Source organism: Hypanus sabinus, chromosome 3, assembly GCF_030144855.1.
Source record: "Hypanus sabinus isolate sHypSab1 chromosome 3, sHypSab1.hap1, whole genome shotgun sequence".
In the NCBI taxonomy this organism is placed as follows: Eukaryota; Metazoa; Chordata; class Chondrichthyes; order Myliobatiformes; family Dasyatidae; genus Hypanus; species Hypanus sabinus.
The window spans coordinates 49,881,887-49,953,975 of NC_082708.1; the positions used below are offsets into that span (position 1 = coordinate 49,881,887).

General features: G+C 40.1%; 1 protein-coding gene across 9 annotated transcripts; it reads left to right on the top strand.

Annotated features, from left to right (window-relative positions):
- Positions 1-5,250: 5,250 nt before the first annotated feature.
- LOC132391304 (sarcolipin) lies at positions 5,251-58,085 on the top strand. Of its 9 annotated transcripts, none has more exons than XR_009511163.1 (5): positions 5,317-5,331; positions 6,147-6,209; positions 23,272-23,505; positions 53,667-53,784; positions 56,161-56,390. XR_009511163.1 is itself a non-coding variant. In XM_059964300.1 (3 exons), the coding sequence occupies exon 3, from the start codon at positions 56,289-56,291 to the stop codon at positions 56,382-56,384; it is 96 nt and encodes a 31-aa protein (XP_059820283.1). In that variant the 5' UTR covers positions 23,367-23,505; positions 53,667-53,784; positions 56,161-56,288; the 3' UTR covers positions 56,385-58,085. The 9 variants fall into 9 exon arrangements, 1 of the variants encoding a protein (XP_059820283.1); XR_009511161.1 differs by lacking the exon at positions 5,317-5,331 and adding an exon at positions 5,400-5,494; XR_009511162.1 differs by lacking the exon at positions 5,317-5,331 and adding an exon at positions 5,512-5,577.
- The last annotated feature ends 14,004 nt before the right edge of the window (positions 58,086-72,089 follow it).

The following is a 72,089-nucleotide window of genomic DNA, read 5'->3' on the forward strand; positions in this document are numbered from 1 at the left end:
AAGGTTGCCTGATGTACAAAACATCTACTGATTGAACAGTGTTCTTATGTGAGACCCAGTGTTTCCCAACCTTTGTTAGCCCAAAGCACCCTCATACTTGCCAACACCCCTCTTAGGGGCAATATACTTTCTGGCACCCCAAAGTGTAAAAACATGTCTACCATATGCTAACATAAGAAAAATGATGGTTTTAAATTTTTATTTGTCTTTAAAACTAGCTTATGTAGTACCAGTGTGGTGTAAAGCAACTTCGAAATCAATGTGATCCTTCAGCTTGATGGTTTTTAGCAAGAGTTGAAATATCTGGTTCAAGTTGTAACAGCAAAAGCCTCAGTTCCTCATGTGTAACAATGACCAAGTAGTTTCTGTTTTTTGTGAGCGCTGAAGCCTCTCTCGACAAGGTAGAGAATGGAAATGCAATGAAGAGCAGCTTGTCACTTCTCCAAAGACCAGGAAACTTCATATGACAGTGTAGCCACATACCACAAAAGCTGACATTTGTGAAAAGCATTTTTCTTCTTCATCATTCTGTATTTTGATAATTTCTTCTTGCAAGCTGTCTTCCTGATCTTCCACCTTGCAAATAAATTGGTTAATTACCCAATCTGGAATTTCCAGGTTGTTCAAATCCTTGAATCAATTCTGAAAATCCTTCTTCACTGACCGCAGGTATAAGCAGTACCCTTGCAAATCACCATCTGTGAAAGAGAGTCCCATACTTTCCATGCAGGAAAACTGTGATAACATTCTTCTCCCAATGTTTTGCCTATATATTTCCAACTTTTAGTTAAAAGTGGAGACTCCACCTTTTACCTGGATTAAATTGAAATTCTCACTTTACACTTTCAAACTTATACAGGTTTCCCCTGCTATCTGAAGGTAGAACGTTCCTATGAAAGTGTTTGTAAGTCAAAATGTCGTAAAGCGAAGAAGCAATTACCATTAATTTATATGGGAAAAATTTTTGAGTGTTCCCAGACCCAAAAAAAATAACCTACCAAATAGCACATAAAACCTAAAATAACTCAAACATATAGTAAAAGCAGGAATGATATGATAAAGACACAGTTATATAAAGTAGAAATATTGTATGTACAGTGTAGTTTCACTCATCAAAATTGGGAAGACAGCGAGCCAAATTTGATTTGGAGAGAAAAAAGATCGGCACGCACACACATGCCCACACAACTGCCCGCACAAGGTTTCACGGTCATGGTAGTCTTTCTCGGGGTAAACACACGTATTAAGCGGGCATCTTTTTTTCATAAAAGCCAAAATCCTCTTTGGTTAGCGAAAACAGGTACTAATGTAAGTCTTTTGTAACAGCGAGCTGTCGTAAAATGAACATTCAAAAAATGGGGGCCACCTGTAATGTTTATTTTGACATACAGATCAGCTAGGTATGCCACATCTTCACATAAAGTTCAATCTTGCTTCCCAAGCTCTTGTTGACTTTTTAGCAAAAGTTCAACCAGTGTGTCAAAAAGATCAAAGAAACATTTAAGGAACAGTCTTTTGACAACCAACACACTTCAGTGTGAAGAAGCAAGCATTCAAACTCTTCATTGTTATCTTGGCATAACTGATAAAATATTCTGCTATTTAATGGATGAGCTTTATTTTTGTTGACAGCAGATATTACAAGAGTCATACTTGAAAAAAGTCACTGGCTGAGGTTTGGCTGTGAGTTATTGATGATAAATTACATATTGGATTGCAAACAGACTTGGAATTTCTTTTTTTTTATGAATGTCACTAAACCAGCATGGTGCTCCATCTATTGCACAGGAGATCATGATCCTAATCGGAATACTTTTATCCTCAATATACATTTTGAGTTCATCGTAGATTCATTCTCCATTGATATTTGTTTTTAATTTTTTTACAAAAGAGAATCTCTTCATAAAATTTTCCATTTTTGATAAACCGTATAAATGCCATTAGCAACACCTCTTTGTCTTGCACCATTGATTCATCCAGTTGTATCACAAAATCTGTTTTTTGTAGCTCTGTGCATAGTTGATACTCAATGTCTTCACTCATTTCGTCAATACAATGAGCTACAGAGTTATAACTCAGAGAAATTGATTTTAAAATATTGGTATCCATTTTGAGAACAGAGGTGTGCACTTTTGATACAGCAGGCATTCTTTCACTAATTGTATGAGATTTTCCACACTTTGCTATCATTTTGGAAATGTTATAGGAAGCAATGAGACCACTATCAAGGTCACTTTTAGCTTTCTTGGCAAATGACTCGAGTATGCAATGCCTTTTAAATGCTTCTTTCAATTTCTGAAACTGAGTAATCATAAGTAGCCTTTTCAGGCTGTCTTTTGCAGAAGTGTTCCTGCAATTAAAAATTAACACAAACTGGGAATGCCTATTGGATGTTGACGATGGCAGCGCGTTAACAAGGATGGAACGATGGTAGGAGCATGCAAAGAAATGGCCAGGCAAAGGTGAAGATGATCACAACAGCGAAGATTTTGTTGACAAGGATTCAGATTGAAATCTGAATGTTAGTCGAGTTAAAGCTGGTGTTTGGCAAGTTAGTGCAATTGACCAATCATGTAAGGTCTCATAATCCCCAAAGATGTTCTTGTTTACACATTTGTAGCCCAGGTCACTTTGAACATCTCAAGAGGAATCCTCGGGGTTGGCAGGTTCACTGATTGGCTCTATTTTACCATTTGGCTCTGGTCAGCCCTGTATTGTTGTGTGACCTATTTTCCGTAGATCTGCAGAGAAAGTAAGGAGGGTGTATTTGACTTACCAACTGCTGAACTGCATGAACTTGTTCCATGCCATGAACCAAGGGCACCCTGGTTGCTAATTAATGCATCCCCTATAATGTCTCAAACACAAGGAAATCTGCAGATGCTGGAAATTCAAGCAACACACAAAAAGTGCTGGTGGAAAGCAGCAGGCCAGGCAGCATCTATCCTGGCCTGCTGCATTCCACCAGCATTTTATGTGTGTTCCCTATAATGTCTATTTGGTTGGTGAGGTTGGATGAGATTGCCGACTTTCGGACAAGTTGTGACGACGAATGCTCACTGCCTGTATAGCTATTGTTCTTCCTGTGTTCCAGTGCCTCATCATTGTTTTTGGAACTGCCTGCTCTACTAATAGTTGGTCAAGTCTCGTGCCTCAAGTTAGGTTGTCGCTTACTGTGCCCCCCTCACAAGAATTTTGAACGCCCCCAACAACTTCTATTTCCCCTAATGTAACCACCCCCACTGGGAATCACTGCCCTAACCTAAATGAATTCTCCATCTCTACAATATTTTTTTCTGAACACATACTTGCTTTGCCTTCTAGGACATTCAAACTCTCTGTTTTTTAGATGGAGCTGGCATGGTGCTGCTGATCAAACAGCATCTGGAATCTTGCTGTGCCAAAATTCATTGTTCTGCTTTTCATGGAATCCCCCCCTACAGCTCCTCTAATTAACTAGACAGCAGGCCAGCCTACGTTTACCTGCTTCCTGACTTTACCATAGTACTCTGGAAGGCAGGTTAAATTGGTCAGATGTGAAAGCACACTGTACTTCTTTAGAAGTGCAAACTTTGTCCACCTTCAAAGTCATAAACGTCATCAGTATCTTCTCAAGCCAATCAACTCAGCAGCTCAAGGTCAGGACCATCAGTTGATTGGAGTTAGGTTCCTGTGGTATCATTCACATTGGTAACCAACAGATTACATCTGCGCTGATGGTCCTTGGATTATTGTGGAGAATTCTAGTCACCCCACTACAGAAAGGATCCGGAGGCTCGGAAAAGCGTGTAGAAGCAGTTTATTAGAACATTACTTGGATCAGAAAGTATAGGAGAGGTTGGGCAAATTTGTGTTGTTTTCTCTGAAACGTCTGTGATGGATGTGATTATGTGAGGCACAGGTGGCACGGTAGCATAGTGGTTAATGCATTGTTTTACAGTGCCAGCGACCTGGGTTCAATTCCCTCTGCTGTCTGTAAAGAGTTTGAACATTCTCCCTGTGATCACATGGGCTTCCTTCCAGTGCTATGGTTTCCTCTTACATTCTAAAGACACGAGTGGTAGTAGGTTAGTTGGTCACGTGGGTGTAATTGTTTGTTTGTTGGGCTGGAAGGACTTGTTTTGTACTATGTTTCTAAACAAGTAAAATAGATATGTTAGACAGAGAGAATTGGGTTTTTAGGATAGAAATGTCTAGTACTCGAGGACATGGATTTAATGTTAGATAGGGAAAGTTGAAAGGAGATGTGTGAGGGAAGGATTTTATACAGAGGGTGTTCGGTGCCTGGAACGGTCTATCAGGAGAATGGTGAAAGCGGATACAATGGTGGCTTTTAAGAGGCTGTTACATAGATACAAGAATATGCAGGGAGTGAAAGATGTGGCCACAGAGCGAATGTGAAAATTCACTCAGACAGCACCTGAGGTCAGGATCAGATATGTATACTGTATAATGCTGAAACTGTTAGCAATGGTATTAACTTCTGTAACACCATGCCACCCTGGTTGATTAGTTTCAAATCTTCTCCAACAATTCCTAGTTTCCTTCAGGAAACTGATTGCATTAATATTTAGCCTTTAATTAAAGAAAACACCTGCTGCATTCTTTTCAGTGCCACAAACTTTAGAAGTTAATGCACTTCACATTCCTCCCTCTACTTAACATACTTCTCTTATGATAAAGGCACCTGAGGACTTTCTTTAAATGTCTTGTTCCTACATAATTCATTGGAACTTGTCTGTGAGTAATTCAGAAGAGCACAAGGTTAAATGGAACCACGAGCCTGTTTTAGCAACCAGTTATTATTTTACAGACTAACAGGCTGGACAGGAAACAAACAGCACTTTTAATTTCTACCTCTGATCAATGTAGTCCGCATTCTTAAATTCCGCCTCTGAATGTTCTCTCTCTTGATCATTGACAATGACCTTCAGTAAACCTTTGTCTTCTTGATTATTCAGAGTAACCCCATTTGGTTCCTCTACTCTGTTCAATGATACTACTGCCTTTTCATGTTGACTGATGTCTATCATGGGAGCCTCATTTGCACAAATTAATGTTGCTTTTTCAGTCTCACTAAATTCTTCCTTTATTTTGTGTGGCAGTTTGGAATCAGCAGCCAGCCATGTTTGTTTCTTTGTCCTAATACTTCCTGTTTTCAGATCTCCTATATTGTGAATTGGTTCAGCTGTTTCCTGCAGCTGAAACCTCCTTACTTCAGGTTCAGTGCAATTCCAATTGAGGTCGCACTGACAATTAGTTCTACCTGTGTAAAGATTTTCCTCATCAACCATACACAAATGTGCAGAAGCTGTAAAATCCTGCTTGTTGGTTTGTTGATTTCTACCTTGGAAATTATTTATTACTTCATTTATTCTTTCCCTTACTGCATTAGTTCCCTTGGTTTCATGGACATGTTGGCTTTCTGAAATTGAATGTTCTAGATTAAATGCAGACTCTTCTGGAATACTTATTTCTCCTAACAGGCTCTCAGGTGCAATATCCATTATTTCTCTCTCTTGCACAGTAGATGTAAAATCTCTCCGGCTATCTGGTTGAAATAGAATCTTACTGAAGGTAACTTTTTCTTCTTTGGACTCACTATCTATGAATTTCACTTTTCCTTCCCCAAAACCTTCATTGTGTAAATACAAATTTTCTGGTGGAATCTTCTTCAACTTTTGTTGGTAAACATTCTCAGAATTAATCTGAGACGTTTTTGGTAACACTGAACTAAATATGTGCTCGTCAAATATTTTATCTTGCAAGTTGCTAGTTGTTTCGATCAGAACTCTACTGTTCATGGCTTGCTGAGATCTTGTTTCATTGTCCTGAAGTTCATTACCTGTGTCAATAAAGGGGTGGCTGACAGTCACTTCCCCCTTGGCCTGAGAGGTCTGGCTTTCATTATTTTTGTTGAAGTTAGAGATTATAATTGAAGGAAGCACTGTATCTCTGTCTACTTCTGCCTTATCTGCTAGGAAATTGATCCTATTATTCTCAAGTCCTTTTAAATGAGTTTGCAGGTTAATGGATTTAAGTATATTTTCTTGTTTAGCTTTGTCATTGCAGCATGTCTCAAATGTTTTCACTTTATTGTTCAGCTCAGTGATTTTAATCATTAATAGTTTTCTTTCTTGCTCAAGGTTATCAATTAAAACTTGAAATGCCGTGACTTCATTCAACAGTTGAGTGATTGTATCCTGGAGGTAATTATGCTGATTTGCTAACACCTTGCACTTGTTTTTCATATAAACTGTCAGTTTATTAGAGGGGCATTGCTCAGCATCTCGCCTTTCTATGTGTTGAGTCTCATTTAATTCAAGCATATTTTTCTCTCTCTTAGGGTTTTCCACAATTTCCTGTATTATTTCACTACTGTTCTGTAGTTCCTTTGTTGCCTCTAACTGTTGATTATTTTGTAAACTTAGGATTTTGCTTTCATTCTTTACTTTGGGTGGCTGAACATATGACTTCAAATATCTTCTGCCCTGCAGGTAATGTCCAGTGTAATTTGAGCTTGTTATGTTACAGTCAAGGTGCCCAGATTCCATTGATACTAATTTGCTGTTCTGAGCTTCTGAGTTACAAATATTACTGTTCTGAATCTCTCCTCTGAACTTAGTATCAGTCTCCTGAAGATTAGAACTATTATATGTCAGACTATTCATCTTTTCCTGAAGTTTTTGTATTTTTATATCACCTTCCTTTATTTCATTTGTGAGATTAACACACGTCCTGCAGTATATCTGCTGGTTTTTAAGTAGAATTTTAAACTTTAAAAGAGACTCTATGAGGTGCTCTTTTTCTACTCTATATTTTTCAATAAATTTTTTAATTTCCTCTGTGTCTTTTGCTTCACATGGCACTTCAATAATTTCACACATCTTTTTTTCTGGCTCAGCAATTTTAGCTTGAAGTTTACTGAAGCAATGCTTCTCTTCAAGATCATTGTCCATTTCATCTTCTGTGAGCTGCAGTAACAATTCATCTACATCAATTGCTAAAGTTATACTACTACCCAACAGATCACCAACCATATTTTCTACCTGGCATTTCTGATTTTGAAGTAACTGAAATTTGTAGTTCATTTGGCTTTGTAATTCACAATAATTTTCCTGTTCCAAAGAAAGAACATCCTCTTTCTCAATTAGAATATTTTCTGACAACTTCTCACCTTCATGATTTTTAATATACATTTTAAAATCTTTATTCTTTTGCTGGAGATCTTTAACTTTGCTTTTAAGTTGATTATTTTCTGCATCCTTTTGTGTCTCCATTTGAACAGAAGGTCCACTACAATTAAATTCATTTCTTGAAGTTTTTTTCTCCAATTCTTCTAATACATTTATATGGTCAAAGAGTTGCTCGTTTTCACTTTGCATGGGATCAATAATAATCTGTAATTCATTTTCAATTTGTTGTTGCATTTCTGTCACCTTTTTCGTCAGTTCAGAAACCATGACTGTTAACAAGTATTTTTCTTCCGTAAGATCCTCAATGTATGCATTAAGTTGTTTATTAAACTCCATCAGTTCATTGGGCATTTTCAGCATAGGAGAATTTTTAAAGACATCCAATGTTGATTGGTTAAGCATATCTGATGTTTCACTCCCCGTGCAAAATAGAATCTTATCAGCAAATGATACATTTATTTCAGGGTTTAAAAGATCTACCACTGACCTTGATTTTTCAACAGCAACATGCACCTCACAGTCTTTATCCGACTTGTCCACCAGTTCCTTTATTATGGCCTCTGGGCAACTGTTTCTATCGTGATCTATTGTTTTCTCTTCACTTTTTATTTGAGAACCATTCTCATCAAAGGGAATAATTCTTTCTGCAAGTTTCGTCTTTAGTTTGTCCAATCTATTCCCAGGAAGTTCCTGGACCCTTTCAAAATCCAGCATGCTTCTTGAGAGTTTAACATTACTTGGCTGCTTTGTTTCATATGGTCTGCTGCTAGAAGATTTTGCATGCAACTGGTCATCGTGCTGGACTTTGATATTTAAGTTCCTTGATTTTAACCTAGACTGCAGTTCAGAAACTGCAGCATGTAGGTGAGCTTTCTCTTGGTCAAGCATCTTAACTGTTTCTTTAAGATCTGTATTTTCTGTAACCATTTCTGATAATATACATTGTAAATGTTCAACTTGGTTCATATATTTCTGCCACTGATAGATTAAGTTGATTTCTTTTTCACTGAATTGTACCTGTTCCTCTATGAGGATGTTTTCCAGTGCATCAAGTTTGATACCCAGCACTGCATTACGTTCCAGTGACCACTTTATTGTTTTTTCAAGTTTCAGATTATTGCTCAGGAGGTCTTTTAGTGAAGTTTGCAATTTTTTAATTTCATAGTTAGCTGCTTGTTGCTGAATGTGGATTTGAGCCTCCACTTTATTTGAGAAGGATTTTTCCTCAGTAAGTCTTTCATCAAGTTCAAATATCTTTTGTTTCAGGTGTGCTTTCTCATCTTCATATTTCTCTAGTGCATGTTTATGCTCTTTCAGCTGTTGAATGATTTCTTCAAGAGTGCCTTCTTCTGAATTCACCAAGCCATCTTTGTGTAACTGCATCTTAATAATTTTAACCTCTAGGTCAAAAAATAATGACTGAAGATGTTTGGTTTCCATCCCAATGTTCTTAATGGAGAGCTCAATGTCTGTACTCAACTTTATTACTTTAAGGATTACATGAATAAGAGAGTTTTCTGTGGAGGTCGGTAACCTAGTACAAGAAGATTCTGACATGGTTTCAAGCATTGGCATGCAGACCATTCTCTCATTGTAACTTTCTTTGCCCTGACAAAACACTGGGACACATTGATTTTCTGCTTTTCTGATAACTGTCATAGAAATTTTATCTTGTAATTCTAAAACACTTAGGCTACTTTGCTGGCTATATTTTTGTAGTTCAGTTGTTAATTGATGAAGTGAGTTGATCCTTCTGTGTAGTTTCAAAATGTTATCCTGAGCCTCTGAAACATGTTGCTGGTGGTCTGAGATTGACACTTGAAGTTTTTCCTTCATGGTACCAGTGATGCTTAATATACCTAGAACTGTCTGCATCTCTGATGAAGAAGTTTTAAACTGATTTTTGCTTTCCCTAGCTTCTGCAGTTCTGATTTGGGGTCTTGTATATTCTTGCAACTCAACATTAGCAATTCGATGATTACTTAAATTTTGCTGCACTTGCAAAAGATATTCTTCCAAAGTGTTATTTTTCTCTGCAAATTCTCTAATTTTGTTGTTTAATTCTGCGTTCCTTCCCAGCAGGTCTGTGACAAAGAATTGTAGCTTTTTGTTTTGCAAGTCAACACCTTCTAATTTTAGTGCTTTAGTTTGCAGTTCTGCAATGGTTGCTAACAGTTGTTTTTTATAGCCCTGTAGGTCACTATGATTTTTCTGTAGAGCAACATTTTCACTTTGAAGTTTGATGATAGTGTTTATATATTCATCACTTTTGTTCTGAAAATCAAGGACCTTGTATTGGAGTATTTGATTGTCCGATTTATTCACTTCCAGCTGATAAACCCTTCCTTTTAATGTTGAAAGGGAAATTTCAAGCCAGTGTTTACTTTTTTGAAGTTGTGAAATTTTGGCCTGCAGCTCCCTGTTCTTAAACTGCAGCTTCAAGTTTTCTTCTTTCGTATCTTGCAGCTCCGAAATAGCGCAAAGTTGTACACAGTGGGAAATAGTTGCCTGCAGTTTGGCAGCATTTCTTTGTAGTCCAGGTATCACCTTTTCAAATTGGGATCGTTTCTCATCGAGTTTTGAGATGATAGCTTGCATTTGTTTAATCCCTTTCTGTAATATTCCCATAACATACTGAAACTGACTGGCAGTATCCTGCATTTGTGAACATAACATTTCTTGCCAACTTTGCTTTTTATCTAAGTCCATGCTCATAGTTTTCAGATGATTACTTTGATCATGTAATTTTAAACTTCTGAGATGATGTTCCTGACCTTCATTTCCAGTGTCTGCCTTATTACAAAGCTTATCCTCAACAGATGCATCCGTGGGGTGAACATGACTTTGGAGCTCCATGATAATAGGGTGAATTTGTTCATGTTCCAAATGCAATTCAGAAATCATCAATTGTAACTTGCTGTTATCTTCTTTTACCTCATCTATTGCAGTCTGCAGATAGACAATTAGTTCTTGCACTCTGGACATTTGGCTCCAATATGTGTAATCATTCTGAATCCGATCTGCGGCTGTAGGTTGCTTTTTTGCATTCCTTTCTAGAAGGTTGATGTTCTTAGTTTGGAAATCATGCAGTTGAGCATCTGTATCCACATTAGTTGGAGACAATTGATCATTGACACACTGAAACTCATCAGTAGAGGTCTGCAAGTGTTCATTGTTCTGGTGTGCTTCAAAGATTTCTGCTTGCCTTGTGCTTGTCCTCAGATGTTGATCTTGGAACTAAATGGATAATAACATAAAACAGCAAAATTTGTGGATAGGGTAGCGCACAGAATAATGCTCTTACTAGTGGCACCTGAGCAATTAAGGCTGTCTTTTTCAGCCTGCTTTGTGACCCCTGTATTTATGATATGAAGCTGTGGGACTCATCTATCTCCCATCTTCACCCCTCCCTGTTTTGTAAACATTGGATGCTTTAAAAATAGAATGTGGCAAATTGTAATTTGATCCGATCATATTGGGAGTTATCCACAGGCCCCCAAACAGCAGTCTGGATGTAGGGTGTAAGTTGAATGAAGAGTTAAAACTGGCATGTCGCAAAGGTAATGATACAGTTGTCATGGGGGATTTCAACATGCAGGTAGACTGGGAGAATCAGAATGGTACTGGACCCCAAGAAAGGGAGTTTGTGGAGTGCCTCCGAGATGGATTCTTAGAACAGCTTGTACTGGAGCCTACCAGGGAGAAGGCAATTCTAGATTTAGTGTTGTGCAATGAACCGGATTTGATCAGGGACCTGGAGGTAAAGGAACCATTAGGAGGTAGCGACTATAATATGATATGTTTTGAGAATTTGAGAAGGAGAAGAGAAAATCGGATGTGTCAGTATTACAGTTGAACAAAGGGAACTATGGAGCTATGATGGAGGAGCTGGCCAAAGTTCAATGGAACAATACCCTAGCAGGGAAGACAGTGAACAACAATGGCAGGTATTTCTGGGAATAATGCAGAAGGTGCAGGATCAGTTCATTCCAAAGAGGAAGAAAGATCCTAAGGGGAGTAAAGGGTGGCCGTGGCTGATGAGGGAGGTAAAGGGCAGTATAAAAATAAAAGAAATGAAGTATAACATAGCAAAGATGAGCGGGAAACCAGAGGACTGGGAAGCTTTTAAAGAGCAACAGAAGATAACAAAAAGGCAATATGCCAAGAAAAAATGAGGTAAGAAGGTAAACTAGCTAAGAATATAAAGGAGGATAGTAAAAGCTTCTTCAGGTATGTGAATAGCAAAAAAATAGTTAAGACCAAAATGGGGCCATTGAAGACAGAAACGGGTGAATTTATTATGGGGAACAAGGAAATGGCAGTTGAGTTGAACAAGTACTTTGGATCTGTCTTCACTAGGGAAGACACAAACAATCTCCCAGATGTAATAGTGGTCAAAGGAACTAGGGTAAAGGATGAACTGAAGGAAATTTATATTAGGCAAGAAACGGTGTTGGATAGACTGTTGAGTCTGAAGGCTGATAAGTCCCCGGGATCTGATGGTCTGCATCCCAGGGTACTTAAAGAGGTGGCTCTAGAAATCGTGGACGCATTGGTAATCATTTTCCAATGTTCTATAGTTTCAGGAACAGTTCCTGCTGACTGGGGGGTGGCTAATGTTGTCCCACTTTTCAAGAAAGGAGGGAGAGAGAAAACAGGGAATTATAGACCGGTTAGCCTGATGTCAGTAGTGGGAAAGATGCTGGAGTCAATTATAAAAGATGAAATTATGACACACCTGGATAGCAGTAGAAGGATCAGTCCAAGTCAGCATGGATTTATGAAGGGAAAATCATGCTTGACTAATCTTCTGGAGTTTTTTGAGGATGTAACTATGAAAATGGACGAGGGAGAGCTAGCGGATGTAGAGTACCTGGACTTCCAGAAAGCTTTTGATAAAGTCCCACATAGGAGATTAGTGGGCAAAATTAGGGCACATGGTATTGGGGGCAGAGTACTGACATCGATTGAAAATTGGCTGGCTGACAGGAAACAAAGAGTAGCGATTAATGGGTCCCTTTCGGAATGGCAGGCTGTGACCAGTGGGGTACCGCAAGGTTCGGTGCTGGGACCACAGCTGTTTACAATATACATTAATGATTTAGATGAAGGGATTAAAAGTAACATTAGCAAATTTGCTGATGACACAAAGCTGGGTGGCAATGTGAAATGTCAGGAAGATGTTATGAGAATGCAGGGTGACTTGGACAGGTTGGGTGAGTGGGTAAATGTATGGCAGATACAGTTTAATGTGGATAAATGTGAGGTTATCCACTTTGGTGGCAAGAACAGGAAGGCAGATTACTATCTAAATGGAGTCAAGTTAGGAAAAGGGGAAGCACAACGAGATCTAGGTGTTCTTGTACATCAGTCAATGAAAGCAAGCATGCAGGTACAGCAGGCAGTAAAGAAAGCTAATGGCATGCTGGCCTTTATAACAAGAGGAACTGAGTATAGGAGTAAAGAGGTCCTTCAGCAGCTGTACAGGGACCTGGTGAGACCCCACCTGGAGTATTGTGTGCAGTTTTGGTCTCCAAATTTGAGGAAGGACATTCTTGCTATTGAGGGAGTGCAGCGTAGGTTCACAAGGTTAATTCCTGGAATGGCAGGACTGTCATATGTTGAAAGATTGGAGTGAATGGGCTTGTATACACTGGAACTTAGAAGGATGAGAGGGGATCTGATTGAGACATATAAGATTATTAAGGGATTGGACACGCTGGAAGCAGGAAGCATGTTCCCGCTGATGGGTGAGTCCAGAACTAGAGGCCATTTAGAACTGAGATGCGGAAAAACTTTTTCACCCAGAGAGTGGTGGATATGTGGAATGCTCTGCCCCAGAAGGCAGTGGAGGCCAAGTCTCTGGATGCATTCAAGAGAGAGTTAGATAGAACTCTTATAGATAGCGGGGTCAAGGGATATGGGGAGAGGGCAGGAACGGGGTACTGATTGTGTATGATCAGCCATGATCACAGTGAATGGCGGTGCTGGCTAGAAGGGCCGAATGGCTTACTCCTGTACCTATTGTCTATTGTTCTTTTATATCCTTCATATTGATTGTGACAATCAAAATATTTAAAATACATTTAAAAGATAACCTTTGTCTTCAGGGACATAATTCTCACAGCAGAAAAGGAGGAGGAGGAGGAGGAGGAGAAAGAAAAAAGAAGAGAAAGTAGGAAATAATAAGACCATAAGATATAGGAGCAGAAGTAGGCCATTTGGCCCATCGAGTCTGTTCTGCCATTCAATCATGGGCTGACCCAAATCTTCCAGTCATCTCCACTCCCCTAATTTACACACACTGTTTCTGGACAGGCTGCCAGTGTTTGGCTTATTAAACAGAGCTTCACATTCATTACCAGTACTCATCTTGCCCTTCTATCATTGGTGATCACAGCATTTGCTTAGTCACAATGACAATAAATCAGAACAGCTAACGTAAAGTCAATATTTCCAAATCAACTATATGATTCTAACAGCTTACAAATATCACGAATAGATGCCTGTATTTCATGAACCTTTGTTTGATTTTGCACTGCAGTGGATAGTTTCCGCAATGTTTCAGCATGGTCTATAGTGGGGTGTCAAGCTCATTTTAGGCTGGATTGGGCAAAATGCGGCTTCATGCAGGCTGGGTCTGTGGTGCACATGTGAACGCAGCTCCCACAGCTTTTGTTGCCTTCGTTTTTTCAACCTACTCTTAAGCGTCTCAAATTTTGTTTCTTATTGAAGAAGATTGCCTAGCAAGCATTACTTTTATGATTAGTATTAACTTACAGTCATAGGCTACAAGAAAGTTGTAATGAGAGAGAAAAAACGATGCTATTTTGGCAAAGATTGTTTTGGGAGCCATACCCTTTCCATTAATAAACCATTTGAAATCGAACATTAGCAGACACAAATGTAGACCTAACAAAACAAATAGTAAATGTAGGCTACACAACTGCACCTAATTTTTATTAGCTTGCTTCCTGCAATCAAACTCAGACAATGAACACAGTTAGCCTCCAATTTTTATTGAAATGATCACATTTACAATAATAGAATAGTCAGAAAAAGAATGAGTCACGATATTATGACACTCAATATTTCATAATGCATTTTGCTTACATGTCGCAGTGCATTGAACAGTGTCACTCATTTTTCACTTGCCGCTTCCAGACATCTGCCATCTCTTGGCTTTAACCAACCTGTCAACATCAGGGACTAGTTTCTGGGCAGTTGTGATTTTCATAATGTCATTTAGATGTCTGTGTGTCAGCTGCGAATGCAGTTTGGATTTGTTAATGTTTATTATGGAGAACACCTGCACACAGAGATATGTTGTCCCGAACATGCAAAGGATCTTTGAGGCAAAGTCTGTCATCTTGGGGTACATCGGTCCCAGGTATTGATAGAATGAGTCCAGACCCACAGTCTCAAATTTATATTTCAAAGCCCAGTTCCACTGAATTTCAATTAGTTCCATTTGGATGTCCTTTGATGGCAAACGGCGAGCGAAATAGTGAGAATTCCTCCTCGAGCTGAGTGAAGACTTGGAAATGATTCTGAAACTCACTTTTCAGCTGTGATATTTTGTCCTTGTTGTCATTATTCCCATGAGCAACACGCACAGCTTGCAAAGAGGGGAAATGAGCTGGATTGCTCCGGGATAGTTGCATCTCCCACAGGCCTAATTTAATTTGAAAGGCACGAATGCTGTCATAGTATTCCGTAACAAGTTTGTTGCGGCCTTGTATGTTAACATTAAGCACATTTAAGTGCTTTGTTATATCTACCTAAAATGCAAGATCATGAAGCCAGTCTGTGTCATCCAGCTCTGCCACTGGCTTCCCTTTCTCGTTCATGAATAGTCCAATTTCTACACGTAATTGAAAAAAAACATTTGAGCACAACCCCTCTGCTCAACCAGTGGACTTCAGTGTGGTAGGGTAGGCCGTGTCCAATATTACTTTTGGACAAAAGAGTGTCAAATTGCTGATGGTTGAGTCCCTTGGCTCTAATAAAATTAACTGTTTTGATTACTACATCCATGACATTGTCCATTTTCAGGCTCCTGCCTCTTGGTGTATAATACAATGAAAATTCCAGAATTCCTGCTCTGGATTCTCTGTCTGAACTTTCTCTCTGAGTTTTGCAACAACACCTGCCTTTTTCCCAACCATGGACGGTGCACCATCTGTTGCCACGCTGACAGCGTGACTCCAGTCAACCCCGTCTGTCCAAGGCCTCAATGAGGCTGGAGAAAACATCGTTCACCGTTGTGTTGTTTGTCATGGGCACCATCTCCACAAAGTCCTTGGTGATGGTCAAAGATGCATCAACACCACGAATAAGTATACCCAATTGAGCTACATTAGTCATGTCGGTGCTTTCATCAATTGCAATAGAGAAGGCAATAAATGACTTCACTTTGTCTTTTAGTTGACTGTTCAAATCTCCTGCAAGGTTCCTGATTCTCTCTGCCACAGTATTTCTTGACAAGCTGATATTACCAAAAGCCTGTCTCTTCTCAGGGCACACCAGCTCAGCCGCCGTCAGCGTGCATACTTTGATGAAATTCCCCTCTGAGTAATCCTTCGACGCAGCAACTATTTTGTTGGCAAGAATATAGCCGGTCTTGACGGCTCCATCATGAGTCTCTTGACTTTTGGTGAACACTGATTGCTGATTTTTCAGAGCTGCTTCAAGCTCATTTACCTTTTGCGTTCTGAGTTGTCCTGCGTACTCGTCATATTTTTCTCCGTGTGACGTCTCATAGTGTTGTTTGATATTGTACTCTTTTGCCACAGCCACTGAGCATATCAGACCCATAGGTTTGCCGTTGACCTCACAGAAGCAAAAACGATCTTTCCAATTATCATTGAATATCCGACCTTCAATGTCAACTTTTCTTTTCTTGGAAAGCATTTTGAACCACAGCAGCAAACAGTCTCAGCCTTGCTACAGGTGTTACTGACCTGAGTACTTTGTGTGTTTATACTGTGTCTGACGACGTAAGTGGGACCCTAGTGATCTTCAGTGCAGGGTGGTAGATGCTTATGCACAGCGAGTGGTTAACTGCTGCCTATTGTACAGCTGCCATACAGATACATATTAAGTGGTTGCGAATATACTTCTTTTTTTCCCAAATCATCCCGCGGGCTGGATTGGACCCCCTTGGCTCATGGGCCAGTAGTTTGACACCTCTGGTTTATGGAAATTGCTAAAGATGGCCTTGGAGGAAGGCTTTGGGCAGCTCAGGTTCTGAAGGTCTCACTATGAACTGGATGACTTTGCTACAGGGAGAGATTGAATCAGCTGGGTTGTTTTTCCTGGAGACAGGGAACAGAGGTATATAAAATTATAAAAGGCACGGAGATGGTAGATAATCAAGAGTGTGGACCGGCTGGCTGATGGGTAACAGTGGAGTAGATAAGTGTAAGTGCACAAGTAAACATGTAGTTAGCCTAATAGATGTTGGCAGGTCTATGCCCCTGAGCCACTGCTGCTCTCCTCATGTAGTGCTTAAGATATTATGCGGCTTCTACTTAACGAGTTATAGAGTCACAGAGTGCGCAGCACACATCCATTTACACTAATCCCATTTGCCCACATCAGGCCCATATCCTTCCACATTGCTGATTCAAGGGCCTGTCTAAATATTTTTTTTTGTAGCAATTGTATCTGATTTCACTGAGTTCCAAATATCAACCAATCCCTTTGTAATAAACTTTCCCCTGAAAGTCCCGTTAATCTCTATCCTCTCACCTTAAACCTGTGCTTTCTTGTTTTTATACCCCGACCATGGGAAAAGGACTCTGACTATCTATCTTATTATAATTTTGTATACTTCGTTCCCCTTCATCCCAGAGAAAACAAACACAGCTGACTGAATCTCTCCCCTTAATCAAAGTCCTCCAAGTCAAGAAAAATCCCAGTGAATCTCCTCTGCACTCTCTTGAAAGGAACCACATCCTTCCTACAGTGTGGCCCCATTGGAGCTCCACACAATATTTCACTAGCCTAACCAGTCTCTTGGAAAGATCAGAACATCCCAACTTTTATATTCTGTGTCTTATTCTATGAAGCAGAACTACAGAAAAAAAGGGCTAGAATGTGAAATGCACAAAATGTTCCTGAATGGTGCTAAAAGCCAACAATGTTATCGGTGTGGCAAATCCTCCATGATGCCAATGACTGTTGGTTCAAGGAAATAGTCTGAAGGAAGTGCCACAGACAAGGTCACATAGAGAGAGTGTGCAAGGCAGACAAAAAGCTCATCCGAGTGACTTAATTGACTTTATTTCTTACATCCTTCACATACATGAGGAGTCAAAATCTTTACATTATGTTTTCATCTAAATGTGTAATGTTCAATCATAGTAATTTTTAATAAATAGAACAGTCAATGTAACACAGAGATACACTCAAATCAGCATGAGTTAATCTGTCTGATGGGCTGGTGGAAGGAGCTGTTACGGAGCCTGTTGGTCCTGGCTTTTATACTGCGGTACCGTTTCCCAGATAGTAGCAGCTGGAATAAACTATGGTTGGGGTGACTCAGGTCCCCAATGATCCTTCAGGCCCCTTTTTCACACCTGTCTTTGTAAATATCTGAATCATGGGAAGTTCACAACTACAGATGCACTGGGCTGTCTGCACCACTCTCCGCAGAATCCTGTGATTAAGGGAGAATCAGGATACCCTCAATTATGCCCCTGTAGAAAGATTTGTTGGTTCATACCAAACTTCTTCAACTGTCTGAGGTGAAAGAGGCGCTGTTGTGCCTTTTTCACCACACAGCTGGTGTGTACAGACCACAGGAGGTCCTCGGTGATGTGGATGCTGAGGAACCTAAAGCTGTTCACCCTCTAAACCCCAGATCCATTGATGCCAATAGGGGTAAGCCTGTCTCCATTCCTCCTGTAATCCACAATCAGCTCCTTCGTTTTTGTGGCATTGAAGGAGAGGTTGTTTTCTTGACATCACTGTATCAGAGAGATGATGCCTCCCACAGCTCCAATCTGCTAATTAAATTTGCTGACGACGCTCATCATCGTCATTGTTTGAGATTAGGCCAATCAATGTAGTGTCGTCGGCAAATTTAATTAGCAGATTGGAGCTGTGGGTGGTGACGCAGTCATGGGTATAGTTAGTACACAGCCCTGAGGGGCTCCTGTATTGAGAATCAGAGGGTTGGAAGTGAGGGAGCCCACTCTTACAACCTGCTGGTGATCTGACAGCAAGCCAAGGATCCAGCTGCACAGGGCAGGGTGAAGGCCAAGGTCTCTGTTTCCTGTTGAGCCTGGATGGAATAACGATGTTGAATGCTGAACTGTAGTCCAAGAACAGCATTCTCACATCTGGAGAAGAAGTGTAAGTATGGTATATAGAGCAATGGCTTTTGTGTCGAATGCCGATTGGTTGTGTTGGTAGGCAAATTATAGGGGGTCCAGTTAGGGTGGTAGCATGCTGCAAATATAGTCTTTGACTAGTTTGTCAAAGCACTTGCTTATTATTGAGGAGAGTATGACAGGACACCAGTCATTCAGGCATGATACCTTGGTCGTTTTTGGTACAGGGACAATGGTGGATAATCTGAAGCAGGAGGGCACTCTACACTGGGAAAGGGAGAGATTAAAAATGTTTGTAAACACACCTGCCAGTCATGCTGAGCACGTCCTGAGTACTTGCCCTGGGATGCCGTCCGGTCCCACAGCCTTGCCACCGTCCACTCGTTGGAAACATCTGCGTACCTCAGCCTCAGAGATGACCAGGTTGCAGGTTGTAGCGGTGGCTTTCCTCGGAGGCTCAGAGTGGCTACATCAAACCAAGTGTAAAAGCGATTGAGCTCATCTGGGAGAGAGGCCGTGATGTTGGCGGCACCACTATGTTTGGCTTTGAAGTCTGCGATGGTATGCACCCCCTGCTACAAGTCATGTGTGCCATTTGTTGTGAATCTTGACTCAATCTCATCCCTGTGTTGTTGTTTCGCAGCCTTGAAAGCTTTGCGCAGATCGTAGCTACTTTTCTTGAGCTCCTACTGATTACCGGCAACGTAAGCTCTGTGTCGCGTGGTAAATGCTGCTTGCATTGAACTATTGATCCAGGATCTCTGGTTTGGGAAGACCCTGACCAACTTCTAGGGGAGAACATCGTCGATGCACTTCCAGATGAAGCATGTGACTCCATCTGTGAACTTGGATGTCTCAAACAAAAACTAAGCAAATGCATAAAGTTACTGAATGTAGAACAGAATCAGATAACATAGACACGAGGAAATCTGCAGATGCTGGAAATTCAAACAACAACACACACAAAATGCTGGTGGAACACAGCAGGCCAGGCAGCATCTATAGGGAGAAGTGCTGTTGACGTTTTGGGCCGAGTCCTGAAGGGTGTCGGCCCGAAATGTCCACAGCGCTTCTCCCTATAGATGCTGCCTGGCCTGCTGTGTTCCACCAGCATTTTGTGTGCGTTGTTGTCAGACAACATAGAGTCTGACCAAAGTGAACTGTCATGCCTAGAACTGCATCATATAAATGAAGCAGGTCACAAAATCATCTGGATCACAATAGATGTGTCTGGAGTAAAACTGAAAATGGAGCTGGATACAGGGTCAGCTTTGTCCATAATTCCAGAGGCTGACTACAACTGACTGTTTTCTAAGATACTATTAGAGAAGACCTCAGTGATGCTAGAGCAGGCATGGGCAAACTACGGCCCGCGGGCCATATGCGGCCCATTAAGCTTTTTAATCCGGCCCGCAGAACTTGATGAAATTATATTAATAAACCTTGTTAACGTTTTTTCCCCCGCAATTCTGGCGTTTTCCCAATAGATGACGCACTCTATATACATTGACCTTTGTTGAGGTGCAGCGTATTACTCCACATTTGCGTTTTACTCTTTGTTCGGCTCGACCTATTTGTGTGAACAGGCGTTCAGCGTCATGAACATCAACAAAGCCAGCCACAGATCCAAGTTAACTGACCAACACCTCAGATCCTTCCTGAGAATCACCACAACAAAACTAAATCCAGAATTTGATGCGCTGGCTAAAAAGGGAGACCAACAACACTGTTCCCACTGAAATTAAAAATAAGTTTCTTCGTTGTGTTATGTAAAAAATGCATTTGAAAATATTTTTTTCAATAAGCCTTACATGTTACATGTCATTTCTGTTAAGTGATGGACATGAGTAGTGCACAGGTGCACGTATGTTCTCAAAATAAAAAATGCGCTCCAGATCAAATAACGCGCTCCGCATACTGGCGCGCTGTCATTTGTTCTGGCTTTGTGCTGGTCGTTGTTGAGTTTTGGCACAGGGGACAATTGAATAAGAAGGAGCAGGACAAGTAGACCTGCATCTCCTACCGTTTTTGAAATAAAGACAGTCAGGAGGAGAGTGATGATGATAATATCTTGAAGGATAACAGAATTTTCAGTGCTTTAAAATAATAACTGTTACTATTAAAAAAAGCTGTATTTTATTCATTTAATTTTCAGTGTTTTAAAAGTCATTTGAATAAATAGCTAAATACCATGGGACTTCAAAGACAGATATTTTGTTGTAATGCATTTGTTCATTTTCAATTGAAATTAAAGCACATGTTTTCTACATATCCCATGATATTTTATTTTCTCTTATGAGGTGTATTACTAAACACTCCATCCATCTGCTCCTGGTCCGGCCCCCCTGTCGAATTTTAGAACCTTTTGTGGCCCACAAGTCAAAAAGTTTGCCCACCCCTGTGCTAGAGACTTACACAGGTGAAAAAGTGTTTCCCAAAGGCAAACTGAAAGTAAATGTGACATATGGAGGCCTAACACGGTAGGTAGAGCTTTATGTATTGAAAAGTGGAGGGCCAGCACTTTTTGGCTATGAATGGTTGAGGAAAAGTCCAATTAGACTGGCACTCAATCAAAACTCTCGGTGTGGCAACAACAGGCAACTGCAGCCCAAATGGTAGCACCAACCAGAGGCTGTCACGGCTGCTTAATGCTAGTCAGAAGATTTTTGAGAAGGGAACAAATAAACAGATTGACAACTTGACCAAAAGCTGTTCAGGATGCCAAAAATTTCAAATGCACCCCAACAAGCACCATTACACCTGCGGCGGTGGCCGTCTTCACCATGGCAAAGAGTACATATTGACTTTGCTGGGCCATTCGTGGACTCCATGCCTCTGACTGCTGTGGATGCTCATTCAAAGTGGCTGGAGGTTATAACAATGAAGTCAACCACCTAAGCAAAGACTGTCTCCACTCTGAAGACTATCTTTGCTTGAAATGGTTTACCAGAACAAATTTTAAGTGACAACAGACTACAATACATGTCAGAAGAATTCCGACTGTTCCTGAAGAAAAATGGCATCAGACATTTCAAGTCTGCACCTCACCACCCAGCAACAAATGGGTTAGCTGAAAGGTTTATCCAAACATTAAAGTGATGGACAAGGAGGACATTTCTGTAGAGCACAAGGTGGACAACTTCCTTTTTGTGTATTGGAACTCTGTTCACATGATGTCAAATCAAACACCTGCAATGCTGTTCATGAACAGAAATCTGTGATCTCACATAGATCTCCTGAAACCAGAATAGACAGTTCAGCCACTTGCCAAGTTAAATAGCAAGGAGCTTTGAGATTAGACAGGAAGTCCTAGCAAGTAATTACCAAGAAGACAAGTGGCCACCTGGTAGGATATCTACAAGAACTGGACCACTGATATACACAGTGGATGTTGGAGATCAGACATGGAAATGTCATGTGGGCCATTGGATGCTCAACCAAGAACACACCTGAGCTGAATCCATCCAACAAGATGGACACATTACAGTCACTGGATTTACCTCTCAGTGATGATGTCACTGACAGCAGTGTGACACTGGAAACCAAGAACAATGTCTTACACAAGAAATCTACCAGACCTGATGCCACTCCACAGGTCCAGAGGCACAATCCTGAAGGAAACAGCAAGACCCACAAGACTGAACCTTTTCGAACTGTGAAGTTAGTTATGGACTGTTAGTGTAAAAGCATGTTTATTTGGAATATGGGTTTATGAAAGGGAAATTGTATGTTTTATACACATATATTTTAATGGTGCATTTATTGAAAGGGGGAAGGAAGTGTAATATATGGATCTATTTCTTTTAGAATAATGACCACTTCAACTTAGCACTATGTATTAATCAGTTTACTGTGCATGTCCTGTTGCCTACACACGCGCATCTCTCTCTCTCTCACTGCAATGTGAATATGCCAGTTAAAGCCATCTCCCGTGTGCGTGCCTTTATTTCATTGATATGTAGCTGTGCACAGACACAACAGTAAGCATGCCACCAGCAGGTCTACCTGTGTTGCCACTTCCAGGGAAATATGCACTTGAACTCCAAAGTTCCTCTGTTCATCACTATTCCAGCTTGTACTTCATCAGATGTTGAAGTAACAGCAATGGATGTGAATCCCTCATGTTGGAGATGGCCATTGCCTGGATCTGTGTGATGTGAATAGTACTTCTCACTTATTGGTTTATTACTGAATGGTGACCATGTCCTACCACATGTGGGCACGGATCATTAACTTTGAGATTTCCTTCTCCAGTTAACTGTCTAATTGACCACCCATTTATGCTTGCCTGCAGCAGCAGTGCCGAATTCTGACATGATCTGCTGTTTGACAGATGCATAGCTCTGAAAGTTCTGTCTATTTCACACTCTCTTTGTTGCTTTGCAAAGAGGTAGCCCTGTGCCACAACTTTTCCATGTTAGCACTTCACTTTAAATTACATTGGGTTTTGTTCCTACTGTGCTCTTCTAACTTCCCTTTGACTCTTGCACTAATGATAAGTCCAAGAAAACAGGTAATCCATGAGAACTGCAAATTTTATTTGTAGTCATTGTGGAACACCTACTTTCTTGATTTCATTATGGAAGGCAGAAAGACATGGTCAGGCCTAGAGCACTCTCCTTAGAACTTCTAGAGCGATTGTCTCAAGCTGAGGGGATTGAATACAACCACATCTGCCCTCTTTATTCTTAGACATGACTCTATTGAATACAGTATTCCCCTTTGATTCCCATTAGCCTCAGCCTTACCAGAGCTCCTTCATTCTGCACTTCTTCAAAAGCTACTGTGATGTCGTGGGGAACACGCTCACTATGGGACTGGAATTCATCTCCTTGGACCGGCGCTGTAATAAGATCTGGAGCTGAGCATACCTGGTGAAGCCCAAAATGAACATCAATAATTATTGGAAAATGCCACTGAGTAATGCTGCCAACACACCTTCAATTACTCTGATAACATATGAAAACAAAGTAAGTGGCTGGTAATTATCTAGATTGTACTTGCTTCGCTTTTTGTATACATGACATGCATGCAGTGTTGGGTAGATGCTATTATTGTAACAACTGGAACTGTTGTTACAGAGATGGATGAGTTGAGCTGAAAGGTCTATTTCTGTGCTATATATCTGTATCAATTATATGTGAGGGTCCATCTTCATTGAAAGTGGAAATGATTTAGAAGTTTCATAGTCCTGTTAACTGCTTAATTGTTCACCACCTTCTGCACTTAAATGTGGCCATAGTGCAGAATTGTGACCAGATTTATAGTTTGATGGATGCATAGCTCTGTCTATTTCACACTCGTTTTGTTGCTCAGAGGTCATGTAGCCTTGAGTCACAAGTTATCCATGTAGGCACCTTATTTATAATTACATTGTGTTTTGTTCCTGTCACGCTCCTTCTAGACTTGCACATTCCTTTGTGCTTGTGACGGGGCTGGAGAAGCCACACTCATACTGACTGACCACTCTGCAGAGTAGTTCTATTCACTCTGCAGGAGTAGCCCACAGCATTCAACTTTTCTCATTTTAACTCCACTTCTCACTCCAACCCTGAGCTGTCTGTGGCCTCCAACAGTTTTCCAAAAGGGCTCTGTGTAAGCTCCAGGAATAGAATCTTACCTTTGGTCTGGCATATTGAATCCTTTTGGATTCAATATAGAATTCAACAATGTCAGATAACTTGCTTCTTTTATGTGTATCAGAAGTGGCAGTTCTACTATAAATTAATCTATTTGTAATATTAACACAATGTTTCTCTTTCCAAAGACTCTGCCTAATCTGCTGGATAGTCCCAGCCTTCCCTATTCTGTTTCAGGTCTGAGGAACACCTCTGACTGGTATTTCATAACCTTCACTCATTTACTCTCCCTCAAACTTCCCCCTATAAATATATCAGCTTGACAGTTTGATAAACATAGCAACCTTAGCTTCACACTGTCCTATCCATCCCTCCCTCATCTTGAATGTAAATTAAACCAAATCTGTTTTCTCACTTTCACAATTCTGATGAAGGGTATTCAAACAAAAACTTTATTTTTTCCCATAGTTCCTGTCTGACCTGTTATTTCCAGAATTTTTCTTTTTTTATTTTACATTTCAAATTCTTAATAATTTCATTTGCAATTTTTTGGTTTTCCCATTGATTCAAAATTTTAAGGGACATGTGGGGTATGCTTTCCTTGTTTATTTTATGATGTCAAAATTATTTGATTGATCACATTAAAATTCCTTGTAATTTTCTAATGGAATTGGAGCTCTGAACTGATTCCACAACCTATGGAAACATTTTCATGTACTCTGCAACTCAGTATTAATTAATCAATCAATAAATTAATTAATTAAGTGGCTGTTTATTTATTTACCTGCCTACTTATTGTTTGTTTACTTATTTATTATTATAGCTGTAGTTGTAAATTTGTCTTCTTTTCAATGTTGGTTGTTTGTCAGTCTTTGTGTTTAGTTTTTGTATTACTTTGCTCTACTTGAATGCCTGTAAGGAAATGAATCGCAGGATAGTATAAGGTGATATATATATAATAAGTACATGGATAATAAATTTATAAATGCTGAGCTGCGGTGGATTTTTAAATGGTTATAATTTCCTTCTCTTGTCCTTTAAATTATCTCTATGTCTAAATAGCAGAAAGTCCAATGGACTGCCTCATCTTCATGCATGGATGTGCAGTTATACCCCCATCTGAGTGGTGTGCACAAACCAGTTCCTCTCAGGAAAACTGAAGGTCAATCCATGTTATTATAATCTGTACAATTTGCTAAACCTAACATATTACAAAAAAAGTTCAACCGCACAGCATAAAATTTCTCAGTGCTTGATTTAGAAAGAAAGAACTCATATAGCTGAACAGAGTTTCATGGGTCTGTTTCAGCTAATAGAAATCACTCTCCAAATTAACCATTATCTATTTTAATGTTGAACTTTACTGAAAGTTTAGAGGCTCAAATGTAATTAATTTCTTACAAATATGTTGTAAGGATATAGCATTTACTTTAAAAAGTCAAAAAGGTTCTGCCGATAGGAAATGGGAAATGAGTTTATAGAAGTGAGGCAAAGTGGTATTAACTTCATGGACCCTGTACAGATTACAAAGGAGGATGTGTTTGCTACCCTGAGGTAAATTAGGGTGGATAAATCCCCAGAGCCTGACAAGGTATTCCCTCAGACCCTGTGTAAGGCAAGTGTAGAATTTGCGGGGTCCCTAGCTGAGATTCTAAAATCATTCTCAGTGAAAGGTGAGGTATCGAAGGATTGGAGGATAGCTAATGTTGTTCCTCTGTTTAAGAAGTACTCTAAAAACAAACCAGGAAATTAATAGGCTTCTGAGTCTGACATCAGTACTGGGAAAATTATTGTACAGTATTATAAGAGACGGGATATATGAGAATTTTGGTTAGACATGGACTGATTAGGGATAATCAACATGTCTTCGTGCATTGTAGGTCATGCCTAATCAATTTTATAGAGTTTTTTGAGGAAATTACCAGGAAAGTTGATGAAGGTAAGGCAGTGGATGTTGTTACATGGACTTTATTAAGGCATTTGACAAGGTCCCGCATGGGAAGTCAGTAAAAATGAGTCAGTAAATTGGATTAGACATTGGCTTCGTGGGAAAATCCAGAGAGTGGTAGTAGATGGTTACCTCTTATACTGGAGGCCTGTGACTTGTGGAGTCCTGAAATGATCAGTGCTGGGTGTGTTGTTGTTTGTCAGCTATATCAGTGATCTGGATATAACGTGGTTAACTGGATCATCAAATTTGTGGATAACATCAAGTTTGGGGGCTTAGTGAACAGTAAGGAAGACTATCAGGACTTGCAGCAGGGTCCAGACCAACTGAAAAGATGGGCTGCAAAATGGCAGATGGAATTTAGTGCAGAAACATGTGAGATATTGCACTTCAGTAGGACCAACCAGGGTAGATCTTACACAGTGAATGGTACGGCACTGAGGTAGAACAAAGGGATCTGGGAATACAGTTCCATAATTCATTAAAAGTGGTGATAAAGGTAGACAGGGTCATAAAGAAAGCTTTTGGTACATTGGCTGTCATGAATCGAAGTACTGAGTACAGGAGATAGGATGTTATGTAGAAGTTGTATAAGACATTGGTGAGGCCCAATTTGGAACATTGTGTGAAATTTTGGTCAGCTTCCTACAAGAAAGATATAAATAAGGTTGAAAAAGTGCAGAGAAAATTTACAAGCGTGTTGCCAGGACTGGAGGACCTGAGTTATAAGGAAAGATTGAGTAAGTTAGGACTTTACTCCTTGGAACATAGAAGATTGAGGAGACTTTTTTTTATTTATTCAGTTATGGGATGTGGGCATTGTCAGTTAAGCCAGCATTTATTTCCCATCCCCAGTTGCCCTTGAGAAGGTGGTGATGAGCTGCCTTCTTGAACTGCTGCAGTCCCTGAGGTGTAGGTACACCCACCGTGCTGTTAGAGAGGGAATTCCATGATTTTGACCCAGTGACTATGAAGGAACAGTGATATGTTTCCAAGACGGGATGGCAAGTGACTTGGAGGGGGTTTTCCAACTGGTGGTGTTCCCAGGTATGTGTTGTTCTCATCCTTCTAGATGGTAATGGTTGTGGGTCTGGAAGGAGCTGCCTTAGGAACTTTGGTGTTTTGTTGAGGTGCATCTTGTAGATAGTACACACTGCTGCAACTGTTTGTTGATGGTGGAGGGATTGGATGCTTGGGGAAGGGGTACCAATCAAGGGGGCTGCCTTGTACTGGATGGTGTCAAGCTCCTTGAGTGTTGATGGAGCGAGTGGCGAGTATTCCATTACACTCCTGACCTGAGCCTTGTGGATGGTGGACAGGCTCTGGGGAGTCAGGAGGTGAGTTACATGCCGCAGGATTCCTAGCCTTTGACATGGTCTGGTAGTCACGGTCTGGTATGTCTAGCCCAGTTCAGTTTCCTGTCAATGTTGACAGTAGGGGATTCAGTGATGGTGATGCCACTGAATGTCAATGGTCGATGGTTAGATCCTCTCTTGTTGGGAAATGGTCATTGCCTGGCACTTATAGATAAATGAAATTATGAGAGGTATAGATGGAATAAATGAAAGCATGGTTTTTCCAATGAGGTTAGGCAGGACTACACCCAGAGGTCAAGGGTTAAAGGTGAAAGGTTTAAGGGGAACATGAGGGGAAATTTCCTCACTCAGAGGGTTGTGAGAGTGTGGAATGAGCTGCTGGTGCAAGTGGTGCATGTAAGCCCAATTTCAACATTTAAACTAAGTTTGGATAGGCACATGGATCGTAGAGGTATTATGGCTGTGGTCCCAATGCTGGTCAACAGGAGAGGCAGTTTAATTTACCTATTTGAAAAAGCTTTAAGCATACATATTTAGTCTCATACTTACTAGTGGTGCATTGTTTGTCTGTTGTGTACCATATAATTGGACTTCACTTTCCTCGGTTTTCCATCCTTGTCTCAGCTCATGTTTTTGCCTTAAGGTAAAAAGATTTCATTTCTGATGAAAAGTCATTGATCAAAAATGTTAATTCCATTATTCTCTCAACACATGCTGTCTGTCCTGCTGAATATTTTCAGCAATTAAACATAGGCATATTTTCGCTTTTAGAAGAAAATTTCATTGGAGTCTTAATCAAATTTATTATACTTACTTAAAATGTTTCACTGGCACAAATTCATATTCTTATTAAATTTAGCAAGATTTTCTCCCATAGCACTTGTAATGACTGGTAGCTGTATTTGAAAGCTAGCTGAAATGATGGATTGCCTAGGCGTGAGAACTTGTCTGTCGGATGTACTCACCACAAGTTCAGACAGAGGCTGCTTCCATCCAGTAGATAGTAAAAATAGAACATTTATAGGGTAACCTTGGGGTGTCAGGTGATAAATTTCCAAGGCCGGGAGATGTGATTTGCAGAGGAACCTGAAGATGGTGTCGTTCCCTTGTATTCTGTACTTTTTGCTGGTGATTTGGGAGTAGTCTGGAGGAGTAACTGCTGAGCATCTTGTAAAGGGTACACACTGCAGTTACTACTTACTAGTAGTGGAAGGATAGGCTGCTGCTCCTGGATGGTGTAGAGCTTCTTCAGAATTGTTGACACACAGTAATCCGAACAAGTGCCTTCCTGATTTGTGCCCTATAGATGGTGGAAAGGAACTACATGGTGTCAGTCACAGCTGAATTCCTACCATGTGGCCTACTCTTTTAGTCACAGAATTCATACAGATTGTGCAGTTGACTTTCCAGTCAATGGTAATCTAGCATAATGAGGAAGGGGAACATAGTGATGGTAACAAAAACCAATTGCTGGAAATCTAAAATATAAACAAAAAATGCTGGAAATATTTGGTGCTTGGAAGTAGGTACAGAGGAGATGTCAGGGGTAAATTTTTTTACTCAGAGGATGGTGAGTGTGTGGAATGGGCTGCCGGCAACAGTGGTGGAGGTGGATACGATAGGGTCCTTTAAGAGACTCCTGAATAGGTATATGGAGCTTAGAAAAATAGAGGGCTATGGGTAACTCTAGGTAATTTCTAAAGTAAGTACATGGTCGGTGCAACATTGTGGGCCAAAGGGCCTGTATTGTGCTATAGGTTTTCTATGTCTCTATTTAACAAGTCTGGCTTCTTCTTTGGGAAGAGAAAGATAGTTAATGAAAATTCTTCAATTTAACCTATTAGCTGTGTTTTTCTTTTCACAGAAGCAACCTGATTTACCAAGTAATTCCAGTATTTTCAGCTTTTATTGGCAAAGATAATTTTTGTTGGAAATGGTTAATGCTTGGTCCTGTTGTGGACAAATACTACCTGTAGCTTATCAGCCCACAACTGAATATTGTTTGGCTTTCAGCATGCAGGCATAGACTGCTTTGTTTGCTGAGGATTTGTGAATGGAATAGAACATTGTACAATAATCCACAAATATCTGCCTTTCTCACCCCTTTGCTCTCACTTTTGATATAAAAGATCTTGAATTCAATTTTCTTGAGTACTTTGATTCATAATTGTTTAGAATCAGTGGCCTACAGTTGAGTATGTCATCTTTTAAGGTCATAGAGTAATACTACATAGAAACAGGCCCTTCAGCCCAACTTGTCCATGCCAACCAGGGCACTAGTCCAAGCTGGACCCAGTTGCCCTTGTTTGGCCCATATCACTCTAAACTTCTCCTGTCATTGTACATATCCAAATGTCTTATAAATGTTGCTATTACAGAATACCTAGCTCAATCACTTTCTCAGGCAGCTTATTTCATATACACACTACCTTCTGTGTGAACAAATTGCCCCTTAGGTCCCTTTAAAAATTTTCACCTCTCAGCTATACCCACCTGATTTTACCCTGGGAAAGGATAGGTGCATTCACCCTATCTAAACCCCCCCATGATTTCATACAACTCTAAGTTCACAGCTCTCTCCCATGTTCTAAGGTATTAAGTCCTGGATTGCCCAAACTCTCCCTATAACTGAGTTACCCTCTGTACTTTTTCCAATTTAATTATGTATTTTCAATGAGATATCAAGCTGTCATTATTAGAGATAAGAAAGCTTTGAATGTCCTGGCCTATATTTAACCCTCAACTAACATAGTCAAAAAACAAAGGTTTGTGGGCAAAAATGCCTTTGTTTAGTGAGAGAGGTCAGATGAAAATGGCTAGACTGGCTCAAGCTGACAGTAACTTAAATAACCACACATTACTTTAGTGGTGTGCAGAAGGTCATCTCTGAATGCTCAGCATGTTGAACCTTGGTGTGGATGGGCTACAGCAGCAGAAGATGTTGAGTATCTCATAGATGTGGCCACTGAGTGTATATTAAGATTGATGTTGACATGAACAAACTTGTTTCATACAGTCAAATTTCCAAGCAGAACTAGCCCATTGGTTAAAAAGACTTAAAATATCGCCATTCCCATGATATTGATTCTGATTCAATGAAGCTCCATGACCTATGAAGGGACATTGCTTCTATTCATTCCACATCTTTAGCACCAGACGTTTTTCCAGTCACTCTGTGGCTCAGTGCCTCTGATTCAATTATATTCTCACCCCTTTTGTTTTATTGTACTGAGTGCTTCCATTATCTGGAATTCAATCTGTTAGCTTTCAATTATTGTTAGATTATCGTTTCTGGGAATTCTGCCTGAGTTGATGTCTATTTAAAACAAACATGCCTTGCCGTCAGTGTTGATAAAACTAAGCACTAGTAATAAGCAGGGATCCTTACAATTAAGTTAAAATAGATTCGTCTCTGTAACAACCATAATGACTGTAATTCCATTGATTGTACGTTTCCATGAAATACATTTGAGGTGTTATCCTGTAGGAAATGCAGAGCAAGCTCCTACAATCAATGATGTAATAAGGATCAGAAAATATATCTCAAAAATATCGATTTAGGACTAAACATTGGCTAGCACATCACATTACTGTTCTTCTTAATAATGCCTTGGTATCAGGTGCATGCAACTTGCAACAGTTGGGGCTAAATTTAACATCTCATCCAAAAGACAAGACCAAGAGTGAAGCACACCTGACTACAGTGGAACATTTGTCTAGTCTTTTTTATTATGCCATGGACCCCCTACCATTAACTGAGGGCCCATGGACCCCCGGTTGGAAATCCCTGGAAAATACACAAAATGCTGGAGGAACTCAGCAGACCAGGCAGCATCTAAAGTACAGTTGATGTTTTGGGCTGAAACCCTTCAGCAGGACTGGAGAAAAAGAGCTGAGGAATAGATTTAAAAGGTGGGGAGAGGGGAGAATTAATCTTCTTATCACCTAGCTGATAGGTGAAACCTGAAGGGGGAGGAATGAATAAAGAGCTGGGAAATTGGTAGGTGAGATGAGGTGAGAAAGGGAAAAGGGGATGGGCAATGAAGAGGGAGGGGGAGAGCATTACCAAAAGTTTGTGAAATCAATGTTCATGCCATCAGCTTGGGGGCTACCCAAACGGATTATAAGTTGTTGATCCACCAACCTGAGTGTGGCCTCATCATGACAGTAGGGGAGGCCATGGATGGACATATTGGAATGGGAATGGAAAGTGGAATTAAAATTGGTTGTCACTGCGAGATCCAGCTTGTTCTGGTGGACGAAGCATAGGTGCTCAGTAAAGCAGTCTCCGAATCTACGACAGGTCTCACTGATGTACAGGAGGTCACACCGTGAACAGAGTACATGACCCCAACAGACTCACAAGTGAAGTATCACCTCACCTGGATGGACTGTTTAGGCCACTGGATGGTAGTGAGGGAGGAGGTGTAGGGGAACCCCTGGTCTAGGTTGTAATGCTCAAGCTGCTGATAAGGGATTGGAAGCTAGAAAGTGGTCTTCTGGGCAAGCTTTCTATCATCTGAACAGCTGACATTCCTCCTATGATAGCCCTCATATGGGGAGAATAGAGATGTTGTACTTCTTTGGTAGTTTTGGTACCATTTTTTATTGTGGATTTTGATAACACGTTTAATAGTATTACAGTTTTCATGTTCATATTATGTTCCAGAATAATGCCCATTTATAGATGTCTAGGTAGCTGAAAAACATACTTCAAGGAAGCAGCTATCAATGAATCAAAAAGGCGCACAAAAACAAATCCCTGTATAAAAGACTATAGAACATTACAGCTTGGCACAGCACAGCTCCTATGACCTATGATGTGCTAACCTTTTAACCTACTTAAGATCTAACCCTTCTCTCCCATGTAGTCCTCTAGTTTTTTTATCATCCATGCGCCTATCTAAGAGTCTCTTCAATGTCTTTCCCACCACCCCTGGTAGTGCAATCCAAACACCTAACAATGTTATGTAAAAACTTACCTCTGACATCCCCCCAATACTTTCCTCCAGTCACCTTAAAATTATGCCCTCTATGCTATCCACAAACCCTCTACCCTAATCCACAATCCTCTACACTATCCACAATACCATCCACCTTCACGTCATCTGCAAGCTTATTAACTTCCACTTCCACTTCTTCATCCAAGTCATTTATAAAAACAACAAATTTCAGGGGTTCCAGAACAGATCCCTATGGAACACCACTGGTCATTGATCTCCAGTCAGAATACACACCATTTACAATCACCCTCTGTGTTCTATGGGCAAACCAATTCTGAATCCACACAGCCAACATTCCCTGGATTCCATGTCTCCTGGCTTGGGGAAGCTTGTCCACTGCTCTTCCTTCATCAATGTGTTTTGTCACTTCCTCAAATAATTCAATCAGGCTCATGAGGCAGGACTTTCCTTCACAAAGTCATGCTGACTATCCCTAATCAGACTATGCTTCTCAAAATGCTCATAAGTAGTGTATGAAAGAATCTTTTCTAATAATTTGCCCACCATTGAAGTAAGACGTGCTAGTTTATAATTATTTCTATTCCCTTTCTTGAACAGAGGAATAACATTTGCCACCTTCTAATCACTCAGCATTTCAGAAACAGCTTCTTCCCCCGCTACCACCTGATCTCGACATAGGCATTGAACCCATGAACACTACCTCACTACTGTTTCATTTCTGTCTTTTGCACTACTTATTTTATCTTAACTATTTAACAGACATATGTATACTGACTGTAACTCAGTGTTTTTCTAATTTTATTTATCATGTATTCTATTGTACTGCTGTCATAAAGTTAACAAATTTCATGACGTATGCTGGAAATACTAAATCTGATTCTGATTCTGGTACTATTCCTGTGGAGAGTGAGGACTCTAGGATCATCGATGAAAGCACAGCCATTTCCTCCTTTTCTTCCCGTAGAAGCCTCGGATATATCCTGTCTGGCCCAGGAGACTTAACTACCCTAATGGCTTTCAAAATTTCCAGTATATCCTCTTTCTTGATGTCAGCATCTTCTAGCCTATGCTGACCTCACATTCATCAAGGTCCCTCCCACTGGTGAGTACTGAAGCAAAGTATTCATTAAGGAGCTCCTCCGAATTCTGTCCGAGCCTCACTCTAGTTATCTTCCTGTTCTCCACATATGTGTAGAACACCTTGAGGGTTTCCTTCAGCCTATTTGCATATCCCCTTCTTGCTCTCCTAACTCCATTCTTAAGCTCCTGCCTGGCTACCTTGATACTTGCTTGCTAAATCTAAGGTAAGCTTCTCTTTGCCTCTTGGCCAGATGTTCTACATCTTTTGTCACCTTTCTCTGCCTCAATGGGACAAACCTATCCAGAATCCCATGCAAGTGCTCCCTAAACAACCCCCACATTTCCGTTGTGCATTTCTGAGTACATCTGTTCCCAATTTACGCTCCCAAGTCCCCACCTAATGGTGTCATAATTCCCCCTCCTCCAAATAAATACTTTTTCATACTGTATATTCCTATTCCACTTGACGGCTATAATAAATGTCAAGGAGTTGTGTTCACAGTCTCTGAATCGCTCACCCTCTGAGAGTTGTGACACCTGACCGGTATAAACTTCAATGACACATTGGTAGAAATTGCAAAGCCCCATGGCATGGAGCAGCTGAATATAAAATTTGTGATTGAGGATGTTTCACTACTTCCCAAGTAAATCATTTCAAGATTATATTGAGGCAGAGTGCACTTACCATGGTTATATTATGTCAGTTATAATATATTCAGAATTTGATACAGCCGTACGTGAGGACCAACACATCCACAGACTCAAATATCCAGTAACTGAATCCATTTGAGAGCTTTGCATTTTGCTGTAAAAGTAACTCCAACCATCCTCCAATGCAAATACTATACAGTGGCACAGCTGGCAGACTTGCTGTCTCGCAGCTCTGGTGTCCCGAGTTCAACCTTGACTTCTGGTGCTGGCTGTGTGGAGTTTTCATGTTCTGCCTATGAGCATGGGGGTTTCCTCTGGGTGCTCCAGTTCCACCCCTTATCCTAAAGGCACGCTGGTTGATAGGTTAAATGGCCACTGTAAGTTGCCCCTAGTCTTGGTAGTGACAGAATTTGATGAATATTAGAACAGTTGACAGGGAAAGTTAGTGGGGGATTGGGATTGCACTGTGAGCTGCCCTTTCCATAGCATTAGCAAATATGGATCCTGAAAATACTGTAATCCATAGTGATTCTCAGCCTTGGTTTTATTAAAGAGTGCTATTCCTGTGTGATGTATTACTCTGTTGAGATTTATATCAAAAAGATGATTGAACCATTTGTACATGTTGCTAATATTTTCTTGTCAATTTTTGAAAATGAGCAATATGTTAAGGCTGCTTCATTATAATGCGACTGCCAGGCAAGATGCATTCATGTCATCTGAACATCCGACCAGCTCTTACACGTTCTTACCACAGGCAGAACTGAGGACCCTGAACCACATCTACGGCACAATAGAGAAGATGGCCAAGGACAGACAGAGTTGGGGGATTTTCATTGCTTCATTGTTTAGGGCAGTAAGTAAGTTACCAGCTTTACTCCGCTGCCTTCATAAATGCTCTGCATTTCAGAGTCAGAATCAAAGTCAGGTTTAATATCATCGGCATATACTTTGAAAATTGTTAACTTAGTGGCAGCAGGACAATGCAATACATGATAATATAGAAAAGATAAATAAGTACATCAATTAGAATAAGTGTATACATTAAATAGTTAAATTTAAAATAGTGTAGAAACAGAAATAAAAAAGTGAGGTGGTGTCCATGGGTTCAATGTCCATTAAGAAATCGGATGGCAGAGGGGAAGAAGCTGTTCCTGAATTGCTCAGCGTGTGCCTTCAGGCTTCTGCACCTCTTTGCTGATGGTAATAGTGAGAAGGGACATGTCCTGGGTGATGGGGAACCTTCATAACGGATGCTGCCTTTCTGAGGCACCGCTCCTCGAAGATGTCTTTGATACCACAGAGACTTAGTACTAAGATGGAGCTGGCTAATTTCACAACTTTCTGTAGCTTCTTTTGGTCTTGCGCAATAGCCACCCCCATACCAGACAGTGATGTAGCTTGTCAGAATGCTCTCCACAGTACATCTGCAGAAGTTTTTGAGTGTTTTAGGAGACAAGTCAAATCTCCTCAAACTCCTAATGAAATATAGCCACCGTCTTGCCTTCTTTATATCTGCATTTTGGGATCAGGTTAGAGATCCTCAGAAATCTTGACACCCAGGAACTTGAAAATGCTCACTCTCTCCACTCTTATCCATCTGAGGATTGGTTTGTGTTCCCTCATTATACCCTTTCCGAAGTCCACTATCAGCTCTTTTGTCTTACTGATATTGAGTGCAAGGTTTTTGCTGTGACACCACTCCACTTGTTGGTATATCTTGTTCCTGTACACCCATTCGCCTCCACCTGAAATTCTGCCAACAATGGTTGTATCATCAGCAAATTTATAGATGGCATTTGAGCTATACCTAGCCGCACAGTCATGGGTATAGAGAGAATAGAGTAGTGGGCTAAACAAACATCCCTTGGGTGCGCCAGTGTTTATCACCAGTGAGGAGGAGATATTATTACCAATCTACACAGACTGTAGTCTTCCGGTTAGGAAGTCAAGGATCTAATTTCAAAGGGAGGTACAGAGGCCCAGGATTTGTAGCTTTTTGATCAGTACTGTGGGAATGATGGTATTAAACGCTGAGCTATAGTCAACAAACAGCATCCTGACATAGGTGTTTGCATTGTCCAGGTGGTCTAAGGCCACATAAAGAACCATTGAGATTGTGTCTACCATAGATCTATCGTGGTGATAGGCAAGTTGCAGTGGGCCAAGGTCCTTTTGCTGTTTGCCTATTGATCAGAAGATTTTAATCCCAGCCTCCACATTTTTGGTATCCAAGTCCAAAACTATACCGCAAAAAAAACCAGGCTGAGATTCCAATGTTACCTTTCAGTTCAAGTCAACTTGATTATCAAATACAGCAAGATGCAGGTACAAAGAAACATTGGCTTTCAGCAGCATTGCAGGCAGGTGTCTTCAGACAGCACATGAAACATAAATTATACCAGGCAGTGAAGAAAAAAATGACTGCTCAAAATAAGAAATCGCCCAGGTGGTGGGAATACTTGATGATATATGTGCCTTCTTGGGGCAGCACCTCCTATAGATGTTGTCAATAGGAGGAAGGGCAGCCTGTTGTGTTCCTATGCTTGGAATTGCCATACCAGGCCATGATGCCACCAGTCAGGATACGTTCCACAGAGTGGCCACTTTATTAGGTACCTCCTGCACCTAATAAAGTGGACACTGAGTGTATGTTTGTGGTCTTCTGCTGCTGTAGCGTATTCGTTTCAAGTTTCAATTTATGTGCATTCAGAGATACTCTTCTGTACAACTCTGTTGAAATGCATGGTTATTTGCCACCTTCATGTCAACTTGAACCAATCTGGTAACTCTCCTCTGACCTGTCTTATTAACATGGCATTTTTTGGTCACAGAACTGCCCCTCACTGGACATTTTTTGCACCATTTTCTGTAAACTCTGGAGACTTCTGTGCGTGAAAACACCAGGAGATTCTGAGATACTCAACCCATCCTGTCTGACACCAACAATCATTTCATGGTCAAAATCACATAGATCACATTTCTTCCCCATTCTAATATTTGTTCATGAACCTCTTGACTATGCCTGCATGTTTTCATGCATCGAGTTGCTGCCACATGATCGGCTGATTAGATATTTGCATTAACAAGGAGGTATATAGGTATACCTAATACAGTGGCCACTGAGTGTATCTATGCAAGTTTGTAGAGTATTTGGTGATATGCTAAATTATCTTAAGCTTTGAAGAAAGTAAAGATGCTGAAGTCTTTACCCGAGAAGTTAATGCCAAAGAATTTAAGATTTCTAACTCTATCCACATCTGTCCCGCCAATGAGAACTGGTATGTGGTAGCCTGATTTCTTCTTTTGTGAAATCAACAATGAATTCTTTGGTTTTGCTGACAATAAGTGTGACATCATTATTGCAGCACCGCTCAACCAAGTATTCTACCTCACCCATGATTTGTTCAATTGAAGTAAACTTGATATGGTAGAGGAGCTATGCTTAGCAACACAGTCACGGTTTGAAAGAGTGAGAGCAGGGAGTTGTGCACACAGCCTTGTGGTGTACCTGTGCTGTTCAGCGAAGAGATATTATTGTTATTGGTCTCGGTCTGCTGATGAGGAAGTCAAGAATCTGATTGCAAATGGAAGCACAGCAGCCTGGGTCCAGCTCCGAGGGGATGATTGTGCCAAATGCTGAGCTGTGGTCAATGAACAGTGGTATGGCCTATGAGTTCCTGGTGTCCAGATGGTCCAAAGCAGAGTGGAAAGCTAGTGTGATTGCATCTGCTGTTGATCTGTTGTGGTAATAGGTCATTTCTGATTCATGCCATAACCAACTTCTTGAAGCATTTTACTACAGTGGATTTAAGTGCAATCAGATGGTAGCCACTGAGATTGGTCAATGTTTTCTTCTTGGGCACCAGAACTATAGATGGCTTTTTGAAGCAGGTGGAAACAGACTCTAGAAGCAAGAGGTTAAAAATGCCCTTGAATGCACCATGCAGTTGGTCTGCACAGATCTTTAGCACTTGGCCAGATATGCCATCTGTGCTGGACAGTTTTCATGGGTTCATTCTCCTGAAAAATGCCCTGACATTGACGTTGGAGACTGCGATCACAGGGTTGTTATGTAGGAATGTCATTAATCTTTCTTTTAATGCATGCATCAAAGGCACTGAAGTCATCTAGACAAGATGGGTCATTGGCACTTGGGCTACTTGGCTTTGCTTTGTAGGAATTAACAGTGTGCAACCTCTACCACAACTATCAAGTATCCATCTGTGACTCCAGTTTAGTCCAGAATTGTCTCACAATAACCTTCCAGAGGTCAAATCTAGACTTATAATATGACTCTAGATTGCACGTCTTAAACACCACACACGTTTAGCAGATTATGAATCTCTTGGTTCGTCCAGGGCTTTTGGTTGGGGAAGATTTGGGATGTTTTTATGGGTAAGCACTTTTCCATGCAGTTCTTTATGAAGTCACAAATACATTCAGTGACAACTTAATTCAGATCTGTGGATGATCTTGAAGACTGGCCATTCCACCGTCCTGATAGTCCTTTCCATTAGTGCCATACTCTTCAGTGAACGAAGAAACCCTTGGGCTAGAGCATATGAACCCAAGATTTTGTTGTCAACAATGTATCTAAGAAACAATAAGCAACTACCTTGTTTTCCAACAGTTGTACATTAGACACAAGGGTGCAATGGAGGTGGTTGGTGGGTGGGGTGTGGGTTAGACACATGCTCTGATGCTTCAGTTTTACCTGAAGGTCACAACAGTGTCCATGTTTTCTGGCATACCGGTCTCCCTGACGTTTCCGAAATGCTGTGCTTGCATTTCAGGAAGTTGGGTCTGCCAAGTTCATCAAGTGATCATAAGATTGCTAACACTTTTAAGTGTTCTAAAAGGCTGTTTGTTACTGCAGTAGATCTGACTGCAGATTCATGCTTTAAGAGGTTAGAGGCAATATAATATCAAAGTATTATAATGTCTCCAAAATGTCTCTGGCACCTTTGTTTTGAGACATTACACCATGGTTTTTCCTTTCAAAAAAGAGCAGGAGAACTATCCATGGTGTCCTAAGCAATATTTATCTTTCAAAAAGCATTATTCAAAAGGAGTTCCAACCTAATTCCTGATGCAAATGGCCAGAAAATTTATGTAGCTCATTGATACACCAGAGAAGTTTCCCACTGTTTTATGAAAATGACTGAGCATGTTCCCAAAGCAGAGAAGATCTCAGTTTAATGTCTTATTTTAAAAATTGCACCTGTGACTGTACATTTTCCTAGTCAATCATATTATATGCCCAAGTCTCTAGAGAAAAGACTGTACACATAACACCTTGGCTCAGATTTGACAACTCTATGACTAAGCTAACCCGTGTTTAGAAAAGCACAGCACAAAATATAGTATACTGATGTGTAAGTTTATATACTGTATCTGCAAATTATATACCTACCATAAATAAAATTATTGGTCATGTTCAAGCAGGAAACACAGCCTAATTAGCAATAACAATCGTTACCCAATTTGAAAGAAATTGAAATAAGGTGAAACGAGAGTGTAAATAAAGGTGAAATATCCGATTTATGCGATTCCATACTTTGTGATATCAGTGTTAAAGCTTTTAAATTGTAATGTATAGATCTAGAAAAAACATTCTGACCTATTCAAAAGGACCTTCAGTTCTTGAATCTCAGTCTCTTTCTCTTGAAGTAGCTTGATATGCACGTCACAGTTTTTCCATTGTACAGTTTCAATCTATGTGAAAAAACATTAGGTTTAATAAAACTGCTTCTCTTTCATATTTACTTGTCTGCCCATCCTTTTGGCCACTCAACTACACTGGTTTCCTGTTAAGCAAGCTCTTTATTTTAAGAGTTGAGGGCTCTGGCAAGGTTAAGATTTATGGTTTAATTTCCACCAGACTGAAAGGCTTTCTAGGTGATTTAGAGTCAACTGTATTAAATTGGTTCTGGAAATACATACATGCCATACATGTAAGTGTAGGAAATTTCCTGCTTTGTGAAATTTGGATTTTTACAATAAACCTGCAGTTTACTGGTCTAAATAACTGACACTAGGGACCAGAAATTGCATTTCTACCTTTTGATGGTTCTGAGAGAGCAATATGGCAACCTATTGTTTGTAAGGGTTGCTTAGGAACAAAATTTTCCATTGTGAGTTTATGGAATAGCATTATTGTGTTTCCCAATGCCGACAACAGTGCAGCATTCTCTACTGATATGATACAAGTTCTCATAGCTGTAAATACAGGTGTTAGGAACATGTGGTACAAACAACACTCTTACAACCAGATGTTACCAATGAATGACCAAATGGTGTACTGAATAGAGGGGATCAGAGAGGGTTTCTGGTGTCTCAGAGGGATCTTATCAGGTGAAAGGTTTCAATCCAAAACTTCAATGGTCCATTTCCCTCCCTGTATGCTACCTGACCTGCTAAGTTCCTCCAGAATTTTGTTTTTGCGCCAGATTGCAGTCTCTCGTGTCTATGGTCTAAAGAATAATGTTGACAACAGGCGTGTTCCTTATGTATGAAGACCATGGACTCTGACCTAGGCTGAAGCTGTGCACTCCTGGCAGGAGATTTGTTGAGAAGTTTGGAAATGGAGATATTTATCTATGAGGAAAGATTATGTATTCTGGGATAGTTTTCTTTGGAATAGTTGAGACCAAGGAAAGCCTTAGCTCAGAATGAGAATCAAAAATTAGGTTTATTATCACTGACTTGTATGTCATGAAATTTGTTGCTTTGTAGTGGCAGTAAACATGCTATATAACATATAGTAAATATGAAGGATGTAATTCGTAGAACCATGCAGCACAGGAACAAGTTCTTTGGTCCATACTGATCATCAAGTACTCACCTATACTTTGCCATTATCAGTGGTGCTGGAAATCAGGGGCGGGCGATCTGAAGGTACTAATAAAACTAGTAGAGGGGAAATAAGTACTTATTTTCACCCAGAAGGTGGTGCAGATCTGTAGCTCGCTGCAGAGTATATTTGAAGGGAGAATGAGACTGGATAACCACATTGAATTTTACGCTGGCCTTGAAGAGCTGGGTGGCTTCCTAATTTATTGCATTTCTGTGTTCTTGTTGGAAGGAAAAGAAGGAATGCATGACCTCTTCCTTCACTGTAAGTTTTCTGTGCTTTATGCTTTTCTTCTATGGCTGGACCTTGGTCAAAAGACATAATTGGGAACAGATCGGAAATACTCAACTAAACTACACATGAGCTAGCTGAGCAGAGGTGACAGAAGCTCAGTGCTGGCCTTGCTGGCTAATTTTGTCACCGTGCTGAAGTATGTACAAAATCAGTACAGTAGCATGGGAGTGGGGTGGTTGGAAACTCCCTGAGTTTCATGTATATAGATTGATTGATTGGGAATGGCCAATTTCTGAAATGTAATTTTATACATTACCTAAAAACAAAAATGAGAGTGAACATTGACAGTTCCAGGTGTAATGGCTGGGTTCCCGATAGATAATTTGACACCAGTCTTATAGAATTTCCCTTACGTTTAAGATGTGGATGTGATAGGTGTTAGATATAGAAACTCATAATGACTAGGCCTCCTATTCATCAAAGAACAGTGATATGAAGAGATTTACAAAATAGCTCATGATATTCAGTTAGTCTATCCTAAACCTCTTCGACTTAAATCATTTTCTAATATAACAATAGAAGATAATCACAGGAGGAACTGCTTCAGTGTATGTCAGCAGAGTATGTACTGCTAAGCCGTAGTGACAAGGGCAATATAACCTCAGATGGTAAAGTATAACAGTAATATTACACTTGAGGATTTTGAAGTATGATGGAAACAGTTTACTGTTCCCGAGCAACTGCTGTCTTGAAAGACTTCATGTCAGAGCAAATGTCTAGCCTTGCATGCATCCATCAAAATGACAGCAAATTTATAAATAGCGTAATCTCCCCAATGTGAATATGTAAGGAATGAGGACATCTGAAAGATGAGTAGACAGTCTGTTCAAGTACTTAGGAGAAACATGAAGAACAAAAATAGAATATGTTAAATTACTTCAACTCCAAAACTATGGAGAATGAATGAGAAAAGCTTTTTTTAAAAAATTAAGTTTAAAAAGTTTGTTTTTCTTTTTATTCATAATTGGCTTTTGAAAATGGGAAGTGCAATATTTTAAAATTAAATGGTTACAGTAATTGTATCAAAATTTGTACATATGCCAAGTGTGCTATATTTAACAAAGAAGCATCTTAACATATGTTACCAGATTATACTTAGTGCCCTCCTGAAAACTGTTCCAGACCCATTGCTTGTCGTCCAGTTATTGAAATCAGTAGCTCTCAAACACCGATTGAGCTTTTTAAAAGTATTTGGATCATTTAAGAACTGCATGGATTGCAGAAAATGTTAACTCTTTTTCCTAACAATTGTTTTATTAAATCCTTTTATTATCAAGTACCTACTAAACCTAAATCAAGGAATTTCTGTGGGTTTTTATGAGCTTATTTATTACTTTGAAAGGTTGTATTTCTTTTGCAAAGTGAGAAATTAAGGCTTATGTACAGAGACAGAAGAAAGTCTGCAGATGCTGGAAATCCAAAGTAACACACACAAAACCCTGGAGGAACTCAGCAGGTCTGGCACTATCTATGGAAAAGAATAAACAGCCAACGTATCGGGCTGAGACCCTTCTTCAGCACTGCGAAGGAAGGGGAAAGATGCCAGACAGGGAAGGTAAAGAGGCTAGCTGGAAGATGATAGGTGAAGCCAAGTGGGTGGGAAAGGTGGGAAAGGTCAAGGGCTGGAGAAGAGAGAATTTGATACCTCTAGCAGATTGTTTCTTGAACTTTGAAGTAAACTTCTCAATGACAATAGAAAGTTTAAAGTCCATGAGATTACAACAGCTGTGATTGTAAGGTTACGCATTGGCTAACAGACAGAAAATCGAATAGTTGTTCTTCAGAATGGAGGGGTACAATTAGCGGCATTCTCAATAAATTTGTAATGGGAACAATGTAATCTTTATAGCATTTGATATGGGGTATAATTTCAAATAACGTGGAACTTTAAAATATGAAAATAATATGAATGACTTGCCATATTACTTTCATTCACATTTGCTTTGGAATTAGAATCGGAGGACTTGCACTATCAAAATAATTAGCATTTGCAACTATCATAGTCATATGGAGTCTGTAATTGAAGCATTTCCCAATGATCTCCAAGAAACTTTGAATAGTCAAAAAAGCTTATCCTGAATAAAATTTTCAGTAAATAACATAAATTGCCATCTTTTCATTTAATTCCACTCTTCTTGTTGATAGTTGCAGAAGCTAGTTATGTTTCATAGTGATGATCATTAAGACTTTGGTTCATCATCAGCTGCATAAACACTAACACCCTACATCATTGATACATCCTGAGGGACTTGGTTTGTGAAGCAACAGGACAGAGAGAAGTAGATTATGTGAAAGAATAATTGGATTATTGGAAGCCCTACAGATCTAATTCCAAAACAAATGTGAGAGAAGACAGCACTAGAAGTTGTCTGGAGAGAACACCAAAGACACGCTTGGAGCGTTGCAATGTTTAATAACCTCTATACAAGGATATTAAATGTTGTCTATACAAGCCTGATACACAGCATTGTCCATCTTAAAACAATCTATTGATCAAGGTTGCAACTTAAAATTCACCTCAGCTTCCGACGCTTACCAGCCTTCCAGACTCACAGTGTCAACACGCAGGGCAAGTGGAGGGAACAACAGCCAGACATTGACTAACAACCATTTCCTTATTTTATTTTTTAAATAAATATAGCACATAATCTGCAAAGTTCATTTTGTCTCTAGAGATGAAAAATAGTAAAATACTGCTATTGCTTATCTTGGAAAATGTCAGAATGTAGTCCTCAATGGCCCCATAGGCTTTACTTATGGCTGAAGCAAGGAGGAAGACCTCACGGAGTTGGAGCAGGTCTAGTCCGAGGGAGGTGGAGGAAGTAGGTTGCAATGGGATAATACTGCAGAACAAATTTGCAGCATATTCACAGACTACATGCCACATTAGGTTTATGCATGACCTGTATATGAGGTCCTTCCTTTTCATCAACAATTGTCAACAAGTGTGTCCTTGGCAGCAACCACAAATGGAACTTCTGCCTGTCACTCCAATTCTCCATTTCCATGCTGTCGACACCTTTCAGCTTGCATTTGGTAATATCAGCCACATTTCACAGTTTACAATACTCAGACATATCCAAGATCTCCACCCAAGAACAAATGTCTATATCTCCTTCCCCACGAGTAGAACAAAGCAAAATGAGAGTACACAAAGTTTCACCCTCAAGTGTTGTATTGTCTCTATTACCAGATGGTATCTCTATCCAATAGGAAAGAATTCCACTCTTCATCCTAGGTTGGTGCGTTACCCAAGAACCACAAACGTCAGTAAAATTAATGCCCCTGGGATTGCCTAGGATTAAAAGAGCATTGGTTTCATGCATACAAATCCAATTAATAGAAAACAGAAACAATGAAGAAATGTTGGTTTCAGATTGGGTGCAAGAGTGCAGCTGTGTCCACTAGGGATCAGTGTTGGGACCATAGACCTTTCTGATTTATATCAAAGACCTGGAAGTGGCATAATGTGAAATTATTCAGATGCCATGAAACTTGAGAATACTCGAGAATTCAGCAAGTCATAAACTAGTAAAATGGTGACACAGGCAGATGCAATTTAAAATGAAGTGTGAAATGATTCACTTTGGAAAAATTAATTTGAAATAATATAAATTAATTTGTACAATATTATCAGATTTTAAAATAGAAGGTGTTGGACTGTATCTACATAAACCACTGCTGATATTAGAACAAGCTATAAAAAAGCATTTGAGATATTTATACATGGAAACATAGGGAAGAAAGCTGTCCTTGGCCTACAGCACCAAGTGCATGCTGAATAGCATTTACATCTAAAACAACCTGTGCACATTCCGTTCCATCAACTTCAATGGAACTGATTGGATTGAAGAAGAATTCAAATACTGAAGGATATTCTTACAAGTTTTTAGCATTAATGACCAAAGACAAACATTGGCTACTCAAGGATACTAATCTGCCTGTATAAAACATTTTATTTACATACTGTAGTGTCATGTAAGAATAACCAATATAGTTTATTTGGTGCTTCCAAAAGGGGATTGGATAAATATCTAAAATGGAAGATATGATGAGCAGGTGTTGGAGCAATGGGGTAGGATCAATTGGAGAGTTGCCTCAAAGAACTGAACTAAGAATACTGTGCTATGTGATCTCCTTCTCAGCCAAATCCTTCCATAATTTTATGTTGGCTTTTCTGTTAACCTATCTGTAGACACTGTGTACAAGCTGCTCAGTATTTACTGCAATAGCCTATGCTGGTAAAGTCTGCATCAAGACCACTGCAGCAGACCAGGTAGGTAGATGGGTTGTTCCTCCTATCCTTTGGAATCTCAAGTATCGCATCTTCCTGACCCAGATTTTACACTCTGGTGCCTGGTGATTAGGCCTCAAGTCTGCATGGTGCCAAGTTGCTTATGAGATTCAGAGTGAGTTCCAATGAGAGACTGAAACTTGTCTTTCACTTGCTAAGGAGGTATCACATTGAGCATGGTTGAAATGGAACAGGAGAATAAGATTTAGTATGTACTGTTGAGAATTGGGAGAGAAATAAAAAGCGGGTGATGATGTAGATGTTCAAGCAGGATGTTGTTGCAGGAAGAAACATAAGAGGCAAAGAGCAGTAAATATGGAAAAATCTTGGATGATGAGTCTTGCCTAGGTGGTACAGTTTTCTTCCACATCATGAAGGTAAGTGAATGGCAAGTTAATTGGACATTATGTATTTCCTTTAATACAGACGAGTGGTAGAAACTTGGGTAGGCCAATAGGAAGGCAAAGAGAATAAAATGGGATTAGCATGGAATTAACATGGCTGTTAGAGATCATCACAGATTGATGGGCTGAAAGGACTTTTTCCATGCTATATGGCTCTGTGGCTCTATGATTGTTCAAAGTAAAATGTATTATCAGAGTACATATATGTCACCACTGAAGACCCTCAGATTCTTTTAACTGTGGGCATTCTTAGCAAATCTATAGACTGGTAACTGCAAATAGGATCAATGAACAACAAACTGTTCAAATGCTAATATAAACAAATAGCAATAAATAACGAGAGCAGGAAATAACAAGATAAAGAGTCTTTGGTTGTGGGAATACCAGAAATAGAATGTGTAGTTATTTCCTTTTGTTTAAGAACTTGATGATTGAGAGGTAGTAACTTCTTGAAACTGGTGGTCTTGAGGCACCTGTACCTTTTACCTGATGGCAGCTGCAAGAAAAAAGCATGGTCTGGGTGGTGAGGATCTCTGATGATGGATGCTGCTTTTCTATGGTAATGTTTCATGTAGGTGTGCTGAATGGTTGGGTGGGCTTTATCCATTATATACCGGGCCAGATCTGCTACCTTTTGTAGGATTTTCCATTCAAAGGCATTGGTGTTCCCATATCAGGCTGGAATGCAGCCAGTCAGCACACTCTCCACCACACATCTATAGAAGTCTGCCAAGGTTTATGATGACATGCCAAATCTTCACAGACTCCTAAGGAAATAAAGGTGTTGTCGTGCTTTATTTGCAATTACATTTATAGGATGGGTCCAGGATAGGTCCTCTGAGATAGAGACACCCAGGAATTTAAAGTTGTTCACTCTCTCCACCCCTGATCCTCTGATGAGGACAACAGTGACAGGTTGTTGTTATTACACCACTCAGCCATATTTTCAATCTCCCTTTTGTATGCTAATTCTTCACCACCTTTGATATAGCCCACAACAGTGGTGTCTTCAGTAAACTTGTACATGGTGTTGGAGCTTAGCCACACAGTCATAGGTGTAAAGCAAGTAGAGCAGGGGGCTAAGTACACATTCCTGTGCTGCTCCTGTGATGATGGAAATTGTGGAGGAGATATCTTTGCCAGTCTGAACTGACTGGGGCCTGCAAGAGATGAAATCCAGTATCCAGTAAACTTGGAGTTTACTGCCTAGTTTTGAGGGGATGGTGGTATTAAATGCTGAACTGTAGCCAATAAAGAATATCCTGATGTATGCATCTTTGCTATCCAGTTGTTCCAGGGTTGTGTGAAGAGCCAGTGAAATGGGATCTGTTGTGGACCTGTTGCTTTGGTAGGCAAATTGGAGTAGATCCAAGTTGCCACTCAGGCAGGAGCTGATAGGCTTCAACACCAGACTCTCAAAACACTTAATTATTGTGGATGTAAGTGCCACTGGGCAATAATTGATGAGGCAGGTTATCCTTTTGAGGCAGCACTTCGTGGGCAGCGGTCTGATTGAAACTTGCTTGAAACAGGTGGTTACCACACCCTACTGGAGTGAGAGGTTGAAGACATCTATGAAGACACCAACCAGTTGGTCAGCACAGGTCCTAAGCTCTCAGCCAGGTGCTCCATCCAGACTGAATGCTTTCTTTGGATTCAATCTCTTGAAGGCAGCCCACATGTCACCTTCAGATACTGAGACCAGAGGATCTACATTGTACATCTACAGCAGTGAACTGATCACGACTTATTCATGTCTTGTCACGAGAATGTCAGTAAATGTAGAGGAGGCTTGACCCAAATGCAGAGCACTAGAGATGATTTAGCAATGAGTAATGACTTAAATAATCGAGTGCAAAATAACAAGCCACAAGGAGCTACAAAACAAAAGAGAACAGATGCTGAAGGCTAAGAGCAATTGGTTGAGGCTGGCTGGTTTGATGATTGAACAACAGCCGTGGAGGTTTAAATAGGCTGCAGGTGATGAGTTTGGTGACTCTTGTTAGCCAGGTGACTGGGAGGAGCCTGCATGTGCAAGGCTGGTAGGATCCACTTCACCTCTACAGCCACTCCCCAAAAGCCCTGGATGATCTAGATGGGTCTAGAGGAATTCCTCGATGAGCGATGGATCCAAGATATAATTGACAGCACCCAAGATCTCTCCTTGAGGCCATAGCTGGTACCCTTCCCAGTCAACCAGGTACTGCACACCCTGTCTATGCTGTGAATCCATCAATCAGCAAACTGTGTACACTGGACCACCTTCCACCATCCTAGGTTCCAGAGGTGCAAGCTTGGGTGGGTTGAGTACAACAGGCTTGAGGCAGGACACGTGGAGGGTAGGTGTGAACATGAGGGATAGTGGCAGCTGGAGATGGTAAGTGACCGGATTGAAGCAATGGGTAATCTTGGACCAACATACTGGGGCAAGAGTTTACGGAAGTCAGTGCACAGGGGTAGATCGCAGGTGGACAGCCAGATCTGGTTTGAAAGCTGGGGTAGCCTAGCTGGGCGCTGATGGCAGATAGCCTTGTGGCAGTAGGTGCAGATGGCAGCTAGGTTGGCCTTCACTGCCATCTACCAAGCATCCTAACAGCAGAAAAGCAGGCCCCTGGAGGATGGGACCTCCACTGTTGCTCCTCCATGGGGAACAACAGGGGTTGTTAGCCATGAAGCACTTCAAAGAGTGACATACCCGTGGTAGAGGAGGTGTGTACACTGTGGGACAGCTCAGAGCAGATACTTCTTCCATGTGGAAGGGTTACAGGCAATGAAACATCACTTCTCCACTTGCTGATTTGTTCTTCCTGACTGTTCATTGGTCGGTGATGATAGCCAGGTCCACCATCTCAGCAGCTGACAGAAGCTTGGGAAGACCAATGAAGTGGACCACTTTGAATAACCAGTCCACCATTATCATGATCACCATGGCCCCTTTGGAAGGTGGCAAACAGTCCACAGCAAAATGGGACCATGGGGATTAAGGAATGGCAGGTGCCACAAGAGCCCAGAAGGCCAGGGGTTGGAGGAATTGGACTGGGGACATTGAGGGCAGGCAGCAACAAACTGACATGGTTAGCCACCAGAACTGGCATCGCAGAAAATTTAGAGTCCATTGTGTGCCTGGATGGCCAAAGAGGGGTGAGGAGTGGGCCCACTGGAATGTCTCAGTGCACATGGTTGCTGGCATGTACATGCACCAGTGTCAGCCAGATCAGGGTTGAGCTGTAGGGCCTGACGTATCTGGTTGTCAAAGTTCCAGACAATTGGGGTAAAGATCTGAGAGGATGGAATGATAGGCTGAGGGCCGATCTCCATTTCAGCTGGGTTGAACTGTTGTGTTAGGCCAGTGTTGAATAGCCCCAGCCACAGTTCCAGGTCTGCTGAATAGTTCTAGGAAAGGAACTGGGGTTTCAGCTGGAGATCTGGAGGGTCATTCCATGTGAATATGGAGGGCCAGAGTGATGAGGCTTTTGAGGTCTGTGGGCATCTCCCAGGTAGACAGCTCGTCTTTCAAGCACTCCAAGAGACAGTGATGGTAATGGTCCAGCAGCACTTCTCCATTCCAGCTGCAATCTGCTCCAAGGATGCTGAATTCCATGATGTAATCCAGCACCAAGCATCAGCCTTGATGCAGGTGAAGTATCTGATCCCATTCCACTTCCTGGAAGGTCAAACACCCGGCACATCTCGGTGGAGAATCCCTCATATTCATTGAAAATGGTGGCTTTATTGTCCCAGTTTGTGGTGGCCCAGATCAAAGCTTGCATAATCAAGGGAGAGATGAGAAAAGCAATCTTGATCAGTCCGTAGAATACAGAGATGGTTGGGGCTCAAAGTGTAAGACACATTACGTCAGGTGGTTGAGGCATCCGGTTGTGGATCCATGAAAGCATATGGCACTGGAATCCAGAGGGTGGAGGGAGGAGATTAACTGGCACAGTGTAACTGCATTGACAGTTGGAAGAGAGAGGTGAGTAGATGGTCAATGGTTTCCTGCTGCTTCTGGATCACATGCTCATGTCAATGATCACATCCTTTAGGTGAGTATTCTCTGCTGAGTCAATTGGAACTTCACTCATCTGTCAGGAAATATAGGGAAAGCTTGACCCAAATGCAGAGCAGCGGAGACAATTAATAATCAACTGCAAAATAACAAGCCATGAGGGGCCATATAAAAGAGAGAACAGATACTAAATCCATGGGCAACAAGGTAACTGAAGGCTAGGGGCAACTGGGCGAGGCTAGCTGGTTCAATGAGTGAACAAGAATTATGAGTGAGAGCTGGGTTTAAATAGGCTGCAGGTGATGAGTCTGGACTGAGTAACAGGTGACTCATGTTAGCTGGGTGGAGACTGCATGTGTAGGTCTGATAGAGAGGGTTTGAAGGTAACTCTTTCTAGTCCTTCCTTGACTTCAGTTGTACACAAGTAGCTCCTGCAAGAAGGGAGGGGGCTAGTGAGAGTCCTATGAAATGCTTAGGTGATGTGGATGCCATGGATCAGTAGTGGGTTACCTATGTTTGAGAAGGGAATCATGTTGTACTAGCTATGATAAAAGGACATTTGTTTGAGTGCTGTCATTAAGGATGGATATACAGCTGAATCAAGTGCTTTGGAAAATAATTTCTCCCTACAGATGCTGCCTGACCTGCTGAGTTTCTCCAGCATTTTGTGTGTGTTACATTGGTAAGATTTCTATATTTCTTGTGACTGTACAACTATATCCTGCATGCAATGCTTTTGACATTAAAATGGTTGGTTGTTTCTTCCCATTGTTGGTGAAACTGATGCCAATATTCACCCTTAGTCCAAGCCTTAATTGCTCTGTAGCTCACTGATAAACAGAAGTAACACTGGGAGTAAGCCCATAAAATTATATATCAAGAACCAGCTTACAAATGGCCCGTTGCCTGAGTGGACATTAACTGACACATAAAGTACATGCCCAGCTGCTACAACTGCAGTTTTGGGATCAATTGGATATTAGGTTGGAGTTTCTTCTAGAAGTAAAAGGGAGTGAATCTGATGCTTAAACCACAGAAATGTAGTATTTTCATTTCAACACTGTGTGATGTTTATTTTAACCAGCAATATGAGAACTTGAGAAGGCTGCATATCAGGCATAGCTGACTGTGACAGGTGTCAGCATGGGGATATACAAGAAGTAGTGCGCTGGATTCTATTCAATGTAGAAGGGGCTAGAAATAAGGGTTTGCATTTACAGATGCTTTATTTGTCCATTGAAAACAAAATAACATTTTAGCCAAGTAGTTTAGAAAGTGCTTTACAAATCTAAAGGCACCTACCCATATGATCCCAATGATCATGTGCTTGATATTTCACCAAGTAATGACAGATCTATAATGTGAACCTCTCAATTATGTTTTCCTTTCCAGTTTTATGATTTTCTGAAGCCTAAACCTTGTACTTGGGCAACAAAAGAAATAAGGAGGCACCAACCATATGATCTGTCACTCGCTGTGCCTGCTTAAGGTAATAGGATTTGAGACACTGTAGAGGGTGGATTGGATGTAGAATCCATATAAACTAAACAGGCACAAGTGGTTTGAAGTTTGAGTAGAAGGTTATTTTATACTAAATGGATTTCCATTAATGGCAAGACAACACTGAGGCTCAGTTTCAGAAGATTCAATTGGTAACTATGATAGATCAGACTATAAAGAATGCACATCAAACTGCTTGAGTCCTTGTCACGTCTGAGTGGAGTGTGAAGGAGCATGGGAGAGTCAAACTCCAATGTTGCACATGGACATCTGCAGAGTCTGGAGCCCATCTTTTCCAGCAGAAGAAACCAAATGATGGTCAGTGCTGTTTTAGCATTTATGGATCAAAGTGTTGTCTAAGATCTGAGGTCTTATTGCAAAGCAGATAATATCACACTCTATAACATCTAAGTACTGCAGTGGAAGCTCAACATTCGCTTTGTGAAATCGGCTTACTTCCATCAATGCTGTCATCGTGGATCTGAGCTATTCCTCAGAACAGCTTTGGCATGTCACAGCAATCAGACTTTCATTACAATTCATAGGCAACAGGCAGTGGTTTGACAATTTCCTCATAGAGCACACATTTGCCATCTTTCTTCTGAGAGGCATATTCTTTATTGTATTACATATCCCACTAAGGTCCATGTATGTAAGTGTCTGTCAGCTGGTCTCACTCATGGCAGCAAAGTGCATCCCGCAGCTGGGTCTGCTGGCTCCAGAGCAGCTATAAGTATAGTTGATTTTCTGTGGCACCTTCAGCCTCCTCCATTGCAAAAAAAAAAGCCACATTCTAGTATCTCTGCTCCTGCAGCATTGAAGGTATTGGGCAGAAATTTGTAGGATAAGCAAAGATATGCATTAATTGCATGTGGAAGCCTGATTGGACAATGATTTTTGCTGATGATCTTGACTGGATATATAAGACTGGTTGGGAATAATCTAATTATTAATGGTCATAGAAGGTAAATTAGGAAATGTGGTGCAATGAGTAATATTTGTCTTATTTTAATTCATTAATAAGGAGGTACTAGCAGGCCTGCATTCAATGAGCATCTCAAACTACCTTAAGGAAGCTGATACAGCATTGCCTTCTTAAACACTGTAATGCTTATGGTGACGGTACTCCCATTGTGCTCTTGTGTAGGGTTTTCCAGTGATAGTAACACATTGAGAAGGAATACTTGTAGGTAGATTTTCCTGGAGTTTTAAAGAGCTTAACCAAATACCACAGAGTTCTCGTAGCTAACAAATATGGTTTCATAGCAATTGCAGAAACCAGTTGTTCCTAGTCCAGGTAGCACAAGCAAGCTCTCTTCAGTACATGATATTGAGCAGTAGGCCAATTGCTGGAAAGGTAAGAGGAGAGGAGAACAGGACCTCTGCAAAAGGCCTGAAATACTCAGGGTGTTCAAGAACAAGCTTTTCTAGCTGGTCCTAGCATGGATCAGCAAGTAGAACATCCAGGCTTCATTAAAGACCATTGTCTCTGAAAAGTGTGCTTCTCTTTGAAGGCTACCATTATTTGGTACTCACCACTCAAAATGTTTAGCCGGCCAGCAGTGTAGTGGCATTTGCACCGGACTTTGAAGCAAGTGGTCCTGGATTTGAATTTGGCCGGCTCTTTGCATGCTTTCCATCCAAGCTGGGCTGAATGTTGAGCTACCTTGTGAAAAAAAGCCTTGTAAAAAAAACAGACAGATGCTAAAGAAATGGCAAGGTTGCCATCTGATGCACCACAAGGTGCAGAGAGGAACAACAACAACTCAAAATATTTGGGGTATTCCAAGGTTAGCACTGGCTGCAAGTTGCAAACATGTTGAAGAGCAGACAGTACAAAGCTGAGATGCTAACAGGTGCAAGTTAATACCACATTGCGATCACTAGACATACTTTCTGAGAATATTGAATATCTATGTTTGCTCAATTGATTAGATTTAAGATTTCAGACAAGGCAATGACATATGAAACCTGCTAGAGCACCTCAATCATTGAAAAAATGTTTTACAGATTACATGTTAATATTAATAATCTTTTGCTATCTGTATTATTGAAAACTCTATTCGAAATAAAATGTATTAACATTTCCTGTTCTATCATCTGCTTTGAGTTAATGGCACCATGTATAGTACATATTTGAGTAACAGTTATACGGAGAACCACCAACCCTTTGACCCATCCCATTTGTGACATCATTGCTTTTATTGCCAAAAATACGGTGCTCTTCTCTCTCCTTGAGTACTTAGATCCCACTCGGAGACTCTCTGCCCAGACAGCACTTGAAGACAGGCAGTGAATGAACTCGGACTGTCTGCCCAGGCCCGGAAAGCATTAATAGCTGCAATTTGTTCTGAAAGGTAAAGAATGTAACAAATGCTTGTGAAGTAATATGTCAAACAACAGATAGTTTGTTTACAGGCTTTGTACATCTTTCCAAATGTAAATGTGTATTTTTAAAAAAATATTGGAACCTTTAGCTATTGTACAAAGGTTGTTAGAGTAAATTAAATAAGACTTTTATTGCATTTATTGGAAAGAATGTGATGGTAGTGTAGGCAAATATTTGAATATTATCTGAACTTCCAAACTTTCTCTACTTTTTGGATTTTATTTTACAGGAACTAAAGTTAGGAATCAAACTTTTAAATTGGCTAATCAACATATATCAACACATATTGTGAAAATATTTGATTGCCAATCTACTTCTCTTCCCAATGCATAGTACTTCTCCAACTACTATTTTTTTTAGCAGACTGAATATTATCGTTAAAATTATGGATTTTTATTACATTCTTTCTATTGCTGTATCTGTTCATATATTATTCAGAAGACCTTTCTGGATGGACTTTGTATTATATTTCAATGTATATTTTGAATTCATTTTTTATAAAATCTATCAATATGACAGGATTCATTTATGCAAATGATAAATTGGAATATTTTAGGCTATAATGGCTATCTAATATTCAAATGATCAAATATAGTTTTAAATTAAGGCTGTTCCACATCAAGAGCATGAATGAAAATTTATGATGTTTTAAAAATGTTCAATGCTTTAAATGTAAATGGCTTAATGAAACTAAATGCCCCACCTAAATAGAAGTCTGAGACCTTGTGACTGAGGCATGTATGTATACTTTCCTTCTAAAGTTGACAGGAATTATAACCATAAATAGGAATAATGTCTACATCAACCCAAAAAGTATCATATTATTAAAATTTTACTATTTAGAGTAGTTATTTTTCCTATTTTAATCAATTAGTATTAGTGTATTTTTAGAAAACGGATTGAAAATTGGTTTGATCTCTTAAAGCCAAATGTTCTGGGCAGTGGTGTTAGTTACATGTGTAAATTAGGCTTTTTCGTAACATGATACAACTCTACCACTTCAAAGTTGCAGAACACAGTCCAGAAGAACAGAAAATTGATTATAATCATGTTTGTTATGCTTGGATATGTAAGAAAAAAACTACTATAGATATGTAATTAGTTTATTATTAAAGGATAAATTTCAAGGTTGTTAATATCATGAAGAAACAGTCTGACCAGTATAGGCTTCTGGTCATTTGCTGAAAATGAGATGGACATATGGATGGATTGTTGATCCCAAAGTAAATTACAGTGTCTCAGTAGTATTATGATTACACAGATATACAAATATTAGAAGTAAGGAAGAATAAAAAATGGGTTACCTTTAAAAATAAAACAGAGCTCTGGTAAACAGAGGTTAATAACAGTCTGATAGGAGGGGGGTCATCATTTTTCCGAATACATATTGACTCATCATAGAGCCTAATGGCAGAGGGTAAGAATGACCTCATCTAGTGCTCTTTGTCTATTACTGTAAGTGCTCCTTGTTCGGCCAAGGTGGCATACAGAGGATGAGAAACATTGTCCAGAACTGCCAGGATTTTCCGTCGGGTCCTTTGTTTTACCATAGGCTCCATTGTGTCCGGTTTGACTCCTATTTCAGAGCCAGCCTTTCTAATCAGTTTATTGAGCCTGTGGCATCATCTGTGTTGGTGCCATTGCCACAGCACACCACATTTTGTAGTTAGATTTCAAAATATATTAAATATGGCACAGTCCAGCTCTTTTTATTACTGTAGCAAAGTTACAATATTTTCTTTTTGGGGATATTTTAAGTGTACCAAGGAGCTCACAGGCTCATTATTCTTAGTTGGTTTGGAAACATATTGCTAATATTGAGAAATACCAGGTTTTACATAAAACAGTTTGGAAGCAGTGCTATCTTTCTCGTTTGAGTAGTTAATTTCATTCCAGCAACATGTCAAACTCCAACTTCTAAAGATCAAATGAAGCTCTATTTTTTCACCCTTTTCAATGCTACAAATCCTTATAACTGCTGACTAAGAATATAAGTTTCCTGCCAGCTGTGGACAGCTTATGCTGTAGTTGCACATACTCTGTGGATGCTATCCAAGGTCATTTCAGATAGGGCTCCTGGAACCAGATGAGAAATGTGAGAACACCTAGGTCCCTGAAATTAAACTAGTATAGTTGCATATTATACCTTACAGTCAACTACAACAAATAGCTCAAGAAGAAACTATATTGCAAAAGACAGGCCAGCGGATTTGTTTTCAATGCATTTTGTCCTTTTTAATGAGCTGATATTTGGAAGTTGAGTTTCACAATTTAACAATTAATGATTCCACTAGAGTACTCTAGAGATAATAAACAGGAAAGATCTATGTAATCTTTGTTTCAGACTACCTAAAAGCAGAAGGGCGGTGGAGGAAAATCCAGCCTGCCGTTAGTCTGAAGTGTTGGCTCATCCGAAGTGATCTATTTCCAAGGATCTGATTGTGTCATCCTGCTTACTTAAGCACAGCAAGAATGAATAAATCCACACAAGAGCTCTTCTTGAATTTTATGGTGGTTTTGATGACTGTGCTACTTATGTGGCTACTTGTTAAATCCTATCAGGAATGAGAAACTGTCTTCAATGTAAAACTAGCGTTTACAATAAATTGTGCCAGTCTGTCATGGCTCTGTTCCTCTTTAACTGTTCAGTGGCTACTGTCAGATAACTTAAACTGGGAAATTACTTGCTTGAATTCTTGTTTATTTTCTACTTTTCTTCTTTTGCCTAATGCCCTATTCTTACCCTCTGTAATGTAACTGAAAGGGCATGTGTCACCCCTTTATGATTTAGGAGCACAATTGTGAAGTGTGAAATTCCTAACAAAGAACAAAGTCACTCCACACTGTTAGCTTTGTAACTTCATGCGTGTACACCTGTAACTGTTGGGTGCAGTGAGCTACAACTCAATACAATTTGACCATTTGTGGACCTGCATGAGATGACATGGCAGTGACAATACTACCATCAAGAATGTCATCAGTATTCAAACAGAAGATTGGTGTAAATTAAGCAATACTTCTCTATGGCACTTTGTAGTCTGGTACTATGGTTTATGATCTTTCACCTGGGTTGCACTATTCTTATCTGAAATCCAGAAATATGGGATGGCACATGCCCTTTGGTTCTTACAGCTACCTCCATGCTATTTTTAATATAATGTGTTGGTACATAAATGCTTTACTTATCAAATGGTATTTCAAAGAAAGTTTTGATTAAAATAGTCAAAGTGAATGTACTCCCACATATAAATGGCACTACTAAATTCCAAACTGTTCCAATTTCTGTACAGTGAACAGTCTGCTTTCTACTTTTTGTTCTTTCTTGCCTTATCTTGAAATGAAAAACTTAATTGTCTTCACTTTAGAAATATTCTGTAATATTCCTTTTGCCTTGATCAATCAACTGTCACAGATTTAGGCCTTCTTAACTTCTGATTGTGGAGTTCAACATTATATTGAAGTGAATTTTCAGAAGGCTAAAGATTCAATATAGCTTTTCTTCATGTATCACTTTGTTGTAATTAAATATACACCTAAACTTACTTATTGTTTTCTGTTACTTTGTTCTACCTTCATCAGTAGTGTCAATTTATCAACTCATTATATTTTACCAGGCTTGGATATATTCTACAAAGTTCATATGAATGAAAAGTGAAATGTAGTCCATTCTATTGTATAGATCTTAGATATTTTTGTAAGCCCTGATGTGCTGCATATCCAGAATGGTATAGTACCAACCAATGGCTAGACCACAATAAGGATTTACGAGGATGAACACTTTCTATTTGCTAGCTTTATGATTGATTTACTCACACACTTGTTTTGGTTAAAAAAACTACCAGTTTGCTATTATGTGGCCACATGAGGATAACTTGCCTACATTCCAGTTTCAGGGATCTCTGGGGTGGCTGATGAAGCCAATGAGGGATCTGTAGACTCTGGCAAAAGTAGAGCAGGAAGTGCTTGACAGGGCAACTAGGTGGGTTGCAATGGGACATGTCACGTTCCTTCTTTCCACCCTTGGTGATAGCTTCCACCTGCTCCAGACAAAGAAACCTGAAGTTCAGCAGCCTGAGTAGGGATTCCCATGACTGGATAAGGGAATATTATATTTTTAAGGAGGCTCTGAGAACATGGTTATTTCAGTAATATTGTAAATATACTGTTTGATTTAACATTCTTTGTTGTTTATGTAATTCATTACGAGTTATATGTAAAAGTATGTGAATGGCAAATGTCATTACACCACAATGTCATAAGTGCCGCTTTACTAAAGAGAAATGAAGCGTACACGTTCTCCCAGGCTTCTGTGTTTTTCTTTCAATTAGTTTTATGTTTGGAGTTATAAACCATAATAGTGGTGATGAGTAAGTTTTAAAATGAATCCAAGATGATGATCTACTTGTTGAAGTGCAGTGAGACATTTGTGTTAAAAAAAAGGTACAGCAAATTTTTTTCTTTGGAAGGGGAGAAAGAGATGTTCAAGTTTTTTAAAAAGTGCGGCACATTTTTTCTTTGGAAGGAGGAGAGGATAGTTGTGTTAAAATAAGGCAGAAAATGGATGAAATTCACAGGTTCATAAACAGTGAGTACTGGGTGGTAATAATTTTTTAAAAGCTGCAGTAATGATTGGCTACTTTGGAAAGATAGATGCTTTTGATTACACAAAAGATAACTGGGTGTTGTGTACAGAACAAATTGAGCAGTATTTTGCAGCAAATGAAATAGCTGATGAGAAACAAGTGCCAGTTTTGCTGAATGTAATTTGTAGAAGAGCATATAGTTTGCTTAGAAATTTGACTGCTCTATCTAAGCCAACCAAAATGAGCTTTGCTGATATCATAAATGCAATGCAGGAACATTTCAAATCAAAACCATTATTGGTTGTAGAACATTTTAGATTTCATAAACGGAATCAAAAAGCAGGGGAGTCCATTTCGTCTTATGTGGCTGAACTGAAGAGATTGACTAAGAATTGTCAGTTCAGTAATGGGCTTAATGGTGTACTAGTTTGTGGAAGAAAGCATTCAAAAACTGCTCCTAACAGAGGCACAACTCACATTTAAAAGAGCAATTGAAATCACTGTATCAATGAGAATGACAGACAGAGATGCAATTGAGTTGCAGTCAAGAATGAAAATGAGTGTGAACAAAATTGCAACATCTAAACAGAAACCTGCTTAGCCAAACAAATTGTGTTACCATTGTGGCGGGGCTCACATACACCAGATCAATTCAGATTTAAAGGTGAAAACTGAAGAAAATGCAACAAAGTAGGACACGTACAAAGAGCAGGTTGGACAGACAAAAATAAATGGCCTGCACGGGGAGGAGGAGAAGCTAATACACGGTGCATGGAACTTAGAAAAATAGAGGGCTATGCGCTATGGAAATTCTAGGCAGATTCTAGAGTAGGTTGCATGGTCAGCACAATGTTGTGGGCTGAAGGGCCTGTAATGTGCTGTAGACTTCTATGTTCTATAATAAGTTGCAGTTTCAAAAATAGCACTAATCTGCATGCTGTCAATGAAAACTCTAATAGTGATGAGAGTGACACAGCACTAGATAGCCTTGAGATTTAAAATGTGAAAGCTAACAAAAGATATCAATATGGCTTACACCAGAAGTGAACGGCAAATTAATTAAAATAGAATTGGACACTGACTCTACTGTTCCAGTCATTCCACGAATGAGTTTGAACGGCATTTCAAAGATACCAAGCTGAAGCCTGCAAATATCCAACTAAGAACTTATACTGGAGAAAAGATAATGTCTGTGGGAATGACATTCATAACAGTGAAATACAACACCCAACAAACCACATTGGGCTTGTATGTGGTAAAAACAGAAGGGCCAGCATTACAGAGACAATTACAGCTTGATTGGAGATCCATCCACTATTAGCATGCCACAATAGAGCCAACTGAAAGAAGGTTAAGGAAGGTACTGGATGATGTCATAGCAATATTCAAGGATGGCATTTGAAAACTCAGACATATGAAGGGAAAGATCCTGCAAAATGAAAATGCCACAGTCTAGTTTTATAAAGCCTGTCTGGTTCTGTATACTATCTGTGATAAAGTAGCTAGTGAGCTAGATAACATGGAGGCTGAAGGATTTTTTTCTGAAGCTGAGAAGAGCCCATGGGCAATGCCAGCGGACTCAGCGGCCAAGAAGAATGTGTCTGTCAGGATCTGTGGTGATTTTAAGGTCACCATCAATTCAATTCTTAAAGTAGATCAATACCTTCTGCCCAGCATAGAGGATATCTTTTCAAACCTTCCAGGAGTAAAATACTTCAGCAAAGTGGACTTAGCTGAGGCCTACCTACAGACAGAGATAGAAGAATAGTCCAAAGGGTTTCTCATTGTAGACACAAGGGGATTCATTGTTATAATAGGCTTACTTTTTTGAGGAGTATCTGCATTTGCACTTTGGCAGAAAGCTATGGACCAGGTGCTGCAAGGCTCCCCAGGCACTCAATGTTACATGGATGACATTATTGTTACCAGTGAGGATGATAAGGAACATCTCCAAACTCTCAAGACAGAGTTAAAAAGATTAGAAGATTATGGGCAGACAGCACCACACAAAAAGTATTAATTCTTCAAACTAAGCATCTTTTACTCTGGTCGCATTATGATGCACAAAAATTACATAAGTGTGCTGAGAAAATTCAAGCAGTGCTGGATGTCCCAAGGCCAAAGGTCATGTCACAATTGTGGTCCTTTTTAGGATTTATCAATTACAGTAACAGGTGTGTGCCAAGCTTCTGTGCTCCACCCTTGAATTCATTACTATAGATCGGGAAGAAATGGCAATGGAAAAAGCAGCGTGAGGCGGCTTACCTAAAAGTAAAGGAAATGGTGATGTTGGACACTGTACTCACACAGTAGGATTCACATTGTCTAGTGAATCTTACCTGTGACGCCTTGCCTTATGGTGCAGTCATGTCACGTTATGAGTGATGGAAATGAACACTCCATAGCTTTTGCATCATGTTCCCTTGCAAAGTAAAACTATGCATAGATTGCCAGAGAAGCCTTGAGTCCAGCTTGGGCTGTAAAATGTTTAAATCAGTATTTGTAAGGGAGAGAGTTTACCCTCTTTACTGATCATCAACCACTAGTGTCCATTTCCAATCTACAGAAGGGTGTCTCACTCACAGCAGCAGCATGAATGCAGAGGTGGGCTCTTTTTCTTGGAGGACAGAGTCACAAGATCAAATTCAAGAGGATAGCTAATCATGGAAATGCTCTTGAATTGTCCTGTTTATCCTTGGAAAAGCAAATACCTGAAAAATTTACGAAGTGGGACACTCCTCGTTACGTATTCTACTGAACGCCAATTGAAAGTCCCCCCATTACGGCAGTGATGATCCAAAGGGAAACCAGAAAAGAACCCCCATTACCTCAGGTCTACACAGCCAACCACAATGGCTGGAAGGTGTATCAGAAATTCCAGCTCCCTCATTTTTACCAGCACCATGATGAACTTGCCCTTGACGGGATTTCCCTTACGTGAGGATTGAGAGTTTTACCATCCAAGCTGAGAGCTAAAGTGTTGGAGGAGCTACATGCCAGTCATCTAGATATGGTCATAATGAAAGCATTGGCTTGAAGCTTTATCTGGTGGCCTGGAGCAGATCAGCAGATCAAGCAGCTTGCCATGCACTGTTCAGGATGGATGCCAAGAACAGTGCCTCTCCTCTCCTGGGCATGGTCTATATTGCCTTGGCAGAGGATTCATGTGGATTTTGCTGGACTATTCATAGACACAAATTTCTTGGTAGTAGTAGATGCAGCTACGAAGTGGTAAGAAGTATTCACAATAGTCTCCATTACAATCTCTCACACTGTTGATATGTTATAAAACCATATAACAATTACAGCACAGAAACAGGCCATCTCAGCCCTTCTAGTCCATGCTGAATGTTTACTCTCACCTAGTACCACTGACCTGCACTCAGCCCATAACCCTCTATTCCTTTTCTGTCCATATACCTATCCAATCTTACTTTAAATGACAATACCGAATGTGCCTCTACTGCTTCTATTGGAAGCTCATTCCACACAGATACCTCTCTCTGAGTAAAGAAGTTCCCCCTCATGTTACCCCTAAACTTTTGCCCCCTAACTCTCAACTCATGTCCTCTTGTTTGAATCTCCCCTACTCTCAATGGACAAAGCTTATCCACGTCAACTCTATCTATCCCCCTCATAATTTTAAATACCTCTATCAAGTCCCCCCTCAACCTTCTACGCTTCAAAGAATAAAGACCTAACTTGTTCAATCTTTCCCTGTAACTTAGGTGCTGAAACCCAGGTAACATTCTAGTAAATCTCCTCTGTACTCTATTTTGTTGACATCTTTCCTATAATTCGGTGACCAGAACTGTACACAATACTCCAAATTTGGCCTCACCAATGCCTCGTACAATTTTAACATTACATCTCAACTCCTATACTCAATGCTCTGATTTATAAAGGCCAGCATACCAAAAGCTTTCTTCACCACCCTATCCACATGAGATTCTACCCTCAGGGAACTATGCACCATTATTCCTAGATCACTCTGCTCTACTGCATTCCTCAATGCCCTACCATTTACCATGTATGTCCTATTTTGATTATTCCTACCAAAATGTAGCACCTCACACTTATCAGCTTTAAACTCCATCTGCCATCTTTCAGCCCACTCTTCTAACTGGCCTAAATCTTTCTGCAAGCTTTGAAAACCTACTTCATTATCCACAACGCCACCTCTCTTAGTATCATCTGCATACTTACTAATCCAATTTACCACCCTATCATCCAGATCATTAATGTATATGACAAACAACATTGGACCCAGTACAGATCCCTGAGGCACACCACTAGTCACCAGCCTCCAACCTGACAAACAGTTATCCACCACTACTCTCTGGCATCTCCCATCCAGCCACTGTTGAATCCATTTTACTTCTTCGATATTAATACCTAACGATTGAACCTTCCTAACTAACCTTCGATGTGGAACCTTGTCAAAGGCCTTACTGAAGTCCATATAGACAACATCCACTGTTTTACCTTCGTCAACTTTCCTAGTAACCTCTTCAAAAAATTCAATAAAATTTGTCAAACATGACCTTCCACGCACAAATCCATGTTGACTGTTCTTAATCAGACCCTGTCTATCCAGATAATTATATATACCATCTCTAAGAATACTTTCGATTAATTTACCCACCACTGATGTCAAAATTCCCTCAAGGTCCTAGGGAATATCCTGTCAGGACCTGGAGATTTATCCACTTTAATACACCTTAAAAGCACCAGTACTTCCTCCTCTCTAATCATCATAGTTTCCATAACTTCCCTACTTGTTTCCCTTACCTTACACAATTCAATATCCTTCTCCTTAGTGAATACTGAAGAAATGAAATAGTTCAAAATCTGCCCCATCTCTTTTGGCTCCACACATAGCTGTCCACTCTGATTCTCTAAGGGACAAATTTTATCCCTCACTATCCTTTTGCTATTAATATAACTGTTGAAACCCTTTGGATTTATTTTCACCTTACTTCCAAAGCAACCTCGTATCTTCTTTTAGCTTTTCTAATTTCTTTCTTAAGATTCTTTATACATTCTTTATATTCCTCGAGCACCTCATTTACTCCATGCTGCCTATATTTATTGCAGATATCTCTCTTTTTCTGAACCAAGTTTCCAATGTCCTTTGAAAACCACGGCTCTCTCAAACTTTTAACCTTTCCTTTCAACCTAACAGGAACATAAAGATTCTGTACCCTCAGAATTTCACCTTTAAATGACCTCCATTTCTCTGTTACATCCTTCCCATAAAACAAATTGTCCCAATCCACTCCTTCTAAATCCTTTCACATCTCCTCAAAGTTAGCCTTTCTCCAATCAAAAATCTCAACCCTGGGTCCAGTCCTACTGTTCTCCATAATTATATTGAAACTAATGGCATTGTGATCACTGGATCTGAAGTGCTCCCCAACACATACCTCCATCACCTGACCTATCTCATTCCCTAACAGGAGATCCAACACTGTCCCTTCTCTAGTTGGTACCTCTATGTATTGCTGCAAAAAACTATCCTGCACACATTTTACAAACTCCAAACCATCCAGCCCTTTTACAGTATGGGCTTCCCAGTCTATGTGTGGAAAATTAAAATCTCCCACAATCAAAACCCTGTGCTTACTACAAGTATCTACTATCTCCTTACAAATTTGCTCCTCCAATTTTTGCTCCCCATTAGGTGGTCTATAATACACCCCTATACGTGTTACTACACCTTTCCCATTTCTCAATTCCATCCAAATAGCCTACCTAGATGAGCCCTCTAATCTATCCTGCCAAAGCACCGCTGTAATATTTTCTCTGACAAGCAATGCACCACCTCCCCCTCTTGTCCCTCCGATTCTATCACACCTGAAGCAAAAATCCAGGAATATTTAGTTGCCAATCACACCCCTCCTGCTACCATGTTTCACTAACAGCTACAACATCATATTTCCAGGTATCAATCCATGCTCTAAGCTCATCCACCTTTCTTACAATGCTCCTAACATTAAAATAAATGCATTTAAGAAAATTTCCACCTCTTACTCTCTGTTTATCACTAACGGTTGCCAACAACTTTACTATCTTCTTTTTCTTCCTTTTCTCATACATCTGTTCCTACACTCTGATTCCCCTCCCCCTTGTATCTAGTTTAAATCCACTGGAGTCTCTCTAGCAAACCTACCTGCACGAATATTTGTCCCCCTCCAGTTCAGATGTAAATCGTCCTGCCGGAACAGGTCCCACCTTCCCTGGAAAACTGCCCAATTATCTATAAATCTGAAGCCCTCCATCCTGTTGAGAAACCTCTTCTCAGGGACTGGTTTTACAGAACAATTAATCAGTGACAATAGACCAAGTGAGGGCTCCTCAAACAATAAGGTTCGATGTTACACTCATGGACAGGCAATCCTGTTGAGGGACTACAGAGATTGTCAAAAGTGAGTAGTTGGGAAAATTAAGGACAGAACTGAACCATATTCCTACCAAGTGAAGATCACATGTGATATCATCTGAACATGACACATTGTTCAGTTGAGGAGAGCAGAGTCCATTGCTAGAGAAGAATGGTGTCCAGACCTGTGAAACTACTTTGTGCAGTCCCAGAGTCAATTCCGAGAACCACCATGGAGGAAGTCCCAGAACCTGAGATTATCTCACAGCCACACGTCTCACCTGCCAACCAATGTGAAACCCCCACACCCTTGTCAGGAAAGACATTATCCGACAAGAGTAAGAAATCTATAGGTCCAAATGGGACAATTTAAAATTTACTATTGAAATGGAGTTTATAGCTAAGCAGGGAGGAGTGTTGTGTATTTAATATTACAATAATACAATATTGTAAATATATTGTTTGATTAAGCATTCTTTGTTGTTCACATAATTCATTATACGTTATATGTAAAAGTATGTGAATGGCATATGTCATTACACCACCACGTCATAAACGTGTGCCTCACTAGAGAGAAACTAAGCAAACATTTTCTCCCAGGCTCTCATGGGGTTTCTTTCAATTCATTTTATGCTTGCTGGAGTTACACAACCTACTAAATTCTGAGGACAGTGTCTTTTGTCAGGCAAGTGAATAATGTAATCCACTGTAACCCTCTCACTAGGACTCTTATGCAAACTTGGCTTGTTAGCTAATTCTACTAAAAGCCACATGACGCAGCAGTGAGAAGACTATCTTTTGTAAACAATATACATTTAGGGTTAGTATGACTTGGGATTTAACCAAACAGGGAAGTTGGGATGTTCCAATTAAGGAACACTGATTGTAGCGATTGCTGTGTAAATAATGTTCCATTCATCAGAAAATTAACAGATTGTACATTGGCATAAAATTATTAAGAAATATATTTACCAAATTTACAGTTACAGACAAAAATGAAAAAGTAAAGGACCCAATTACAGTTAAACCAGTCCAAAGTGCACATAAATGTTGGCGCTCATTTCGGGAGTATTTGAGTGTGTATCGCTTTACTCACGCACTGGACCTACGGTCTGCTTGAAAGCCCCTGCCACAGCCTGAACTTCCCTTAAAGGTCATTTCAAACAAACTGACTCTCTCAGGAAAGACCCCAAAAGACCCCAAACCAGACTACTCCTTCTTCCCACCCAGCTCCCTGAAACCTTCGCCCACATCCCTCAATCCTGATTGGCTGACACAACATTGCTAAGTTGGACAACATGGCTCGTTATCCTTAGCTGAAGCAAAAACACTCTACCAGCAGGACACACCACTTCTACAAAAAAACTGCTTAAGTAAAATACCTAGCAGTAGAAATCTTAACCAGGGCATTATACCACCCATTGGAACTGTCTGAATGCAATTAGAGCATCACTACTGGGGATGATAACCGTTGATTTGATAAACCTGCCTGTAGATTTGCAGGATTTAACAGAGGCAATGCTTATGGCACTGTTTTGGAACAACTTGTAGATAAAATTTAGTAAATAAGTGGTCTGAAGTGTTTCAGATTCTTATCCTCTTTTCCTGTGAGGATATTTAACCTTTCTGTCACCCCAAAAGTGAGGCAAGTATTAGCATAACTTCAATATCTTTTTTAGTTGTCTTATCCAATAGGGACAACCCAGAATGTAAGGCCATGTCTAATTCATAATATTATATTAAAAAGACAATAATTATGCATTTTGGCCTGGATCAAGAGGATCATCGTGAGACATGAAGAATAAAATTAGAAGTACAGAATATTTACAATCAATATTGCAAATGCCTGGTACAAATTTAAATTGACAGGGTGTGTGGCATTTGAGAGCCAAACTGCTAAGAGGTGGGAAATTACAATAAAATATTTATCTGAGACACAAAGTTAAATTTAAATGCTGCCAGCTGTCTGAACTTGGGAAATCCAGTTAAAGATTAGAAGTGAGAGGGAGCAAAGCTACAAAACAGGAGGAGAACCTTTCTTACAGCCAGCATTGGTACGTTTCTAGTTCGATAATGACCACGATCCAATTAAATTCCTGACTGAGCTTCTTAAACCTTCTGCCCCATCATCAAAACTGATCTCTCCTAATTATTGGGCTCCATCACGGGGTAGGAGACGTCTAGCACTGTGTTTCCTTATGCTGTCCCAGCCTATAAGCTCGATTAGAATCAGATTTAGTGTAACTGCATACTGTATGTCGTGAAGTCTGTTGTTTTGCTGCAGCAAAACATTGCAATACATTATAATAAAAACAAAATTTGTGAGTGCCTTTGGTGACACATCAGTTCTCCTCAAACTCCTCATGCAATATAGCTGCTATCATGCTTTCTTTGTAATTGCTTCAGTATGTTGGGCCCAGGATAGATCCTTAGAGATGTTAACACTCAGGAATTTGAAATTACTCACTCTTTCCATTGCTGGTCCCTTGATGAGGACTGATGTGTGTTCCCTCTATTTCCTCTTCCTGAAGTCCACAATCAGTTCCTTGGTCTTACTGACATGAGTGTAAGGTTGTTTCTGTAACACCACTCAACCAGCTGATATATCTTGCTCCTGTATGCCTTGTTGCCTTTGGAAATTTTGCCAACATGTGTCATCAGCAGACTTTTAGATGGCATTTGAGTTGCGCCTAGCTACACTATCTTGGGTGTAGAGAGAAAGAGAGAGTGGTGGGTGAAGCATGCATCCTTGAGGGGTGCCAGTGTTGATCCTAGTGAGATGTTATTCCCGATCTGCACAAACTGTGGTCTCCTGGTGAGGAAGTCACGTCAAGTCTCCAGATGTAGAGGGAGGTACAGAGGCTCAAGTTTTGGAGCTTCTTGATTAGAACTGAGGGTATGATTGTGTTGAACTCTGAGTTGTAATCAATAAACAGCAGCCTGACATGGGTATTATTATTGTCCTAATGGTCCAAGACTGAGTGGAGAACCAGTGAGATTGCACCTGCTGTAGACTTATTATGGCAATAGGAAAATTGCAGCAGGTCCAGGTCCTTGCTTACGTAAGAGTTGAATCTAGCCATGAACAACCTCTCAAAGCACTTCATCACAGTCGATATGGGTGCCACTGGGTGGTGACTGTTTGAAAAGAAAAACTAGCGTTGTCCTCCTGTGTAGAATGATAAGACCTTCCCATCTGTGAATTATCGGGATTTTAGAAACTTCATTTTACTCTAAGCTTCTTCCTTTTCCTTCTGGAAATTCTTAACAGCTGTTTTGTCATAGTTCATTTTCCTACAGAACTAGTTGCACATAATATACTAATAATTTACTTGTGCTTGTTAGGATCACATAGGCCATTAAAAGGAAGTTGACCAAGCAAACAAAAGGAAAAAGTTACATTTGAAAGCAATATAAGGAGACCTTGGTAATATTCAGAAGGACATGGGTATGGGGGAATCAAACGAGTAAAATTATGACACATTCATCAACAGGCCTGTACTTTTTGATCTAGGTCATTATTGCTGAATGTTATCCTGCTCATGCTTCATACACTAACTCTTTCTGTTTTAAACTCCCTGTACAGAACATAATCGAATAACCAGGGGCTGCTACAAGGGGAAATGCCCATGGGCCTAGTTCATGGTTTAGTGAACACTACAGAGCAGGAATACTGGTGGGCTGTTGAGGGTGTGCCAGGGGTTTGATCTGCACCGTCAGTACGGGTGAGTTAATGAGCCAGAGGAACCTACTTCTAGACTGGATGTTGAATACTGTTGTCATGTATCCCCCAGTCTGGGTGTAAGAAGCGCTGAAACACCTTATCTTCTGATTTACCACCATATACAAAATTAATTGCTCTTTTATGTGTTACAGATTCAGCAACAATAAATATATAAGTGAGGCAGGGTTTTGATAACAAACAAAACATTTATTAAACACTGAAAATCAAACCCCCCAAAAGTAAACAAACCACTAATGTAACCGGAAATCAGCTGCTGTGTGGCAGCTTAAACAGTTTTTAAAGCGATGAAGCTTAAACAGTTTTTAAAGCGATGTTGCAAAAACAGTTCTTTAAAGTAGTACTGCAAAAGTTCAAAATGCTTACAGTCCATTAAAGGAGAGACTTTTTAAGACGATTTAAATTCTCTTTCACATCGTGTTGTTGCGGTTCCCAATTGAACTACTTTTCCTACGGAGAATTTATGAAGATGGAAATGAAACGGCTTAAAGGCACTGACCTTTCCTTTACAAAACTGTACCCAAACCCTTTCTGCTATTCACAGGGGTTATCATAGGGACAGCCAATGAATTCCTTCCGAATGAGGATCAAACAAGTTCGAACCTGTTTCACCATTGAAATCGACTTTCCTCGATCTTTTAGCTCCCGAACTCTGATCTTCACTCTCCACTCATTTTTAACTGGCAGTCTTATAAAGAAACTGCCGACAATGACCTTTTAAACTTTAGGCATTAAATAAAACTCCATCTTTCAACTAAACTGCGTCATAACATTAAACCACGCAGTGGCATGAAGTCAACATGGAAAATCCAGTCACGAACTGCCCCTCCTCACAGGGAGGGGTACTCCTTTTATACCCTGTAAAAAAAACCTGTCACATGACCTCTACTGGTGGGAAAATGATGTCACTCCACCATCACAAGACCATTACCTTAAGTCCAGTATAGCTTCAACACCAGTCACGTGACAAGTACACCACTGTCACGTGTCACGGGTACGTAACATATGTAATATGATGTTCACTAGACACTGAAGATGCAGATTTATATTTTATACCACAAATGGAATAACTGCAGGAAAGAGGAATTAGAAATGAGCATTGTGAGATGTAACTCAGGGAAGAAGCTGCTGGAAAGGCAAGGGGTTGAGCTCAATACTTATAAAGGTAACAGAGTACAATGGCATAATGCTTACATTATTGAATTAGTGACCCAGAAGGCTGAAGTGGTAATCCAGAGATATGGATCAAATCCCATTACTATAGTTGGGAAAATTAAATACATTTTTAAAAAATATATCTGAATCAACAAAATACCAATAGGGTAGTTATGTTTTTAATCCAGTCTAAGTTGGTATCTAACTCCAGACTAGATTCCTAACAGCCAATTGAAAAGAAAACTCAGCAAACCCACAAACTTGTCTCAATCTATTGTAACAATTTTTTTTAAAGTGGGCAGAGCTTCTTGTATTAGCTTAGCCACAAGAGTTGGACACAATGAAAACCCAATTAACCCTACAGGCACAGCTAAATAGCTTCTGAAGGCATTTCAGAATTTTAAAATTGAGTAGGTTAGCCTGACAACTGCCTTACATAGTCATAGTCATACTCACAGTGCCCCACTCCTTCCCTTTACCCATTATCTCTTCCCCTCCCTTACTCTCCTTCTTCTCTAGGTACACTCTTTCTCTCCAACCCTGAATCCCTTTTCTTTTCTCCGCTTTTCCCTTTTTCCTCACTTTCTCCTTTCTGGGAATGCATTTCTGGTAAAAATGAGTAAGGTGCAAGACATAAGTATTCCAAAAATGAAGAAATACTCAAATTGTAAAATAGCACAACCGTGGCAGTTAAAAATCACTGAGAGCAACTTTAAAAAATCATTTGAAGGGAAAAGATGAAATATGAAAGCATGCTAGCAAATAACATCAAAGTGGATAGTAAAAGTTCTTTCAAGTATCCTAAAAATAAAAGAGTAATGAGAGTGGATGCAGGACCACCAGAAAATGAGGCAGGAGAAATAATAACAGGGGACAAGGAGATGGCAGATGAACTAAATGAGTATTTTGTGTCAGTCTTCACTGTGGAAGACACCTGTGGTGTGCCTGATGTTGTAGTGTGTGAGGGAAGAGAAGAGAGTGCAGTTACTGTTACAAGAAAGAAAGTGCTCAAAAAAATTAAAGACCTAAAGGTACATTAAGTCACCCGGACCAGATGAACTGCACCCTAGGGTTCTGAAAGAGGTAGTGTTAGAGATTGTGGTGGCACTATAAGTGATCTTTCAAAAAGTCAGCATGGTGCCAGAGGACTGGAAAATTGCAACTGTCACTCCACTCTTTAAGAAAGGAGGAAGGCAGCAGAAAGAAAATTCTAGACCAGTTAGCCTGACCTCAGTGGTTGGGAAGATGTTGGAATCGATTGTTAAGGATGAGGTGATGGAGTACTTGGTGACACAGGACAAGATTGGACAAAGTCAGCACGGTTTCCTTCAGGGAAAATTCTGCCTGATGAACCTGTTGGAATTCTTTGAGATTACAAGTAGGAGAGATAAAGAGGATACAGTGAACGTTGTATATTTGGACTTCCAGAAGGCCTTTGACGAGGTGCCATACATGAGGCTGCTTACCAAGTTAAGGGCCTGTGGTATTACAGGAAAGTAATTAATATGGTTAGAGCAATGACTGATTGGTAGGAGGCAGCGAGTGGGAATAAAAGTAACCTTTTTTGGTTTGCTGCCAATGACTAGTGATGTTCCACAGGGGTTGGTGGAGGGACCATTTCCTTTTATGCTGTATATCATTGATTTAGATGATGGAATAGATGGCTTTGTTGCTAAGTTTGCAGATGATATGAAGATTAGTGGAGGGGCAGGTAGTGTTGAGGAAACAGATAGGATGCAGGACTTAGGCATATTTGGAGAATGGGCAAGGAAGTGGCAAATTAAATACAATGTTGGAAAACACATGGTCATGCACTTTGGTAGTTGAAATAAATATACAGACTATTTTCTAAATGGGGAGAAAATCCAGGGATCTGCAATGCAGAGGAACTTGTGAGACCTTGTGCAGAACGAGGTTAACTTGCACGTTGAGTCAGTGGTGAGGAAGTCAAATGCCATGTTAGCATTCATTTCAAGGGGTCTAGAATACAAGAGCAGGGATGTGATGCTGAGGCTTTATAAGGCACTGGTGAGGCCTCACCTTGAGTATTATGAATAGTTTAGGGAGCCTCATCTTAGAAAAGATGTGCTGCTAATTGAGAGGGTCCAGAGGAGATTCACAAGGATGATTCCAGGAACTAAAGGGTTATCATATGAGGAATGGTTGATGGCTCTGGGTCGCTAACATTTAGAAGGATAAGGGGGAATCTCATTGAAACTTTTCAAATGTTGAAAGACAGAGTAGATGTGGAAAGGATGTTTCCGATGGTGGGAGAGTCTAGGGCAAAAGGGCACAGACTCCGGATAGAGGGGTGCCCTTTCAAAACAGATTATGTAGAGAAATTTCTTTAGCCAAAGGGTGGTGAACTTGTGGAATTTGTTGCCACATGCAGCTGGGCCAGAAATTGTGGA

Excerpts from the sequence above, each read along its gene's own strand:
- LOC132391304 (XM_059964300.1), top strand. The coding sequence starts at position 56,289 with ATGAATAAATCCACACAAGAGCTCTTCTTGAATTTTATGGTGGTTTTG.